This window comes from Drosophila suzukii, chromosome X, assembly GCF_043229965.1.
Source record: "Drosophila suzukii chromosome X, CBGP_Dsuzu_IsoJpt1.0, whole genome shotgun sequence".
In the NCBI taxonomy this organism is placed as follows: Eukaryota; Metazoa; Arthropoda; class Insecta; order Diptera; family Drosophilidae; genus Drosophila; species Drosophila suzukii.
In genome coordinates, this window is record NC_092084.1 from 11,900,178 (window position 1) to 11,962,862 (window position 62,685).

Genomic DNA, 62,685 nt, shown 5'->3' on the forward strand with positions numbered 1-62,685 from the left:
CACTTGCAACTTGCCACTTGACACTGGAAGCCAAAAGTCTTGCACTCTTCGAAAGCCCGAAAACAGTTTCAAGTCATCAAATTCAAAGTTTGTGGCGCCCCCGGGTGGGTGGTATTTGGCTCTCATGTTCTCATATGTTTGGGGGGGGGGGGGGGTCGCTTCATGTGGCAGCCATGCAAAGTTTCCATTACACCCATCCCCAGCCCTGTGGTTGTGCCGCCCATTTCATGTAACATGAAATGTTAATGAGAAATTTATTATGGCAAATAAGCTCGATTTGCGTTGTGCGTTTTGGGTTTCTGGGTTCTGGGTTTTCGGGGTTCTCCATTCTGCATCGAACATCCTGCACACCACATCCTGCATCCTGCATTCTGCATTCTGCATTCTGCATTCTGCATCCTGCGGCCCAACATCGCCTTGCCAGGCTGTGGTTCACTCCGTTTTGGCCATCTGATGGCAATGGCGAAGGCGTTGTTAAGTGCATGTGGCGCGCAATTAGCGCAAATGGCGTGAATGTGCAACTTGCAGCCACCACCCACGCACCACCCATCCACCTTAAGCACCCACCAACCCACCAACCCAGCCACCCATCCATCCCACATCCTCACCCACCACAAAGCACCGCACCACCGCCCCAAGGCCCTTGTTATGATTATTGTTATTATTATTATTATTATTGCCACTGTATTGCCATTGCGATTAAGCCAACAGAAGGGCAACCATAAGTAGCTAGCTGTGGAAAGTCGGCAAATGAGCAAGGAATCGTGGAAATAAAATACAGGTTTTTGGGAAAAGGAACAGCAGCAGTACGATTTTGACTTCCACATTGGTATATCAATCTATTATAATTATTTCCGAATTTCGGTTTTTGATTTTAGATTTTTATGTCAAACAGCATTCACTATGCAAAGGTCTCCCCGAAAACAATACCCATTATTTTATAGCTACATATATATTTTTATAACATTACTTAACAAGTCAAGACAAGTCAGTAAATCAAATATATATTTAAAAAAAAAGGAACAGCAGCTGTAAAATACTCCTCTCGTCATAATTCCCATCCCACAAAATCGCATCATATACCTCCAAATTGATATATCAATCTATTATAATAATATCCAAATTTCGGTTTTTGATTTTACCTTTTTAAGTCAAACAGTATTCAAACAGTAAAAGCCTCTCTCGAAAATAAAACCTATTCTTTTATAATATGTTCCTGAGTATTCAAGACTTTATTATGTGAATGCTAAAATTTAACTTTATAATCAAACAATATATATTGAGTGTATTTCAAATAACCACAGACATAATATTTGCCTTTGCTTTGCCTAGCCACCCATCTACTTAAATGCTTAACGCCTTTAATTAAATTTTAATTGACGACTTCATTAGCATAAGGCACAAAAATGTTGTAATTAGTATTGAGTGGGCATTAAAGACGAACGGGCGGTATTGTTGAGCAATTTATGGCAGCAGAAACGGCAATCAGTTTTGGCCAAGAACAGGAAGTGCCACGAGGAAAATGGGAGCGGGAAAAGCACTTTTCCTCATCGGAGTGGGGGAGTTTGAGGATTCCGAAAATGAAGCGACAAGCTGCCACCCAAAAAGCCACGATTTTTGTCCAAGGAGTCACCCTTCCGTCCCTCCAACCACTTCAATCAAATGCCAGGCGCCGCAATATTTGCGTTTAATTTACCAACAATTTGTGTGTTGCGAGCGTTGGAAATTTTTAACATGCGGTGCGCGTCAAGTGGCCATTGAATCGGCTCGAGGGTCTCGAAATTGCGAAAAGGGGGACTCGGGGATCTATATATATATAATATATAAAAGTCCCCATGGGCCCCGAACAACAGAAAGCAGCCGTCGCTGGCCACAGTTTGTACTCGTAAACATTAAAATCCCTTGCAAATTAAATCGATAAATGTTTGAAGGCGAGATTTTTCGTGTCCAGTTTCGCCATCCTTCTTATTTTCCCCGAATTGGGTATTCATAAATCGATAATTTGCTGCCTTATTTCCCAACAACACAATTTCGTTCGGTTCGTTACAAAAATAATTTATGGGGTAGTTGAAATTGTCTTCAATAGGCTCATAAATGTTCGAGAATTACGCTGATTACGGAAAATTAATATAAATGACCGAAGGTTATTGGATTGCAGCATTTATCAGATCGTGGAAGGGAATTACCTTGTACATATTATAGATAAGATATTTTATTGTAAAGTATGTTTAATTTATTGGGATTATTATAAGGTTTTGGTTAGGGCAACAAATAAAAATATTCGATCCTATAGAGTATATATTCTTGGTAAGCATCATCGATCTACCCTGATTTTGTACTCTGATTTAATATTACAATGCAAAGTACAATGTTCCATATTAAACTTTCCACATATGACTTAAAAATCCTTAATGTTTCACAATTTCTAATGTTGTACTAATAAAAATGTGTTATAATTGAAATTGACGATTTGCCACCTCATCAATAATGTTAATTATCCAAATATTGAGTACTTATAATTCCCAACTAGTTCTTGCTATAGATACATGCCCTCCAGTATTTAATCCACAAAAATTATATATATATATATTTTCTAATCAATGTATTAAATTACTTAATTAAATATTTGTATACTTTACAAAACTTGTTCTAACTGCAAAACTCTAGTCTTACTTGCCTTGTTGAATAAAAATAGCAATTGAAAGTCCTGAAAATACCACTTAATGTAACTTTCAGGCGTCGTCCAACCATACCCTTAATAAACCCCATCCGGATTGCCTAACGTAATCGCTGCCGGAGTCGGTTGCAAATTAAGCCGGGGAAAGACTTTCTTGGCAACACTCGCACTTGGCCAATGCAATTTCCCCGGCATTACGACGGGCAAACACTCGTGTGTGCACTATGTGCACCACACTACATATATGTACTATATGCACGTGCAGGAACTGCCGTATAACGATTTAATGATTCTCGATTCTCATTTACATTGCCACTTGATATGGAATTCGCGCCCCGGGCCATTCCCTTCTGGTTTGACGCTCAGGTAACGACATTGGGAGCTCGGCCCCTTCTTCCCGGCGGCTGCTTACGTAACGGTTACGTAATGTGCACACTTCACTTGGGCCACCCACTAGCCAAAAAGACCCCAAAAGCCACCCGTAACCACCCAGAAACCACCCAAAAACCACCCAGAAACCACCTAGAACCCACCCACTCACATCTTGCATACAATCAGTGATGGGAAGCATTCAGGTGGTTTTTATTTTACACACACATATCCGGGTAAATACCTAAAAATAGTATGGAAAACATAAACATAATAATGCCAATTCATTTGAACTAAAGATTGAGTGTAAAAAAAGCATTCTTAAATTTGTCTCAGTTTTTAAGTAGAAATATTCTTGATATCAGAAAAAAATTGACTTCTTTTAGAAGGCTCTATAAAGAGTAAGAAGTTCCTTTCTTCAAACATAGCTTAGATTTTTTGTAAGGAAGGTCAGGGTTCTGTTCCTAGGATAAGTGTCAATATAAATATATTTCCTTTTTTTAAAGTCCAAAGATAATGTAAAATCTATGCTTTTTATATTTTAAGGTCTATTAGATTGGTATCAAGTCTAAAATTAAAATTAAAAAAACGTTGAGGCATTAACAAGATAAAATAGATACTACTATACATTTTAAGATCTGTAAGAATATTAAGCCAAAATATCCTTATAAATAATATATTATAATAAAGATTAGGATACCGCATAATCAAAACAAAAATTCATATAAATTATACCCCTATAGATTTTAAGTTCTGTAAGGATATGTACCCAAAACACAAACCCCATACCATATATAGCTACAAATCTGGTAGCGATCATCACTGTCTTCGAGAGACCACAAGCACAGTTGGGGAAAAACAAAATGCAAATTTTGCGAGACGGCATCGTGATTGACATTTGAACTGCTAATGAAGCTATCACTCGTCGCCGGGAGAAAGTGGGTGGGTGAAAGTGGGCGTCTGAAGGTGGGCCGGTGAAAGCGGGTGGCTGTGTCGCAGTGGCTGTCATCAAGTGGCAGTCAGAGATGGAGACACACTCACTCACACACATCCTTTTTGCAGGAGGCGAGCCAAGTCCTTTGTGTGTTGAATTGTAGAAATTGCAACTACGTGACTACGTTGCAACAAGAACACACTCCTCGACGAGCGGGGAAAATCTGTCTGCACATTGCACTTTAACATTTTGTTTTGACAACTGCGAATTCATCAATGCTCCCACCGTCTGATGGCCGATGCAGATTGGGTTTTTCCCGAGCTGAAAGACCCAAAAAGAGAACCACCACCCAGTCTCAGTCTCTACAATCCTCAATCTAGAATCCCCCCGACCATCAAACCGAAAGACAATCAAACGAATGCAAATTGAAGTAGAAGCGATTAAGCTGAAAATGGATTTGTGTACTTTATGCCATTGCCAAAAGGTTCTTGAGCTTCTTTTGGCTTTTTCCCACCGCCACACCGCCAAGGGAAATCCAAAATCCGGGGGAAAACAGCTTGACTCGGCAAAGTTTTTGTAGGCCGTCGCCACTAAAGTTTGCCACGCCCACTTGAGCAGAAGGGGCGGAGGTGGGCAGGGGCGCAGGGGGGGCGTGGCTGAGAGTTTTGTGCATTATGCAGCCTTATTGTGAATTTCTGCTGATGCGGCAGCAGCTGAAGATTGCAACTCGGGGCCAAGACGGAGGATTCTGGCATAGTGGATGGCTCAGGAGCCGACAAATTGCAAATGCCGCACAAAAATGCAAACGCAAATTCTTCGGAAAATACGTTCGAATGGACCGGGAAACGCCGGGAAAGCGCCTTGCCACAAAAGCCAAAGATAACGAGACAATTTCATGGGACGCTAGTTGAACAGAGTTTGATGGAAATCATAGAACGATACTCGGATACACGATAATCGTTTTACACTTTGCCGAAACGGGCTTAATAACAGGTAGTTGCCACACTGTCTTTGGCTTACAATATTACTAAATATTTGTTTGGGCATAATTACAAAAATTAAGAGGCTTGGGATATTAAATACTTTGTTAATAAACCTTCACAGTATATAAATACACAAAAACTACATAACAATTAATAACTAGGAAGGAAGCTTACTTCGGCAAGCCGAAATTTCTATACTATTCTATTGTATGTACAGAGCTTTCCTATTTTTAGAAAAATAAAAATTAATTACAGAAATATTAAGATAATGTTTAGTTTCAATATACTACCGAATATGTTAATCGAATAAAAAAAATATAATGGTCCTTGTATTAATTTGACATTAACTATACGATTGTTTCTATTGCAGCTATATGATAAAATCTTCTGGTTTGTTTTTAATATTATTCAAAGTTCTAAAATGTTAAAAGAATAATAATTCCAAGAGTTGAAGTTAATATGGCAAAAAACACCAAAGTTATAATTTTTTTACGTTATTTAAAAATATTTTTTTGATCATCCCTATGGGAGCTTTGGGATGTAGTTGTCTAATCCGGCTTGTTCCGACGTATATACTACCAGGAATAGAAATACCACTTTTGGAAAGGTTTCATGCCGATAGCCTTATAATTGAGACTAGTTTACGTAGAAACGGACAAGGTAACCTGAATTAACCTGATATATAGGACAAATTATAAGTTTATCAACTATGGAAACTATCAATTAGTTGTTAAGAGCAATCATATGGTATTTAGTTAGTTTATTTTGGTGAGTGTTGATTTAGTTTAAGTACAACGCAGTAATTAAATGAAATATAATTTAGAATTAACAGCATGTTAGTGTTTGATGTAGTAAATGGAGTAGCTGCGATGCGTAGAGATGGTAGATGGTAGTTCAGGTTTGAGGGCGATCCACATCATTGGCAAGGTCAGCAAGAACCTCGGTTTTGGGCTCCGGTTTCTTGTCTTCCGGCTCCCGACGCTTTGCTCGCTTAGCCGGTGGAGGGGCCGAATCATTTACCAAATCTTGAAAAATGCGCGTGTTGCCAGGCGGATCCGCCTCGATCTCCGGCTTCTCATCCTTGGCGGTGGAAGCCGCCATCTCGGGAGCTGCAATTTCGGGCTCCTCGGACCCGGTGGCTACGGTCTCAATGGGAACCTCCTTGTTCATTGATGCTTCATTTTCTTTCTTCTGGTTGAAAAATTCATCACTGTCAAGGTCGGGCATGTCGGCCATTTTGTTCACTTGTGCAAGTTTTTGCTGGCTGAATTTTTTTTAATACGTTAACTCGGTGCTTCTTGCCGCTGCTGAAAACCACTTAACACTTTGATTCTAGACCCCAAAATAGGTTAAATGAGATTTATAAAAGTTTTTATGTGCTTACCTTCAGTGAAAACCAATTTTCAGTTGTGAGAAAAAAAAATTCTTTAATGCGTCGTCTCGGTGCTTCTTACCGCTGCTGAAAACCACTTAACACTTTGATCCTAGACCTCAAATAGGTTAATTGAGATTTATAAAAGTTTTTATGTGCTTACCTTCAGTGAAAACCAATTTTCAATTGTGAGATTTTTTTTTCGACACTCAATATCTTGACAAATTTTTGACAGACACTTAATGTGGACGCACAGCTTTAGGGTTTGCCAGAATTAGTGTTGCCAGATCGCTGGGAGTCGTTAAGCCCTAACTTATGCGGGCACACTTATCATATCAGTCACGATTCTCCAAAGATATTTCTTAACAGCACTCTGTTAAAGGCACCGTGCCAAAATCAATCTTGATTTAAGAAGAGTATAAAAAGAAAGCACTTTCTATCAATTAATATAAAGTATGAAATCTTTTTCTTTTAATTAAATCTATTAGTTAATTTTCAACCAACATTTTTCGTTAATTTTTCAACCCAAAACATTTTTTACATTTTACACATGAAACTTTGTAGAAAATAAATATTTTATACTGTAAAATTATTTTTAGCTTGGTCAAGCTTATATTTATTTGTATTATTATATTGAATATATTTAAAACATATGTATACATTTATTGTAAGGAACAAAATTGTCTCCCTATAAAGATTATAAATTCCATATGGAATTGGAGTTAATATATTTTGCAAATGTTTAAGTGGGCATACACTTTAGGAACACTTTGTAGATTACTTGGCTTTACAATGTATAACTATTTTTACTTGGATTAGGTTTACATATATGTCTATAATTATATAAAATATATTTAAAATATTAACCCATCATTTTTAGAAGAGTGGAACTTTTCTTTGTTCAGTTTTTAATATTACCCTCAGAATTTATAGTTTTTGGGGCCTTAAAAAAGGTGTCAAACCCACAATTTTTTGTGTAAGGCACTCTATATTTCGATGATTTGGAACCCATAATCGCTGTTCATTTTTGCTGGCTGGGCAATTTGTTACATTGACGCATTGCAACAATGCCGGCAATCCGAACCTCCGAAGGGAACCTTCCAAAGAAGATGTTATGCGTCGATGGCGTGCATTAAACATAATTTCGCTTACGTCACTTGACTGATTAACCATCTGGAACACTCCAGGGGGGGTGGGGTGTGCCCAAAAGGGGCGTGGCAGGGGGCCAAAAGGGCTCAAAGGGGGATCAAAAAGGAAAGGAAGCTGGAGAACAGCAAATATGACAGGGCATTCAATGCATGAAACATGAAAACGCACTTAAACAGCAATCAATTGCACTTTACACGAGATGCACCTCCGGAGTACACTTGACCCCTCGGAAAAACCTCCCCCCCTTCACTACGCCCCTCCCCCGCCGCGCTTTTCCAATAAACTATGCAGGCAAAAAAAAAAAGGAAAAGTTCGATGGAGGAGGATGCGAAAAACAATATGCACAACACATGCAAATATTTATTTTACTACAACGCAAGAGCGCCCCCTTTGTGCCACGCCCCTCAGCTCAAAGTCTTGGGGAAAATGGGGGGGGGGGGGAAAGGTTGGGAAATGGGGAAATGGAGACGACAGCAAACACAACAAAATACGGCGAAAACTTTTCCTCCAAAGAAGTTCAACTAGTGAAAAGTTTTCTGCACGAAACTGGCAAATTTTTTGTTCCCTTTGCCTGCAAGGAAAATGCGAAGCCGTCGAATTTTCCATGTTTATTTTGAAATCATGCAAAAACAGCAAAATCAAATTATGCAAAAAATGCGAATGAAAAAATAGCGCGACAGAGATGCAGGCACTACAATTGCAATCAAAAGTTTTGTCCATTCCAATAAGCAATAATTTGTGCACAAAGGCAATAAGAATGCATTGTAGTGGACCTTTGGATGGAATTCCGATTCTTGGGAATCCATCGAAATGTAATACCACCAATGGTTAGTTAATTAATTCCCCCGGCTTAATTGCTGGAAATATTGCCACCGCAAAGCAGCGCTTAAAGTGTCGAATTTCCGAAGAAATTAATGCAGTTCATTGAAGGCGAAGCAATAAAATGCCATTAATCAGCTAATGGATTACAGGTGATTTTATTGCTTCGACAATCTTTAATGAGAACCAATCAATGTCAGTTAGAAACGAAATTCCAAGAGTGTATATAAGCAAAGAATTTATTTTTAAGGAAACATTACAACGAATGAGTATTATAAAAATTATATAAATTTTATAGAAGCTATAAGGCTGATAGAATTTTTTATAATGAAAATGAAAGAAACGGAATTTGAGAAAATTGTCTTAAGTATTTTATTTATATTTTTCAGAATTTTTAAAATAAATTATTAAACATTTTGTTTATGCTTGCAATAGACATTTTGTTTCTTTTTTTAAAATATTAGATGTGGTTAATAAAATATACCAAGTCAAAAAGAATAATCTATTTTATTTAATTTTGCTGCATATTACAATCAGTTTTCTTCTCTTTTTTTTTTGCCTTTCTGATTTTAAAATTAAATTTAAAATTGTAAAAATGGAAGAAGAAACTGATCAAAAATATATAAGAAATATTTTACCTATTATTGTTGCGTACCATATTTTATTTTTGATTTTGCTTATAGATTAAGAATTTATTTAATACTTTCCTTTAAATATTTTTGAAAAAGTTGTATAATTATTATCTTAAATGTTAGGAAAAAATAGGAAATTATTAAAATTCTTGATAAATGTTCGCAAACAGCCTCAGAAAAGAGCGTTTCAGAAAGTGGCAGGCCCTTGAAACGCGATTTTATTGATGGGCAGCCAAGCTCATGAATGTTAAATACTAACCTGCCATCCCAGAACCATCATAACCATCTGCATCTGCATCTCTGGCCCGTTTATTTAAATCCTAGTCGGGGGACGGGGGTTCCGAGAACAGCTGATAAACCCTGAGACGCTGACCCAAAAGCAGGGAAACAGCAGGGAAACTCGAAGCCCTTGCCCCCTTTCTTTATCAGCTCTGTGAAACTTTGTTCGCTGTGCATCATCAGCAGTTTATGAAATTGTTGCAGCTGCAACACCAAGATGCCCCGAGGACCCAGAACTCAGAATCCAGAGCCCAGAACCCAGAACTAAGGACCCGGGCAGCCATGTTTAAAGTTGCCCACGCAGCTGCTGCCAGGCCTCGTAAAACAATAAAAACACACAACTTGGCCGGGGGGAATCGAATGGGAGAGTCCGGAATTCTCGGGCAATTCTCGAGCAGGATGGAAATGGTGCTGGGAATGGAGATGGAGATGGAAGACTGGAAGTGCCGGGGCGGACAATCAACATCGGTGGCCACATGACGGCAAACAGATTTAACAGCACGCCTAGCCCCCTGGAGCCCTTACTTCCCCTATTCCTATCCAGATTGTCCCTTCTTTATCACTCACCCCGGTTTGTTTCTAGCCCAGAATTTACTTGCAATGATAAACTGCTAAAGGGTTTGATGCCCAGGCTAACTGCAGATATTCCAAACGCTTTAAAGGCCACAGTTGTAAGAAGGAAAGCTGAAATCAAGCATCCACACGTTAGCCAGGTCAAAATACGCATCTTACCTACAATTTATACTTACAATTGATAAGTTTTTGATCATATTTAATTCAAAGAATCATTACCACCTCTGAATAACAACTAATTTATTTATTAAATGCCATGGATAACCTCTTCCTGGCTACAATTAATTAAAAATTTAAATTATATTTATAAATTATAACATTTAAAATAAAATTAAAATATTTAAAATGGAAACGGAACATTAAAAAAGTATTCAGTTTTGCCATTCCTGTTAATGAATTAAGGTTTTACTAAAAAATCCACTGAAAGAGAACCATTGATATTAATTATTTTATTGTATGTTCTGCTTAAATGATTAAGATTTCTTTATTATATGATTTGCTAAAACTAGATATGCCTTTAAAGACATTCAGTAAAATGCGAAATCAATCAATCAATCAAGATAATCTAAATGCTTGTATATTAAATAAATACTTAAAAGATGGGAGACGTGGATAATCACTGTTGCAAGCTCTCTGGTTTTAAATACCCTAAATTTATTATAAAAAAATATGCATGAGGCTACTAAGTATCTTTCTGATTATTGATTATAACATTTTAGTTAGTTAGATTTAGTTTATCAACTATGCAAACTATCAATTAGTTGTTTAGAGCAATCATATGGTATTTAGTTAGTTTATTTTGGTGAGTGTTGATTTAGTTTAAGTACAATGCAGTAATTGAATGAAATGTAATTTAGAATTGTCAGCATGTTATTGTTTGATGTAGTAAATGGAGTAGCTGCGATGCGTAGAGATGGTAGATGGTAGTTCAGGTTTGAGGGCGATCCACATCATTGGCAAGGTCAGCAGGGACCTCAGTTTGGGGCTCCGATTCCATGTCTTCCGGCTCCCGACGCTTTGCTCGCTTAGCCGGTGGAGGGGCCGAATCATTTTCCAAACCCTGAAAGAGGCGCTTTGGCAAGGAATTATCCTTAGATTCGTTTTCTTTCTCCTCGCCACTGGCCTGCTGATCCAAGTCGGGTTTCTTGGAGGATTCCCCGTCCATCAAGGCCTTCTCCAGGTCCTTCACATCGGTGTTGCCAGGTGGATCCGCCTCGATCTCCGGCTTCTCATCCTTGGCGGTGGGAGCCGCCATCTCGGGAGCTGCAGTCTCGGGCTCGGTGGCTACGGTCTCAATGGGAACCTCCTCGTTCATTGATGCTTCTTTTTCTTCCTTCTGGTTGAAAAATTCATTGCTGTCAAGGTCGGGCATGTCGGCCATTTTGTTCACTTGTGCAATTGTTTGCTGGCTGAATTTTTTTTAATACGTTAACTCGGTGCTTCTTGCCGCTGCTGAAAACCACTTAACACGTTGATCCTAGACCCCAAAATAGGTTAAATGAGATTTATAAAAGTTTTTATGTGCTCACCTTCAGCGAAAACCAATTTTCAGTTGAGAAAATAAATCGGCACTCAATATCTAGACAGATTTTTCTTTAATTCGTCGTCTCGATGCTTCTTACCGCTGCTGAAAACCACTTAACACTTTGATCCTAGACCCCAAATACGTTAATTGAGATTAATAAAAGTTTTTATGTGCTTACCTCCAGTGAAAACCAATTTTCAATTCTGAGAAAATAAAGTCGACAGATTTTTGACAGACACTTAATGTGGACGCACAGCTTTAGGGTTTGCCAGAATTAGTGTTGCCAGATCGCTGGGAGTCGTTAAGCCCTAACTTATGCGGGCACACTTATCATATCAGTCACGATTCTCCAAAGATATTTCCAGATTGTCCCTTCTTTATCACTCACCCCGGTTTGTTTCTAGCCCAGAATTTACTTGCAATGATAAACTACTAAAGGGTTTGATGCCCAAGCTAACTGCAGATACTCCCAACGCTTTAAAGGCCATAAGATGTAAGATGGAATGCAGAAATTACGCATATGACACGTTAGCCAGGTCAAAGTACTCATCTTATTTACAATTTTTACTTACAATTGATAAGTTGTTGATAATATTCAATTCAAGGAATCATTAACCCGTCTGAATAACAACTAATTTATTTATTAAATGCCATGTATTCTTCCTGTCTAAAATTAATAAGAAATTTAAATTAGATTTATAAATTATAACATTTAAAATAAAATTAAAATATTTAAAATGGAAACGGAACATTAAAAAATTAATCAGTTTTGCCATTCCTGTTATTGAATTAATGTTTTACTACAAAATTTATTGAAAGAGAGCCATTGGTATTATTTATTTTATTTTTATGTTTTGCTTAAATAAGTATTATTTGATTTTCTAAAAATAATAATATATGCCTTTAAAGACATTCAGTAAAATGCGAAATGCTATTATAAACACTGAATAAAATAAAGGCACTACAAAATATATAATACCAATCAATCAAGATAATCTAAATGCTTGTATATTAAATAAATACTTAAAAGACGGGAGACGTGGATAATCACTGTTGCAAGCTCTCTGGTTTTAAATACCCTACATTTATTCTACAAAAATTTGCAAGAGGCTACTAAGTATCTATCTTATTATAACATTTATAGTTTTTATATTTTCAATTTCCTAATAAAGAATGTTAATAGCCTTAACCTTAATTTAAGCCTACTAGTAGTAGCTCAAGCTAGAAAAAATGGTTCATAATGGCCTCGAAGCTAGAGTACTACATAAATAAATAGATAACAAAATATATTTAAAATTAAATTTTTTATTTAGAATGTAAGGGGCTACCCCAGTGCTGCCTAGGTATCTTCGGGATCCACTTCCTGGCACTCCCCGGGATTAGCATCCTGCGAATTCGCCCTTCGTCCTGCGAACTGCCATCGCTTCCATCCACCTGCGTGCACTCAATCATCCGGCGAACTGACACAGGCTGAGCTGCTCTTTAAGCCGCGTTGGCCTTCGCAGCTGAGCCTATGCAGAATGCCTTACAAATGCTAATTCGCAATCTTAATGACAATGAGCCGGGCAGAGGCGGTGGAAAAGCTCCAAAAAAGGGGGCAGACAGCAGGTGGGTGACTAAGGGGGCGGCACGCCAAACAATTCTAAAATAATTTGCATATTCCGCTGACTGCGTCACTCGCGAATCGCGACTTGTGGGCTGGAATTGGGCTGGTCTAAGGGCTGACTTGTCTCCGGGTTTTATCTTGGGTTTTGCCCGGGTTTTTGGCCGGGGTTTGGGCTTTTGGGGCCGCCTGCTTGTCATAATTCTGGCGACATTTATCTCAATTTCACGCACGCTAAATACTCACCACACACACATACACTCGGAGAAATTACGAGTACTTTGGGGGGCACTTCTAATTATTTTCTCTAGGTTTAAGATCATATCAAATTTCTTTAGGCTTATCAACAAAGCTAATTTTGTTAAAATAAATGTTTTTAAAAATTATATATTTTATAAAGCTTAAGATAATTAAAAACTGTGAAAACATGGCTAAAATATGCTTGTTAATATTAAGTTAATTTTTATAAACTTGTATTATATTTTATTTTTTCAAGATGTAATCATAAATTATCGCAATATTTTTACACATCACGAATAAGTATTAAATACTAACTAACTTCTAAAATTTTAATATTAGAAAATATGCCTATGGAAATCACCGGATTATGTTAATAAGGAAAGCTTCTGTATTTTATTTTAAAATTTAATTATTTTTATTGCCCTTTTTTAAAAGTATCTGATAATATACTCCCATATCTTATACTAGGAATACTCCCTAGTTTTTTTAACTTAAAAAATACTAAGAAGTTGTTTTAAATATATTTAAGTATATATTTTTATCTACCCATTCAAAGTAGTTAACCTGCAAGCAGCTATCAAAACATTTTCATTTTATTTATATATATTTCTACCCTTATTTTAAACTAAAATATTTTAATTTTATTTATATATTTTTCTACCCTCTTTCAAAACCTAATTATTTTAACCATCAACATATTTACATCGTATTTAAATATTTTCCTTCCAACCTTGACTTGGTTGCGTTGAGTGTAGAGAGGCACACAGAGACGCAGCTACTTGGCATAATAATAACCGGGACAATATCCTGGGCACCCTGACCCCCTTTGACCCCCTTTTTACCCGCCCCTGGCCCGGCAATCCTTGCCAGCTCGTCGCGTTGTCGTCATCGCTGTCAGCGTCGCTCGCCTGTTTCTGTTTAAATAATAAACTAAGAAAGCTTAGCGCTCAAATGCAAAGTTAAATATGCAAAATACACACACGCACCGCATTCCCCGAATGGCAAAGGATGCAAAGGATGCGAAGGATGCGAAGGATGCCGGGGTAGGATCATAAGCCGCTCAGCAGCTCGTTGAATGTATTTAAGCATAAATTTCAATTATGCACAAAATAAAAGAGCCGGAGAGTGGGGACTCTAAGCCGCTGCCATTAAAGCCGGCAAGTTACCGACTACGGCTTAAAAGATATTCCATCTTGTTTCTTTCTGCGCCACCTTCAGCATGTCCTGATTTCGTTTTTAGGGCGCAGAGGGGGCGTGCCAGCATTTAGCAATTTTCCTTGATTTTTTTCCTCATATATATATATATATATATATTTTGCGTGGCCCGGAAAAAACCCTGTGCCAAGTCAAACAATCTTTCACACACGCCGAACACGCGTCGTATGCGCGATAAGGAAAACGGCTAATGGGAAATGAGGAATGGAAATTTAAGTGGGTGGGAACAACCGGGCGCAATCAATTAGCATTAGGTGGGTAATGAAGGCTCACAAAGCCAGGAGCTCCGAATTCAAGCACAATAATTATGACTGTGATTGAATGGGCCATCGCGAAAGAACCTGAGGCTCTTAGGATCATATTTTTCAAATTTTTGAGCAATTATGTAAGCTTGTAAGACAAATAACCATATTAATATTTTTATAAAACATTATAAATATATATTCTTCATTAAGAAAATAACAACGAAAATACAGATAAACTTAACAAAACCAACTGGTCGTATGAGTGATATTTTCTAGTATTTTATTTCACCTGATTTATCTGATTTGAATTTTAAATACAAAACATTAGGTACGTAGGTATTTATTCCTAATTATAATGAGTAAACATTTGGTTGTTCCAAGAAAGGCAAGCGCTTTCAGAATTTCTGGTGAAAGAGGCTTCTAACTTATTGTTTGGGGAGTCCCCTAAAATTATAATCCCCATGAAATTTTCAATGCAGCCAATCTAGGATTGCCATGAAAGCAAATGGAAATCCTGAAATAATAGGCAGCATTCCAATTCTTGCATTCCAAGGCGAGTTTTGTTCTCTATTTATCATTATATGACTTTATGCATTTACTTAAACAATAATATAAAATATGATAAAACAAGTTTTAGTCTTTTAAAAATCATAAAAATATGTAGAGATTTTAAAATGAATTGTTTTTTCTTTAAAATAATAATTTTAAAGTTTAAATTTGAATTAGTTCAGAATTTTTTGTGCGATTTTAAGCAATTTTGTTGGAAAATAATACCAACGAAAATAAATACTAAAAAAATACTACTTCTAAATGCAACTCTGCACTATAGTTTAAACATTTTGGTCTGGAAATGGGGCTCAAAACGCTTTAAATTAAATTTAAAATGTATAATGTACTGGTGATTTTGCAAGTAGTTTGGCAGTTCTAATATTGGCACAGCCACCTCGAAACTGCCCATGCAGCCTTTGTCCCCTGAAACTGGTGACCATTTCTTGCGGCAGCGAGTTCAAAATCAAATTACATGTTTAACAAACAAACCACTTGCATGCCATTGAGCACACACAACACACACAGGCACACAACACACACACACACTCATACAGTGGCAAGGACATTAATGCAACCCACAAAATCCACGAATTGCAGGTCCTATCGCAATCGCAAATGCCCCCAATGCGTTATGTTGCGACTAATTATTCAACATTAATTCTAATTTGATTTGTTTATTTTGTATAACGAAATGTGTTTGCATCCTGTGTGTGTGTGTGTGAGAGTGTGTGTGTGTGGGAGGTGTTGGGCGTGGCAGTGCATGCTGGTATTAGTGTCGAGATCTCCCCACACACACACACCCACAATCAGATGCAAAGGAAATTCAATTGAATTTTGTTTGAGCGTAATTAAATAACACTCGGCAGTTAGTCAGTTAGTCAGTCAGTCAGTTGGTCACTTAGTCACTCCGTCAGTTTGTAGGCCATTGTTTAATACTCACTCATGTGTGCATGCATTAACACACACACACCACCGATCTGGAGCGATAATAAATGCTGGATAGCCAAGTGAAATCGTGCCAGGACTACACAACCAGTAAATCTGGAAAAATATAACAAATATATACAAATTAACGTTATTAAAAGGCCTAAAATTGGATTAAATTTAAATTATATTACTGTACATGATGCGATGAAAATTAATCTTTTTGTTGATGATTGTGTGCGATGATTATTAGGTGATGGAAATTGTGTTGATTTAGCCATGAAAATGTGATGAAATGGATATGATTTGATGATGATGAAGCGGTGGAAAATATATAGAAAAGGGTAATCATTTGCTGATGGAAATGGGATGAAAATTTCTTTTTTTGTTTATGGTACTGAGTTATAAGCTTATTCTCTTTTATAGAGACAATGATGCCTTGATCAAAGAAGTCGATAGAAAGATTTTAAGTAATTTATTTATTAAATGCTGATAATTTTCGTATTCCCTAAAAATAAAGTGGTGTTTAGCTCATTACCTTTTATTATTATGTGATGATTTGTTGATGATAAAGCGGTAGAAAAGTAATGGAAGATGGTGATGATTTACTGATAGCAATGTGATTAAAGGTGGTTCAAATTTATATGTGATTCACTGCCAAAAAGGCTATAAAAGGTACTGCAGGGCAAATAAATATTATATATACAAATATAAACACACACAAAAACGAACACACATTCATCGTCGAGTTGATTATGCCAAAGAAGTCTGATGTTGTCAAACAAAATGCAGAACACATAGAATGAAACACAAGTTGCCGGGTGCAAACAAGCCAGGCCAGCCTCATGACCCCATGACCCTTTCGCTGGACCCTCTGGCGATCCGGGGACTTTGAGGAATATTTATAGGGGAGTAGGGGGCGTTCATCATCGGAGGCGTCGCAGCTGCAAGTCAGGCCGCCAAATGCCAAATGCAAACAGCAAAAGAGCAGTCGACAGACAAAAAAAAAAATAAAGCCAACGCAAAATCAAAGCAAAGGCCGCAGGGCATGGCAGAAAACATCGGAAATGGTTGGGGAAAATGGGTTGGAATATGCACTCACTAAATGCCAAAAATGTTAACTTGTTCCATAAGATTAATCTAAACACTCCAAGATAATAGCAAATTATATTCATTAAAATACCTGAGCAAACTGTCTGGAATTCGAAACATATTTGTAGAAACGATTAAATTGAAAGCAAGTCGACAAACAATTAAAATTTTGATATGCAAGGCAACTACATGTTCAGTTAATTCGGTTTAAATGCATCTTAATTACCTTTGCTGTTTATATACATATACATATAAATATGTCTAAATTCTGTTTTTGATAAATTAATACAAATTGTATGCTTTTAGATGATGGCTATTTGAGAAAAGACTCAATAAAATATTAAATAGGGCAGAGTTTTTAATAAAAACTTATTTTTTTCATTACTTCTGTAGGTATTGATAGAGTTTAAGCTAAATATGTTTTAATTATAAAGAATAATCATAATGAAATCATAGTCAAAAGTCATAAGGAAAAATCCTTTCATTATTTCCAAGTAGCACGGAAAATATTTTCAGCCCTAAATAAAGCGAATAATGAATAATGAATGACCCACCAGCTCATCTGCAAATGCATCCATTGTTTTACCTTGTGCGAAAACAAAACTTGACCAGCATGCCAGAGAGCGAAGCCCATATAAATGGAAGATAGGTTTTTGCTAACCCTACCACAGTAGCCACACCAATGGTGAAAAAGCTATGGGATGTCATCGGGGACACAGTGAGCCCTCGGTTGTCACAACCGCATTTCCCAGAACAAAAGCCAAAGGCTAGGTGCCCAAAAAAAAAACACCATTGGTGTAGTATTCAGTGTGTGAAATTCTGTTCGTTGTCGAATTTATGACATTTTGCAAAGGAAAACCGCAACCGTACTCTAATTAGCAAATACATGACACTCGCCCACCTGCCCACACCTAAACACACGAACGTGCGGACCATCTTTATTTGATATTACGCATACGCACCGCTGGCACTGTTTTCGTGGGCCTCAGTTGCCTTGTCAATGGCTCCCCTGCCAAAGTCACTGTAATGAGCACATAAAGGAGAGAAGATGTCTGGGACATGCACTGATAAAAAATGTTATGGGTTTTTATAATAATTGGAAACTGTGGAAGGCAATCCGCGTAGTGACGAAGCGCTCCAGGAGAGTGTGAGAAGGCGGAATAAAAATCTACTGTAATGGTCCGATCGAATGCAATCCACTAAATGAATACACTTTTTAAAATTTTCTCATTGAATAAAATATTCATGACTAGCGAAAAAGATGTACGATATTGATGAATCTAGTTATCGAATCATCAAATCACCGAATAATTGGATCATAAAATTATCGAATCACCAAATCATCGAATAACCAATCAAAAATGTAGTATTCATTTAGTGGATTTGTCACAAAAGTTGATACCATAACTTTCGTATGTTGAAGGTGCGACCGTCACTAGTTTGTTAACTCGTCAAGAGGTGTTTTTGCTCGATTTGTTAAATACTTAAACCATTAGATATGACTTAGTTCTTGTTGAATATTTTAACTTCTTAATTTTAATTTATTTGTTTTTAATCACATTTTCAAAGCTAGGCTTACAGGTATTTGGATTTTTCGGCTGTGTGAAAGGTAATGAGATGCCTCTACCCTTTTTTAGGGAATCAATGATTTCGAGGCTCGGTTTTCAAGCTCGAAATTTTCAATGGGCAACCACAACGATGGGTAATTAGGCCCAGAAAGTGACAGGACGGTGGGGCATGTCACATTAAATTGATTAGCTATGCGAGCATGTGTGTTACATTACGGTCTCTTCCAGTGGAAGTTTGAGAATGGAAAGCGGCTGGCAATTACACAGTCATATATAATTAATTTTGCATTTCAGCGACAAGGCAGCTCTCATCCGTTATCCAGAAAAAATAAAATCCACACACCCCCTCGGCGGCACTCAACAAATTAACCTTTAATGAGCCGCAGAGGAAACATTTTTGTGGGTTGTGCACTTTTTAGTTGATTTATTCCCAACTCCTTCTTGCCTAAGCTCCCAACATCCGGAAGGGGCGGTGAAAGTTGAAGTGGCGGTGAAAGTGGGGGTGGCAGATTGCAGCCAATTAACGCTGCTGCAATTAATTTTAAATGCAACGCATCAAAACTAATTGCTCAAAACTGAATTAATTAAAAAAATACAAACACTGCCAGCGCAAGCTAAGCTTTTGGGGAACAACAGCTCCGAATGGTGAGTGACAAAGGGAACTGATCGAAGGGGACGTACCTCTTAAGACTACTAAAGTTTATTTTTTGATTATAGTATATCCTTTTCTTAATGAAACACCTTGTTTTTAAGACAATGTTTGGAAAATATCTTTTTTAAAAACTTTATGATTATATTTCTATTTTAAAATCCTAGCTTGAACTATTCAAAATACTTTTTAAAGAACTTGAGTCTTTTAAACTTTTAAGGGACCTATATTTCATGAAGCTTTGATAATAAACTAGCTTTAAAAACTAGAAAATATTAAATCAAAAATGTATATATATTTTTAAGCGAAAGGAAAATTCTTAAATTTTATTTAAATGGTTTGTAGAAGTATGCCATATATTTTCAATAGAAAACAACTATATATATTTTTTACTGCATACTTTTAGACACCTTTATAAGTGTGAAATTAGTTTGGCAGCTCCAAAGAATTGTATTAGCCTCAGAGACATACAAATTACAACATAGCAAAAATTCATAGATTATTTTTATGGATCTGGAAAGCAAGACAAAGGAAAGTTTTTACTTAACGTTGAAAAGGTATCTAAAAGTATGCAACAATATATTTTGTTTCGAAAATACCTACATATTATTTCACTGCATACTTTAAGACACCTTTTATTAGTGTTTCTTTTTTGGCAGCTTCAAAGAATTTGTTTGCTGAGAAACAATTAAAAAAATGTGTCTGAAGGTATGCAACTCCATTTTTTTTTGGATCTATAGTACACTTTTACTGCATACTTTCAGACACCTTTATAAGCGTGAGGGTTCTTTAGCACCTCTAAAGAACTTGACTGCTGATTGACAATTAAGATTTAATTAGCCTTATGCACCCTTTTTTACCCCGTGTACAGGTGCATTATCGGTCGAAAGTGTGCCATAAATTCTGGGCAGCCAACAGCAGGTCCAGCCGCGAATACCCTTGCACCGGGCTCTTCAGACCCTCCAAGGCTCCCCAATCCTCCAATCTCCCCCAGCTCTGAGATCAGGCCAAAGGCGAGTGAAGGAGGCCAAAGGCGGAGGAGGTTCTTCTGGGGGTTTGGGGGCTGGGAGCTGGGGGCGTGGCCGGCTACAAAGTATGGCGAGGCGAGGCGCCATATTGTTAGCAATTCCGTGTGCATACTAAAATGGCAGCCACCGCACCGCCGCCCAACTACTTCTTCTTCTACTACTTTTCCCTCGACGCCGTTGTGTTTAATTTCTTTTTGCCGCCGCCGCCGCTGCCGCTCCGCTTCTGCTTCTTCCACCCTTTGCTGCCTTTGCGCGCGGCATGCAAATGAAATGTCATAAAAATTGCAACTCGGCAGCGGCACGGGCAGCGACGTCAATGTTGCAGCTGCCACTGTTGTTGCAGAGAGAGAAAAAATGGGGAGCTATGTAATAAAAAGCATACTTTGTTGGAAACAACATTTATTCTAATAAATGCCACACATTCCCCAAATAAAATGAAAGCATTTTAAGAAGGTGCCAAAAGTATGCTATGCTAATCAATCCAGGGGAATACATTGTTGCCTACTTTTAGACAGCTTTAGAAACTATTTTTAGCATTATTATAATATATCATTATTAGATTTATGATGTTACTTCTGTTACAAATTGAGGCGTTTTGACACTTCCTATAATGCTGCCTCAAAGTATGCTACGCTAATCCATTCATGTAAATATAGTGTTGCATACTTTTAGACACTTTTTTTGTATAAAACATTATTTATTATCCTTATTTATGTCTCAAATTGTTCAAATAATAAATTAGGTGTTTAGAAATTATTTTTAAGGCCGTGTAAAGGAATGCTATGCCAATAAATCCAAGTAAATATTTGGTAGCATACTTTTAGACACCTTAATAAATGATTTTAGCCCCCTAGATAAACTTTTAACAATTTAACTTGACCAAAAAAAATAAAAATTCAGTTAATCAACTTATTTATATATAATCCTGATAATGTACAATTATTTTCCGTGTAATGGGGCTATTGGTGTTGCTGCTGCCGTCAACCGCAGCAATGAAGCAGCGACGGAGCGCGCATATTTTTGCAGCGTTTTTGTATGTTTTTTTTATGTATTTTTTAATTTTAGAAAAACGCAGAAACAATTTTTTTTTCTGTTTTTCCATCTTTTGCCTTGCCGGCTGCTGCTGCTGCTGCTGCTTCTTCTTCGTTCTGTGGCAATGTTGCACAGATGAAAACGGGAATAGAAAAATGCACAGAGGCCCACACACACACACACATATCCTGGGAGTGGGTGGGCGGAAAATGGGGGCGGGAAGGCCAACGACAGTTTAGAAAATGTGCAAAAGTATTAAATTTCAGACGCCAGGCCACAACAGCGGAACAAAATGGGCTTGGAGCCTCCAGGGGAGTGGTTCTGGGGTTCAGGACCCAGGATTATGGGTACTGGGTAGGTGGCGAAAGGGTTCCGAGTTGCGGTTACTTATCCCCAACAGGCCCACACACACACACAACAACACTCACCACTATAGTTGCCAAAGCCAAAAGGACAATCGGATGTCGCTACTTGAGACGTTACCGGAAAACAGAGTGTAAAACGAGACGGTTACCCGGAATTAATTACAATGTCCCCCTTAAATGAAATACTAGCTGATTGAAACTGTAATCGTTGAATGTTAAGGTATATCACTTGGGTTTTCGGGTAATCTTCGAAGTTAATATTGAGCAGATAAAATATGCGGATTTATGAACTGAAGGAAAACATTCTGTGGTGAATTTTTCGGTATTTTCTGGTATATTCCACAAGGGATTAGTTTTGGTATTTTTTTACTAGTTCCTCAAAACCTCAAAACGTTTCTGTTAAAATGTTCCTATTAACAATTTTCTTGTTTTCCCTATAAATGAAATCTATATTAATAGTTATAAACATAAGTATAATATTAAAATCAGGTATTCAAAAGCAGACCCTTTAGACTTTCTTAAAATCATAAATCTTTGATAAAATATTATAATATTTAAAAAAACAATCAAATAAAAAATATGCTTTGAAACACTCCCATTTGTGCTTCCCTTTTTCCAATTAGTAGTTTGTTGTTCTTGGAATATTTCTTCTTTTCCATTTATCTCTGTCTTTCCTTGTCCCCTTTTCTTCTCCTAAATTCTCCATTATCCCAATGCCCGCATTTGTCGTGTTCCCTTTTCAAAGTTTCGTAGCAGTTTTTCCCATTTAAACATTGGTTGCCTTTTTTGAAGGGGAGGTGGTTTTCGGCCAGAAGAAGACGTACTACCAGTTTTCCATCTCCAAGTCCCCAAAACTTTTTCCCTTTTCTGGCACCTCTTCCCCACATATGTATGTACAGACATGCACTCGATGCACTCGATGATGATGTTGCTCCGCCCTCTCCCATCCCGCCCTTCAGTTTTTGGGCTTGGACTGCCCGGACTGATGATGACCACAAGCACCGCACACTTGACAGCCAACCCACTGACCCACCCAGCCACCCACCGAATGACCCCCAACCACCACCTCCAAGAACAATGTGCCAAGTGCGTGCAAAGTTTTTCCTCATCGGGCAACTTTCATCAGGCGAAGGGTCCCTGGACTAGAAATCGGTCTCATATGGTGGCCATTCCGAAGAAAACGTCTCGAACTGAGATTGAGTTAGCCCCCCTTTTTGGCCAGAGGCGCCCCTACGAATATTTTTGAGAGGGGATTGCGATATTTTCAGAAAGAAATACCAACCAAACCAAAAAAAAATCCTGGTTTCGCATACTTTCTTTCCTAGTCACCAACATTTAAAAGGTTCTATTACAATACCACCAGGGAACTTCCTTATAATTATTCATACCTACATAAATACATACTTGAATGATGATGAAATCAAAAAAAAAATAACTAAAAATACCAAAAAATACCGGTTAATACGATCTTACCATAAAAATAAATACCTCTTTAAATACTCTTTAATAATATTCCTGTTTCCTTCCCATATATACCTTTAAGTAGTTTACAAACAAGGATTTTTGATTGATTGATAATAAAATGGAATCGAATGGCATTTATCGAGGTTTCCTTATAAAAAACCCCTTTAACACGCCCCTGCTTGGAAAATCCCACGAAAAAGCTGCAAGAGAGAGCTGATCAAAATTATTTGAAGCTTTTGCAATTTTTGTAATTAAGCGAACAAAGCCAAACATTTGCTCAGGCATTTTCCCCATTGTCTGGGCGGTGGATCATCGGATTTGGGGTGGTGGGTAAATGGGTGGTGGGTGAATGGGAGGCTGGCTTAGTGGGTGGTGGGTGGTCTTTTTTGGGGCGGCTTTCGAGTGTGGAATCTGCTGCAAGTGGCAGCTGAAAGTGCCAGTTTTATTGTTGTTACTGTTGCCCTAACTGCTGCAGTTGCTGCTGTAAAGTTGCTGGACATCTGAAAAACTGCAGCATGCAAATCGAAAAATAATTACAATTGCGCAAAGTTTTAAAACGAACAGACAACTGAGGCTGCAGTAAACGAGGGGCGTAGTATGAGTTATTTTTGGGGGGGGGTTTTGGCCCTCAGGGTGAAAGTGCCTGATTTCTTTCCGTTTCCTGGCCGAGTTAGTGGGCGTGGCAGATCGGGAAAGGCGGAGGGGAAAGTCCAGTGTCAGTGGGAATTTAAGATAAACCACATGTGGAAAAGGGCGCAAAAGGGTGCTGATGAGAAGGCCCAGAAACACTCAGAAAATCCTTAATTTAATATGGTAATATATCATTTTATATACCAATTTAGCAACAATAATAACATGATACATTTTTTAGAATTTAATTTTCCCCATCATAATCTGTAAAATCTTTTGGACTGGAGGTTTTTCACAAGCACTTGGTTTAATTCCCCCCCATTGAGGTAATTTGAACTTCTTTCTCATTTGAAATAAACGTATTTAATTTTATTTTCCCAGTGGAAAATGGTAAAAGTGGTCGCCTGTGTGCTTTGACAGAACATTTAGATGGCTTTAGCCGGGGAATAGGAGTACGAACGCACTCCTCAAAATGCATTAGACACACATTTGCCAGGCAAGGAGCCATTCTACTATTCCAACATCCCCCACACACGAAGACACTTACCAATGGCAAACGATAATGCGTTTGTCTCTGTCCTCCAGAACTTGCCATACCCCAAAAACCTAAACCTTCGGATCCCATCCTGGCTGGAAAACTTTGAAAACTCATTCAGTGTCATGTAGATTTTTCGTATTTTTGCGTTTGCTCTGACAAAAAATAATTGTTGGCTAACTTTTTGCCAAGCTCATAAAACTGTGCCCCCTCCTGGAGACCCATTTTCCTTGGGGCAGGGGCAGTTATCCTGGGCTGGTGGCATTTTAAAACTATTGTTCATTTCAAGCATCAAGAAACTTGCCAAATTGTTGTTGAAGCGCTGTCGAAACTTTTTAATTTTGACGCCTTGGCAGGTGGCGTTTGGCCATCCAACCCCCCTCCTCCTACGCCTCTTTTTCTTGGGAAAAGTAGGCGTGGTCCGGTCAGCGTTTTCAATTACAAATCAAACTAAAGTTGAAAGTTTTTGGTATTTGTTTCACCATTTGGATTCCTTTTTGTTTCCATTTTCTGGCATCCTTTAAAAAATAAATTTATAATAAAACGCATATTTGTTCTATATTCTATATTTTTTACTACCCAACTACATAATAAATTACAATTGGTACAATTAAGAGCTATTGCTGAGCGCTTATTTAATTTGATATATTATTTTATAGTAATAGTTTTAAATTTATTTTAAATAAAATATATAACATTTATGTATTATATTTAAAAACTATGATATAAAATTTGAAATGGATTAAAATATATTATTCTTGTGTTTCAATTAAAATTAACCTTGTCCAAAAATCACATTTACTTTATTTTTGCTTGCCAAAATCTTTTTTAATTATTACGTAATACAGAAAAATATAAAAAATGGGAAACCAACAGGGAAAAATAAAAGATGATATTCTGAATTTATTACCATATTTTCAAACCCTTCAAAAATTATATAATTCAGCCAATTGTTTATTAGTTGTTATTAAAAAGCTATATAATTTTAAATTAAGTATTTTTCTTTTAAAATACAATCTTTAGAACAAAAAAACTACAATAAATTGCAAAATCGAAGGCCAGAAGTCAGAACAATTTGGAAATCATCAAGGAAAACTCAGCCACTTACCATATAATCGGATCTGTAGATCCCGTCTGCCGAACCAGTACAAAAGCGAAGTTAACTATCGTGTGATATCGACGACATTGATACCACTGGACATCCGGGCACTAATCTTATTTGAAATTCCATTTCGTGCTTAACGGACATTGCTCATACGCCCCATTAACGAGTGGGTGGTTGGGATAAATTGGGGGGTTACTCAGCGCCTTTGATTCAATTAACTTTGTTTATCGCGCATAATGCATGGATTATCAATATCAATTGACATCAATTTCGGTCACTGTGGAAACCAATAGCATTAACATCCAAAGGAGCCTGGCGAAAATGTTTGGACAGCACAGCATTTTGTGCGGAGCCATTGACAAGTTTTTCTTTTTTGTTTTTTTTTTTTGCCGGGGGCATCGGCGGCATTTCAATTAAATCCTCCCCGTCTAATTGAATTGAACGGAAATTGAATTGAACGTGTGGCCAATTGTGTGAGTGTGAGTGTGAGTGTGGGTGTGTGTCACTTAAAGCTGACCCTGTGACCCATTAAATCGCACCACCCACTCGACTCGAAAAACAAAAATGAGCGAAAACACAAACCAAAGTAATTTTAATTTTAGCTTGAGATGGGGGATAAAGTTGATTGGGGATGACAGAGCAGTACGATGGGGTTGGGCCTTAATTGCCAGCATACACACTGTACACACACACCCACGCACAGATAATTAAAAAGTTTTCTGCCGCTGTAAAATGGAAAAATCTTCGCATATTCCCATCTTCAATATGTGTACCATCTTCAGGATAAGCCGGAAAATTCGTGGGTGCTACAACTTGCCACAATTTACGCAATATTATAGGGCTGCTGTTGTTTTTGTCGTTGGTTTGGGGATTGTTCATCACAAGCCTTGCACTTTCGGGTTGCATATTATCCTTGAAGGTACTTGGGTATTTTAGTATCGGAATTAAGTACTACGAAAATTAAGATAAAATACCTATAACTTTCGCAACTAGTAAAAACGGCCGTCTCTTATATCAAAAATGCATTAAAAGTATTTATAATAATCGTAAAGTCAATTTGTAATATTTCTTTTCAAGAAAAAAGGTTAGAACTACAAGAAAAACAAATTGAATATAAGATTTATCACCGATACATTATATCATTACTATTAGGCTCTAAAAAAATCAGGGCTTTAAGAAAACTTTGTAAAAATTGTAAGTATTATCTCATGTATATTAAAAACAATCCTAAGCTCAAAAGAAAAATGTAGAAAAATATAACAAGCTTATTAATTAATATAGATCAGCTAGTTAAATCTAATTGTATACAATTTATACGTTATTGATACCAAAAAGTTCTGGAAAGAGTACAAAAGAACCTGTTTTAATACCATTTGATACAAATATGTTCTTAAATTAAGTCCAAAATCAACTTGAAAATGGAACGAAATCAACTCATTTCACATTTTAGTTCCTACCATTTGGTTCTTGAATTAAGATCATTAAGCTCAAAAAGGGAACATTGGTACTTACACAGTTCTTAAGAACGAATGTTCTCAATTCAAGAACAATGTGCTTGGTTTTTTCTCTCTGTGTTATATATTTTTCTTTAACATAGATCAACTAGCTAAATATTTATTGTAGTATCTTAGAATCTTAGGATCTCAGAGCCAAATGAAAAATCCATAAAACAGGGTATCTCATGGTCGATCAAGCCAAAAAAAAACCGTCGAAATGGCGGCTCTTTCATTTATGTTGTGCTTTTTATTGCCGCCCCATAAGCTGAAGATGGTGACGTCAAAGAAAGGCGAAAAGCGACTGGAGATGAGTGGAATGAGCAGAAGTCATTTCGCCAAGGTTCACATAATCAAAGCATCCCTCTCGCTCGCACTTCACAGCCCCTCTCTTTCGCACCCATTTCAAGATATGTCAGCCAGCGTCGGCAGAATGTAATTTGTTATATGGTTTTGTAACCGTTAGTTTTCTTGTTTACCTATTTTATATAGGGGGTGGGGCTATATCCTTCGTCCTTACTCACAGATACAGATACAGATGGAGATGCACACAGATACACTCACACACACACACGCACTCACAACACTATGTGCTGCATAAATTTATGCAACACTCGTCATGCCTTATTATTGTTAAAGATTCCTGTTTGCAGTTGCTGATGGCATTCCTCGAATAAGTTTTAATTAAAATCAAAATATGTCGGCATCTCTGCTTAACTAATTTGCATGACATCCCAGGACAGTTGGCACCTAGGCATTCCCCATTTCCCGTTCGGGATTATAGCACCTATCCCGGGATCCTGGCGATAAGGACAAGCAGCCCCCTAGTTTCCCAACCCCTCAATTTAATTGTCTTTACATTTGCCCAGAGATTCAACCAAGCCCATAATTAACTAAACAACATATGTAGATTTAATGGATAACCTTAAAAAAGAGAGAATGGGTATCGGAAACAGATATTTCTTTAAGTGTAAAAATAATCAAGGTATCAAAAATACATATAATAAAAGTATATTAAGTATATCCCAAAAAAAACAGAAAAATGTAAAGTATCGTATCATTCTTACTACTAAATAATGTTAAATAGAAATTGAAAACGTAATTTTCGATTTTACTCCCTTGAAAAAACGAGTACCATTCCTTAATAATTTATTATATTTACCCTTAAAGCTTTGAAAAATAATTTAAAAATTGCAAAAAATCATTAGTAAACATTATTAAAATGCATTTCTCAACGGTTTGCTGTTGATGCCGAAATGTCTGGCATAGTTTTGAATTCAAATGAATATCAGAAGGTGGCTCAAACTGTCTGTGGCTCTTGTCCCTCGTTTCCGCATTCAATTGTTGTTAACTAATTTGCATGGCATCCTGTGATAGGTTGCACCTTGGCATTCTCGATGGGCATTGCAACACCTTTCCAGGATGCTAACGATAAGGACGGGGCACTTCATCCTTGAAGGCCCCCTTGCGAGCGACTGCTCCTTTGCATTCACGTTCCGGAGTTTTTGGCTGAGGCATTTTATTGCCTTCATATTTCCATGTCCTGATCCTAGACGCTGTCATAAATTGCACAAGCCCTGCACAAATGAACCGTGCACAGGACGAAGGACGAAGGACGAGGGACGAGGGACAAAGGACCTCAGGACGATGGGGCAGGCCAAGATAGATACACACCGATGGGCATACATAATTTGAATAACTCACAAAAATGCACATTTATCGCATAATGCTCTCGTACATCAGCCTGGCCAGGACACACGCAGGACCTCGCCAGTTCGCCCTGTTTTTCAGCTTATTCCCTCCTATTTTTAGGAAATATACCTCCCACTTTCCTTGCTCCTGGGCGCCTTTTAAGTCTTGGGAAATGGCTTAAAATAAATAAATTAAGAACTAATTTATTTGGCTACTACAAAGGGCCAGGTTAGGATGTTCTTGATACTGCTCACTTATTATTTTGTCACCTCTTATGGTTTAATAGAAATGTTTGCTGGCTAAATAAAATTAACTAAAATGCGGTTGACACTTGTAACTTGCAGCAAACGTCTGAAAAACTGCGGTAGGACCACATACTCATATAATAAGTAACTGCATTAGAAAGCCACAACTAAAATCACTGAACGTATTCAAAATGCGTCCGCAGGGGGTCATGTGTCAGCTACAAATATATATTCGGGGCTATCAAGTGCCGAATGCCAAGAGCAGACTTTGGCTAAAGACGTGACCATAATTTGGAGGTCTTCGAGAGAAACCCAGTCTTCTTAGTTTGGTCAAGCAGTTTTGTGGGTTGGTAGACAGTGATGAAAGAAATGTATTGAATTCGAGTTGGGTAGTAAATTTAAAAACCAAAGTAACCTTTTAACAAGAAAAGCATCTATATATAATGCAAATTTTTTTAGTGATGTGGATTTTGCCAAAAAAAAAATACTGAATTCTCAAAAAAAAATTATTTTGACCTGATTGGTATTTCTTGGCGGGAAATCATTTATTGGTGTATAATAACACTACAGAACGAATATTTCCTGAAAATTTGGAAGCTGTAGCTTTACTGGTTTAGACTGTGTACCTACTCCTTTAATATTAGGAAGAGTTTTCTATATATTTGTTATATACATTTGTGGGTTCCGTACCTTGTACCTCGTTCCATCCGTATAGTACCCTTCTCAGCACAACTCGAGGGATTCGGCTGTCAGGAGCAATGCTGTCCACTGCTACTTAGAATGTCCGGCTTATCCAGCTCTCCCAGCCAGATCCTTGTGGTCGTCCTTTGACCTCCTTCCTGTGGATTTCCAGCCTAGTTTATGCCCCACAACAGAACTCATGACAAAATCATTACAACCATTTCGTGTAGTTATCGTTCCATATATGTATGCATACACATATCCTTCCTCTATATCCATACCCCCCTTTTCATCGTGATGTTGCTCTGGGAAATGGCAAAAGCTGTAAAAAATTTGCATTTTTATAACAACTTAAGTCACCAGACGACTTTACTTTTCCAAGCACTTGAACTGGTTTGCTTCCTATACAAAGTTTTGCATGCGTGTCACCCCCACTCAACTCCCCTTTTCTGCCACGCCCCCTCCTCCATATCAGCATATCTAAACTATAAGCACGGAAAGAAATGGTATAAAATAAATTAATAGTTTTAATAAATTAGTTTTTCCTTTTTTTTATAAAGCTAAAATTATAAAACAGCCTTTTAAATATTAAAAAACCTTTTTCTTTCCTCAAATAAATATTTTAATAAGCTAATTTGTATTTTAAATATTATAAGAATTACAAATATCAAACCAATTTAAGATGTTATAACATATTTTCTAAGAGATTTTTTCAGTGCAGTCGTGTGCATTTATAAAAGCAGTTATATTTATGAACTAGAAAGAGAAAACGATGTTCCAAAAAAGAATGAGGAACCAAAAAAATGGTGTCCATTTTGCAATTTGCCGCCGGCGTGGTGAACGCAAGGCAAAATGGTTAAAAGACTCTAAGTTTAAGGGGTTGTGAGGGTTTTTGGGGGGTTTTAGGGGTAGTGAAAGTGGCTCGAAAAGGGGCGTAGAGAGGTTAAAAAGGGGCAGGGCGTGGCAATGGATAAGTGAGGACATATGTATGCAATAGCACCGAAAACAAAATAAAACAGCAAAGTCCTGTCTCAACGGAAATTAATTTCGTAGAGTATTTCCTTAAAGGGAAATTATGAAATCCATAATTGGAAGCACTTGCTTTGGAGCAAAGGGTTCTTCAAATATAAGAAGGAAAACAAATATATTAGGTCAACTAGTTCCTTGATTTCATTTCATTTTAGTTATCCAAAAAAATATTTAACCAACATATTAATAGTAAATATATTAATTGCTTTTCTCCAACTCAAGATTTTGAACTTTTTAAATTCCTGGTAAAATGGTTGCTTCGTTAAGAGCCTTCAAAATCACATCCTGGCACTTAAAGCACCAATGCGCCCGGGTAATTCGTATGACCTGCACCCACTAAATTGCCATTTTGGCGCCATAAAGTGATTTGCTAGAAGAATTACGTATGCAGAAAATGACCAACATGTTGCTCCCAGCTCTGTGCCATAAAAAATTGGCATACGAATAAGGAGTGGAGTGGAGCAGGATGTGGATATAGAAATTGCAGCATGCATACTAAAATGCATTTCTGAGATGCACTGCAAAATAATACTTGGGGCTTTTGAATTCTAAAAATATTTGGTAGCATAAATGGAAAACTCTGTATTTTAGGCCAATGGAACTGGAAGTTCTCGACTTAATATATATTTTCTGCGAGTGTCCGGCCTTAGCTCCTTACATATGCATGCCAGTGCGTCCTGGCTGGACAAACTCGATATGCATCGTGGAACGGAACCCGGCGTCTCGGTGAATTATTTAAATAAATGGTGGATGCTGGGACAAAGATCAAGAGCCCGTTTTTTATCATCGCTCTCTAGCTCATCTGCATCGCCAGGACCTCGGCTCCAGGACCTGCCCCCTATACCATCTCACCCATCTGCTTGTTAGTGGTGCTTCAGCTCAACGACGGTAATTTGTGAAGACAGGAATGAAGAGATGGGACCGGACCGAAATCTAACATGTGGAGCGACAAGGAAAAGCCAAAATCACACTAGTTCCTCGAGTAGAAGACCACGGTCGAAAAATACCCTCTGAAAAAGATTTAACAGGGTTCTTAATAAATATTTTTAATGAAATTAATACATTCATACTGTTTAAAACAAGCCCCGAATTAAATATTCCCTCATTAAAAATTCTTTTCATTCGAAAAAGAGAGAATGGAGCAAGAAAGCTCCTTAAATTACACACCCCTTATCTAGTTAGAAATAATACTGAATTTCCCCATAATGATCATTTGATCCCACTAACAAGTAAACCGACTGGCTTAGGGGCATTACTTAATATAAGTTCTTAAATTTCTTCAACGGCTTATTACATTTTTTTATATCTTCTTATTTGTTTAACTTATTTATCCCCTAAGCCATATGGGGATAGAATTTCTGCACATTTCATGCCAAACCTTGCATACAAATGCATTGCATTTTTGCACTCACATCCAGCAGTGTCCAGAAATGAAGACATCGGAAGCTGCCCATGGGGAAATGAAAGGGGAGCTTAAAATGTCCTGGGAAAGAGGAACGAGTCTGGAACTTATCGCATACAATGCGCATTAGCAATGTCTACATGAGTCCCCATCAAGTTATTTCCATCCCTTCCTGAGGACGACTGTTGCATATTTCAAGGGTCTTGCTGATTTTTCTCGGTTTGTCATCTCGTTTTAAGGCGTTTGAATACGTTTTGCTTTGGAAGATTGTCGGCTTGGGTGCCTTTAAAAATTGCTCGATTTTTTGGCCTTAAAAAGTCTGTGTTTTGGGTTGCATAAAGCAAATAAGCGTCAGAACGAGGAGCGTCATACCTCGTTGAGCTCGTTGTTTAATTTCCATTCCAACCCTAAAAAAAATTCGAAAATTGGTCAAAAAATAAATTTGCCTTAAAGTGATGCCGATCGTTAGCATATGTAGAAAGCTGCTCAAAACAGTCGGTCTTTTAGCTGTACGCCTTAATTTGGCTAAGCTACGATGTAAAAACCGAAAAAAAATTTCGCATTTTTGACAAAAATCTGAATTTTGTATTTTTGACAAAAATTTGAACCCTTTTTTTCGACATAAAAATGCAGATTTTTGGCTGCCAAAACAAAAGTATTTGTCAGAATGAGGAATGTCATACCTCGCTGAGTTCGTTGCTTAATTTCCAATCGATTGGCATTCTAACCTATACATTTTTCATTTTTTGCCATTTTTCGAAAAAAAGTGATGCAACCCCTATAAAAAATGAGAAAATTGGTCAAAAAATAAATTTTCCTAAAAATGATGAAGATCGTTAGCATTTTAAGCAAGCTGCTCAAAACTGTCGGTCTTTTAGCTGTACGCCTTAATATGGCTGAGCTACGATGAAAAAACCGAAAAAAAATTTCGCATTTTTGACAAAAATCTGAATTTTGTATTTTTGACAAAAATTTGAACCCTTTTTTTCGACATAAAAATTCAGATTTTTGGCTGACAAAACAAAAGTATTTGTCAGAATGAGGAATGTCATACCTCGCTGAGCTCGTTGCTTAATTTCCAATCGATTGGCATTCTAACCTGAAAATTTTTCATTTTTTGCCATTTTTCGAAAAAAAGTGATGCAACCCCTATAAAAAATGAGAAAATTGGTCAAAAAATAAATTGTCCTAAAAATGATGAATATCGTTAGCATTTTAAGCAAGCTGCTCAAAACTGTCGGTCTTTTAGCTGTACGCCTTAATATGGCTGAGCTACGATGAAAAAACCGAAAAAAAATTTCGCATTTTTGACAAAAATCTGAATTTTGTATTTTTGACAAAAATTTGAACCCTTTTTTTCGACATAAAAATTCAGATTTTTGGCTGCCAAAACAAAAGTATTTGTCAGAATGAGGAATGTCATACCTCGCTGAGCTCGTTGCTTAATTTCCAATCGATTGGCATTCTAACCTGAAAATTTTTCATTTTTTGCCATTTTTCGAAAAAAAGTGATGCAACCCCTATAAAAAATGAGAAAATTGGTCAAAAAATAAATTTTCCTAAAAATGATGAGGATCGTTAGCATATGTAGAAAGCTGCTCAAAACAGTCGGTATTTTAGCTGTACGCCTTGATTTGTCCAAATTACGATCAAAAAACTGCAAGAAAGCATGGTATTTCGGACTTAAATCTGAATCTTGCGCATTTCATTGAAATAATCGACCTATCGATATTTGACTAGAGAAGTCTGGTACTAAAAGTGTATTTCTTAGTATATTTCTGAGGTATAATCCAGCGATAGCTGCCAGGTCACACTGTGAATACTTTTTGCAAACAAAATGGCAAAATCCCTTTAATCCGCGCTCCAGATCCTTAGAGTGTCCAAAATGTCCTTGCAGACGGGAGCGAGCGGCTCGGGCGGCGGCGGCGGGAGCAGCGGGAACTCCGAGGAGACGCGGCGCATCTGGGTGGGCAACCTGGACTCCCGCATCACCGAGTAAGTTGTGGCTGCACAATGCCGTGCGATCCGGAGGTGCTAATAGTTCCTTTTGCATTGCCCCCTATCGGTTTCAACTCCTCAAACTGATGCAAAAATGCGGCGCCATCGAGAAGTTCGACATGCTGTTCCACAAGGGCGGTCCCATGGTGGGACAATCCCGGGGCTACGCCTTCGTCACCTTCGCGCAGGTGGGTACGCTGCATTTTGCTGGTGGTGCACGGTGCAGCGGCTGCATTATTCTCAGATAATTCCGAGTTATATAGGTAGATGTTGTATCATCTTTACTTAGTTTTAGTAACTCCTATCATAGTCCACAGCTTAAAGGGGCTATACAATGAACAGGGTTCTAGATATAACCCGTATATGTACGGTTTCAAAACCATTTTCGGGTACTTTTTACCTTAAGTACCCCTTTGCACGAGTTAGAGTGAACATTTGCTCTGTTGCATATCAGATTTTTGTTCTTTTAGATGTGCCATAGCCAAAACATACGATAAAAATAACTAATATTATGAATCATCATGTAAAATTGTATATTTTAACTAGTGACATACCTACATACACAATATTTTGGGTACCTTTTAAGCTTAGGGCCCCTTTGCATGTCAGTTTTCTATTACCTATTGTACTCCTCAACATAAAAAAGCTATAAAACGAACGTTTTATATATACTACTTGGTTACCACAAATACCTAACACATGTCCACGTTGGTAGAATTATAAGAAACATTTTTGGGTGCTTAAGCTTAAGGACCCTTTAAAAAATTTAATTGTACGGTGATTGGAACGTAAACAGATTAAGTTTTTAAGTACCTTCAATATTAAACACTCATTTTATTTTTAAGATTATTGGCCTGAGTTTAGTTATTGGTGATTAAAATTATAAAATAACTAAGACAGTTAAAGGATATGGCCAAACAATCTTAAATTCTTTTTTAATCTTACTAACAAATCCAAATCCCTTTTTAGAACGAAGGAGCCACCAATGCACTGCTGAAACTGGACGGAACCAGCGTAGGAAACCGCTCGATAGCCGTGCGCCTGGCCAAGAACATCAAATATGTAAGCAAATCAAGGGAATTCCTCCACATACTTCCCAGACTTTTAACTATCAACATATAACTGGGCATTCCTCACTTGTTACAAATTAAAATCTCCCCCTTCACTTCACAGGATGATCTGCAAAAGCCCAAGCCGCGCCTGGAGATACCAGCCTTGGGCACTGGCAAGCGGGAGGAGAAGATCAGCAAAACCGAGGCCATACGCGCCATCGAGGCCAAACTGAAAGTGCTAGAGCGGCAGACTGACGACAATCTCGAGCTAAACACAGCCGGCAGGGGCGAGGCCAACGTGCCCTTCATCCAGCGCTACCAGTTCAACAAGGACCGGGACGGATCGCAGCGCTACGGCAAGTCCTCGGCTCCATACCACCGGCAGCAGCGTCCCAAGCGGCGCTAGGCTCCTCGACTAAGACTTCGCCACCGCCTCACCCTCGTAGTGTGTAAAAATCTTTAGTACTTAGGGCGCTACCTCAGCAGACGAGCCTTGCGGGTGTAATTTACAATTAATTTATTAAAAAAAGGAACAATCAGAACGACGGAGGTCTATTTGGGTGCGAACTTGACCTTGCCGCGCATGTGATCGGGCAGCGGAACGGTTCCGGGACAGGGCACCTGGCCGGGAATCTCGCAGATGCAGTGCCTGCCGCATCCGTAGCCGAAGTTGGCCGGGTTGTCCTTGCTCTCCTTCAGGCGCGCCTCTGCATCCAGTTGCTCGCTGGAAATGTCGAATGAAAAAGGTTTTTACTATCTATATTTAAGGCTAGATTATCGGGTAGAAGATATCTGCTTGAATCAACAATGCGAATTGATACATTTTGTTAAAATAGCCCGTTAACTATACCCTTGTCAATCATAATTTTAACTGGCCATAATCCTCTCGTAAATCGCCTAACTAATCTCTTTTATACATTAGAATTTTTTGTATTTCCCACCATGTGCTACATAATGGTATAGATTCTAGAAACAGGTGTTCATTTTACACATCCCAAACACTTTTCATACTTTGAAATTGTTGCCCCGTAGAAGTTCATTTAGACTGGATAAATATTTATACTATTTTGTACTTAATAATAAGAAAACAACGCAGCTAAGATTAGTTCAAAAATGTTATGAAAAATAAGAGCATGCATTAAATTGTTCAATATATCAGAAGGTTTCAAAGAGTTGGTGCATGTTCATATTATTAAAGTATTTCATAGACTGGGCGAATACTCAATATGAAAATAATTGAACCTTTAACAAAGTAAAAGGATCTATGTAGCAAAACCTATTGGAAAAATTTGTCTAACCAGAAGATCAATAGATCAAGTTCATGTTAAATTAGGTCTATGTAATGCCACTAATGGAGCCCTTACAATATAACAGGATCTACCAAAAACTAGTAAACCCTTTGACTAACGAAAGATTAATAATAAAGGCTAGTTATAACGAAAATAAGTTATGTTTCCAATGTTTTTGATAGGCTCTAGGGGGATTAGCCTAAACTATTCTGTACTATACATTGGGAAACTATCAAAAACGGTGTATTTAACCCTTATAAGAAGGAACCAATTGCTGTATCTTGGGACAAGGGCTCACCGTGTCTTGCCCACCACCTGGACCAGGTGCTCGATGATCTCGTCCCGCTTCCGCCCGTCGACGTCTATCAGCATGTCCCTTCCATCGTCGAAGTAGCAGCGGACGAAGGGCGAGGGCGTCATGTTCTTCAGGGTGAGCACCTGCACCTCGGGGTTCTTGAACTGGATCTGAGGGATGTTCCAGAACACAAAGTCCCTGTGGGGGTCAAAGTTTATACTCTATACTCCCTGTATAAGCCACATATATCATCTAACTCACCGGGCTCCCGCGTGATGATCGCCGTATGTGTTGTAGTTCACGCTGAAGATGCGCACCTTGTCCTTGAGCACCAGCTTGCCTGCATTCAGATACTTCAGGGTGCGGCGGATGGGCTCACGGCCCTTCATGAACGGCATTTTGAGGTTTTAATTCAAATAACTCTGGTAAAAATAAGGAAAAACTAAAAAGCGGCTGCTTGTGTAATGCGAACAGCTGATTGGAAAAAGGTGGCAGCTCTTAGTCACGAGATGTGGCAACCTTTTGGCGCTGGAATACTTAAAAGCAAAATTTGTGTTTAAGTACGTTTCCTATAAAATATTGATATGATTTGTGATGGGACTTGCCCTTCTGAACATTTTAATATATTATTTATAAAAATCCATTCATTGGTTTACGAGAAATCAAACTTTTACTTTTTTAACTAAAATGTTTTTAGTATTTTTTCTGCAGTCCTGGTGTATTTCTTAGAGTTGCCCAACTGCCAAATAATTATCTTAAAGCAGTAATTTCTATAATTTTACTGGATGTATTTAATTTAACTAGTTAATTAACTTACTTTTTCTTTTTATAATTGACTAACCGCCTGAATTTATTTAAAAAGTAATGACAGTGGAAACCGGTTATTTAATTCAGCGGCACACTGCGATTAGTTTTCCGGTATTATCGATAGACCTATCTCAATAGCAACTGACTAAAAACTTTGTTTACATTTTAAAATAAAACTAAATAGTTGGAAATACAGTATACAAGATATGGAAATCACACTGGCTCTGATAAAGCCGCACGTGCTGCGGAACACTTACGCGATGCAGCAGATCCGGGCCCTGATCTCCCAGAACTTTACGGTCCTCGACCAGAAAGAGGTTTGCATAACGAAGGAACTCTCAGAACGATTCTACGAGGAACACCAGGGAAAATTCTTCTACCACCGCCTCACCAGCTTTATGAACAGGTTAGCAGACCATTAACCAGTCAATACAGGAAATATCTACTGAATAGATAGATATGTATCTACCTCTCACATTATTTTCATATTCCTAATAGGCTAGATTTAAGGTTCAAATCTCAACGGGATACAAAACATGTGTATCTTTTAACCAAATACTGATAGTTTATCATTTTTGTAAATATTATACCATCATAATATCCTAAAAGTTTTATTTTTAATTGTATATGTAGTTCTTGCTAAAACCTCCCTTTACTGAACCTAATACCATTATTATTACTATAGTTTTCGCAAAAAACCTGCCTTAGCTGGGTAAACCTAATATTATTATTAATAAACATAATACATAATACATAATAAACATTCATTATAAACATATTTCTCCCCCAGCGGACCCTGTTATGCCCTGATCCTTCAGTCGGAAGCCTGCATCCAGAAGTGGCGCAGCCTTCTAGGACCCACCAAGGTGTTCCGAGCCGTCTATAGCGATCCCAACTGCATCCGAGCGTTGTACGGGCTATCCGATACCCGTAATGCCTGCCATGGATCCGATAGCGAAGCATCTGCCCTCCGTGAGATTGGTATCCTGTTTCCAGAGTTCAACGCCGCTGAAAGAAACCGCCAGGCGAAAAAGGAGGCGTAACATCCTGCTTCATCTTTAGAAAGATGTCCTAGAGCATTTCTATTATAAGCTATTTAATGTCAAAGATTTCGAGCTGGCTCATATAAAAAGCCTATAAGGTTGTTAAAAGAGCCACCGAAAGTGTGCTTATTTATTTTTGTTATCCCAATATTATTGTAAAGACATAAAATTATACCAATATTAAGTTAAGATTGTAGTAAAAAGTAGTGATACTGAATAAAACATATTAAAAAAAAATAAAATCTTGTATTTAATAAAGAAACCGATGGATGTGTTTCAAAAACTTTATTTCTTCAATTTCTGGTTTACATAATACAATTCTTTTTTCATTAGGTGGTAGGTACATGTATAGATAGAGATTTTCGATTTGTTCTGGTTACCGTTTAGCTCATTGTAAATATTTGGTAATAAAATTATAAAATTTATAAACTTAACAAATTATATAAATATATATTTATGTGTGTGTAAGTTCTGTAGTATCCCTATAAATAGGTAAAGATATAAATGTTTTGTATATCGGTTCAGACAATTGAGAGCAAAGCGCGAGATTTAAAAAGAAAAACCAAATATATTATCAAAAAAAAAAATGTAAATTCTTGTATTTTGTTTGCAGCCGGCACTTGGGTGCAAGCGAGACGGCACCTGCATCTGCTGTCTTTTTCTAACTCGTGTACGACGAGTCCTTCACAAAGAGCGAATAACCGAAAAAATTTAAAAAAAAATGGCATAGTAATAGTAATCAGTAATCATAGAAGTATAACCGTCTCTCTAAATCTAGTTCTAGCTTTGGTTGCAACGATTTGTCCAAGCAGACAGAGGTCGCAAAAAAAATGTATTTAACAAGTATCCATAGTAGTATTTATGTTTGCTTTCTTTTCCTTTCTTTTTCAATGGCTTTTTCTATTTTTTTGTTGAATTTTCTCAGTGTTTGTTTTCTTTACCTTACTTTGGTATCAATTACAAATCTTTAATGCCTATTTGCAGTCCTACGAATTTCACACGCGATCCCCGACCGCCAGGTGGCGCATTAGTCGCACAAAGTTAGAAACATTCAGTTGGGATGTTTGTTGTTTAGCTTTTGTCCTTTTTCTGCATCCTTGTTGGATTCCTTTTTCCGTTTTTTCCTTATTATCATTATCATTATCCACGATCCATCACACACATATACATATATATATAAATATTGCTATTCCAGCCGATCTTTAGATCGTTAAACTCGTATATAATGTGGGTAAATAGCGCCAACGGAAAATTGAAATGAAAACAAACAAGGATTAATCCGAAAGCTCTGCGGCGAGTGTTCACTTTTTAGGTGGGTACTGTACGGATTGGTGGTACGGATCGATTCCTGGCGGTACTGCACTCAAACCCTAGCCCTTTCCCAAATACCAGGTATTATTTATGGGCCCTGCACTCTTCCAACCGCTTGGCAAAGATATTTTCGACTGTTGTGTGTGTGTTTTTCTTTTTAGTTGTTTCTGTCATTTCTCTTGATCTTTAATTAATAGAACACAAAAATATATGTATATATAGATTTGTTTCGTTTGTATAAACGTACGTACGTATCAACTATGCAACTTGGCCTATGCGCACTACATAAGATACACATATGCATATGTATCCACACTAAATATCTGTATACTCATATATAATCTTTGAATATAACCAGCTCATAGCATAAAAAGACTATTTCAAATAGTTTCTGTTTCTCTAGCACTACTTTGTCAACGACAACGTCCAGTATATCAATATAGGTTGCTCTCAACATTCCATTATCGCTTAACTTTCCATCTCAACCCCTTGGTATCCTGTCTATGTGCTTCACTCCTAGTTTATCCTCGTTTTGTATAGTAATTAAGTGAATGTATTTGCTTCTCTCCTTCCGAGAATGGTGACCCCGTAACTTGAGCACTTTCGGGGGGTTCCTATCACTCGAACATGGCCATCGATGAGGTGGGCACCACCTCCAACAGCAGCTGGAAGAACAGCGTCACCTTGTCTGCGGGTAGAGAAGAATTCGGGATTAGAACTAGAAGATTCTAGGCGATCGTTATAGGAAAGGCTGACCACATCAAATGGTATTATGATCATATCATATCATATGGTATGGTATGGTATGCTATCGTATAACTTAATTTCCCTGAACTTACTCATAAACCTTGGCGTCATCCCGAGCTTGACGAACGGCACGTAGAAGAGCATGCCCGCGAAGATGAAGAGCAGGGCGTACAGATACTCAACGCGCGGGGTCTCGAATATTGGTGCCGCCACGAGATACACGGAGATGACCAAGACCACAACGGGAATGATGATCGGCACTTTGTAGGGCCGGGGATGGTTGGGTTTGGTGTAGCGCATCACGATCAGGGCCAGCATCGCTCCGCCGTAGAATATCCAGGCGGTGAAGCTGAAGAAATCAATCAGCGAATCAATCGTGCCATGCAGCACCATTGCCGAGGCAATCAGCGACTGGAGGCGGGGATAAATACGCACAGAGAAAGATACAGAGAAAGAGGGGAGTTTAGAACGAGGATCGGATCGATACACGGGCATTCACATGGGTGGTCAAACGGATGATAAGGGGGACTCTCAACTATCGGTGATAAGTGGGGTTTTAAGGAGGAGGAACAAAAAAAGGGATTATTAGAGGGATAATAGTTAGATATACAAGTTATTGCTAGGGAGGGGCACATTTGGGACAGTTACTATGTGGTTGATGAAGCAAAGTCTACGGTGGGGTTTACCCCTGGGAGGAGTATTGGATGCTTACGTGGAATATCAGCCCCGGAGCAGGTGTAAGACGACGCACATGCACATAGGAGAGGATGTCTAGCAGGTGACCCTCTCGACTGGCCGCAAAGCACAAGCTAATGATATAGAAAAAAATTAACAAAGATCAGATGTTTGTTTTAAAAATGTTTACAAAGGGAACTCAAAACTTTGAGCTTATACAAAACTGCAATACATATTCACTTCTGTTTTGCTAAAACATTAACATACGTTTTCTAAACAATTGCAGGTATCATTGTCAATGTTTTTACAATCGAATATACTCTTAAAAGATTTCAAGGTAACTTATAAACTTCAAGAAAAGTTAAAATTTCATATTTCAAGTTTCAGGAACTCAATGTTCTTGAATGGCAATATAAAGGTATAAAATCTTTGGGCTAAGCCCCATTGAAAGATAATTTATACAATTTAAGGATGGTTAAAATATCATGTATAAAATATAAGTATAATAATAATACTATGGACAACTAAGAAGCTTGAATTCCATAATTACATCTATAAAATTTGAGAACAGTTAAAATGTCATCGTTTGAAATTCGATAACTCAATGTTAAGAGTATAACAAAAATTTTTAGACTTTGTACTTTATAGAACTCCATAAAGTAAATTTGTAAAAGTTAAGGACAGTCAAAGCTTCATGTATCAAACATCCCAAAGTCAATGTTCTTGAATGAGAATAAGAAGTGATGTTGTTGCAGATTGCAGGATGGTGCTCTGTTACTATATCCAACATTTTCTAGCAGTAATCCTTACCGGCCGGCTGCGAAGAGCGTGCCGTTGGCGCTGCCGAAGGTGCTGATGGTGACGCTGAGGGGCATCAGCCAGGCCAGCGCCCCCAGGATGCGGTTGCCGAAGGTGACGGCCACCGCCTCCGACTCGATCATCTCCTGCGGCGACATGGCCGCCAGGTAGGAGATGTTGATCAGCGCATAGCAGAGCGTCACCAGCGGAATGCCAATGATGATCGAGCGCGGCAGATTCTTGCTGGGATTCTTGATCTCCTCGGTTACGTAGTTCAGGTTGTTCCAGCCATCGTAGGCCCACAGGCCCGTGTAGAAGGCCGTGGCGATGGCGCCCACATTCGGCATTGGGCCATTAAATGCATTCGACAGGTGCTGCGTGTTGCCCTGCATCAGTTTCCAGGCTCCGCCGCAGATCACGACCACCACGGCCACCAGTTTGGCGGCGGTGAACACGTTCTGCACGGCCATGCCCAGGTTGACACTATAGCAGTTCACGAATAGGATCATCACTATGGGGGTAAAAATCCATTCTTTAGTATATTTGGAAATATAATATAGCACAGGGATCAATACCTAAACGAATATGGTAGTGATCCCCAAAATATTGATCTTACCAATTGCCACCAGGGCGACCATCTTGACCACACCCCTGGGCGGATCGCATTCCGTCACAAAGGCCTCAACGGCGTACTGTGCAAATGATAAGCATATTATAGCCATTTGAGATGGCTTCAACACCAAAGTCGATACCCATGAGAACAGAAACGCCGGCGCCGGTCCATAGGCATCCATAAAGTAGGCCCATTCCGCCCCCGACGATGTGTTCATCGTGCCAAGTTCAGCGTATGCCAGAGCGCCTGAAATTAAGGAGGTAAGTATTATAGGTAGGTGTATCAATAATGGTCTATGAGGATCAAAATTATATGACTAGAGATTATATTTTATGAAATTATCTGTGATTTTCTGTTTTGGTTTTGTAAATTCATCAAAGGATCATGGGGTTGTAGATCTTTATAATCAGTATGGTTCCAGAAGTTAAAAATAATGAGGAACACGGGAAAAATATAGGGTAAGTACCTATATAAAATATGGTTCATGAGAATCAAACTCTTTCTTAGATTTGGATGGGTTATTATAATAGATCTGTAAATTTCTGTTCTCATTCTTAAAATTTTAAAAGGAACATAAGATCATCATGGTAGAATACTTTAATTAGTAATTAGTTGGTTACCATAATTAAAAATATACTTTGATCTTATTTCTTTGTTTTATGAAAGGATCTTGAGATCATGTGCAAAATCATTATAAATCAATTTAAGCAGTAACTAAAAGATAACCATAGTTAAGGAGTTCAGGGAATACAAATATTACGTAATACATCCAGAAATTGATGACAACGAATGATCATATTTTAATATATCGACTTCAATATCTTGGGGAACGTTTTTTTCTCCCAGTGCATAGTGCACAACATTGGGAGGTGTGAGATTCCGCGAAAGTTTGGCCCCCTGCCAGCCGTGCAACAAGTTGTGATGAGTGCAGGGTCGGATTTTGGGACTTGGCCACTTGGCGTCGTTAAGTGGGTCAGTTGCACGTGGTGCACGCTTTGGGGGGTTGTTAGATTCCTCATCGGGGTTCGAGTGTTCGAGTGACGGTAGCTTACCCAGCAGAGAGAGCACACCACAGGCAAGCCAGATTATAAAGCTAACTCCAACGGAACCAGTGCGAACCAGTAAACCGGAGGGTGACACAAAAATTCCAGACCCTGTGGATGAGAAGAATGAAAGAGATGCTATAGATATAGATATAGATATTAAGTGTGTGTATATGGGTTGACCGTATTACACGGCACAGCTGCTGTTCGGAAAAAACAGCTGATTAGGACCCACATTGTTTTCCCTACTTTTCCCATTGATTCGCGTATGCTAATGAGGGAGTCTACATATATATATTATTGGGGGTGTTGCAGACGTCATCAGTGGGCGGGCGAAAGTACGGCGAAAGCTCCGACCACGCGGCGAATGCGCAATACTGGTAAATAGTGGGATTTTTGCAGAGCGATTCTGAGAGTTCGGAACTGGAGGCGTGCAACAATTTGGTAACGTGCCACAACTGGCGCCATTGCCTAAGGTCAAAGTGCAGCAGCGATAATAGGCGCTATTCGTGTCATAAATATATATTAGGCTCCGTTACCCGAACCCATCTTTTAAACGGATACAATGGCGGCCAAAATGGTAGGGATAACTAGGCATAAAGGATATTTTGTACATCTAATAAAACTGATAGGAGTTTCGTTTTAAAATTCTTTATAGATATAATACTATACTATACTTTAGGAACTTGATTAGACTTGGTATGGTATACATGGTAGTCCTATTATATTATTAAATCTGTATTATTATTATTAAAAAACTATGTTTAAACAAGATGTTATATATAAAGTAAGAATGAACTTTGAGAAACCCATTTAAGCTGAACTTAGGATGGTTTAAAATCTATCATTTCTAGAAAACTGAGATTACTTCGATTATCCTCCTCTGACCACAACTGTATGGGCTGAAACCACAACCTCCCCCACTTTTATAGGGCCGCCCTCTACCGCCCCCTAAAAATATGCCTGGAAAGTGCCCTTAATCCACGCAATCCCCCGCACTTTCGTTCTCACGTCGATGGCGTATCTATATATCTATACCCTCCGACACCCACAGACAGACTCTACATACATATAGGCTGGGGCCAAAGCTGTGTATATGTACCATGCCGTACATATAGCTAAATTTATGCGTACGTATTTTTGGCCATGCGCGTCTCCAATCTTAACCAAAAAATACAAAAAACGGAATGAAAAAATGTGCCTCAATATTTTTCAGAGACTCCCCGAGAGAAAGATGTTTTAACATGGCAGGAACGGACAGCAAATTCAAACAACAGTATAATCATTTCACACAATCCAAGGAAAATTGCGTTTTCGTGTTTTGAAGGGCCATTTTGGTTTCGTTTTTCCCATAGCTACGACATTCCTGGCTCATGTTTTATGCATTTGTTTTGGCAATTGGGTCGGCAGAAGGCGTCTTCGAATGTATTTTACACTCACCTATCATAGTTCCAACAATTAAAGCCACCCCACTGAAGAGGCCCAGCCTGAAATCAAAGAGAAAAAGGGTTAAATAAAATTCTTAAAGGGGATTTATATATATGTCAAGGGTCTCTGGGCTTATAATGTTTTATCAATGAATAAAAAAATATATTATCTATAGCTTGTTAATTATTCAGTTCAAATTAAAAATATTCTAATGAGGGCACTTGATTTCAAGGAACACTAAAACAAAACCAAAGTCATGATTTCATCATTTAGATCTTTTTAGCGTAGTCTTAAGTTAAATAAATAAATATTCGTAGATAGATGTCAAAAATATATGTGCGAACTTGTTAATTTTCAGTGAGTTGAGCAAATCATTTAATTGACGGCAATGTGTTAAAATCAAATCAAGTGGATAGCGCGTTTTAGCAAAGTAAATAGAAAATGGTTACGACTACACTGAGAACATGTATTTTGTATAAGAGCAAGAGTATGCCAAGTTAATTGTTTCTTCAATCCAAGATTCCAAAAAGATATAGCACCATACTAAAACTTTTTCTGAACAACAACATATTACAATTGATGAAATTATAAAATAATATTATTGAATTTTGTTGCAAGAGTGGATTCAAACTGAATATGCCCTGGTATACTTAAAATATCATTAAGGTACAATATTTCATATATAATACGAGTCTTATCATTTTTTAAATAGTAATATTATAAGATCATAATAGGGTCCTCTATAACAAGAACAGATAATTATAATAAATATATTTTAATTTAACAAAAAAGAATTCCCATAGCTCTAGATAAAAATGATGCATGATAGCTCTATTAGGAATATAGTTCTTAGATCGTATAGATTGGATCTTTAAAAATGATTTAAGACAGATCTATTAGGAATATCTTATAGATAGGTCCTTTAAAAATGTATTGTGCCAGATCTTTAAGGAATATAATTGTTAGATCTTATAGATGGGACCTTACGAAGTGTTTTATGCCAGATCTTTTAGGTATGTAGTAGTTAGATCTTATAGAAAGGCAATTATAAAGTGTATTATGGGAGATCTTTAAGGAATATAGTTGTTAGATCTCATAGATAGACAATTTTGTTGGGTTTGAAAACCATTGACCAAAACAAAATAGAATGAAATGAAATTTTTGGATAAACTGCCGTACAACCGGGGCATATGTTCTATAATATCTTAAAGGGATTTCAAAGGGCCGATCGTTACCTTCTCTCGAGGTGAACAGCGTGGTTCTGCGTTGAGCCATTCCTCTCCAGCGGCTTCCGCATCCGCCCGGTCCCTGATGCGTCGGTCTCTGGCGCTTCGGGCCCTTCTGTCCCAAGAGCCCCATTGGCGCACATGGTCCCGTTGGTCGTTGCTTTTGTTGGCACATTATGTCCTGGAGGATCGCGAGGGATCGTATCGAGAAAGAGAGAACAGAACACATGGATTAGCATTACTCATGGGCACCAGAAAAAAAGATGGGCATCACTTTGATGCATATTTCTTATGAATATAAACAACCGAATCGAAACGAATATATGTATATGAGTATATTGGGACCGCACAATATTATTTCCTGTGTAGCCAGAGTTTATGAATGGACCTATGACACACTAGCACACACACACACACACACACACACCTCTGTTATTATCTGTTGAATTATTTTTGCATGCGTTCTTTTGCAAGCAAAATAGTTGTGATATTTTATCGCGCATGGCATGGACGGATAACAAGTTGCTAAAATTATTTCGCCGCGAATTTCAGCTCTCAGCGAATACGAATATATATATATATAGGTGTATATATGTAGAATATATATATACGAATACAAGAAGTGTTTCAAAAAACGAGAGCGGGCCAAAAAAAGTGTAGCGCAGTGGGCGGCGATTCGCAGGCAACTGTTCGCATCCCAATTCTCGGAGGCGTCAAATAGTCCGCCCGGCGAAAGCTTTCCGAGCGGTACTCGGGGGGCCCTCGGGTGGTGCTCGGGCGGTACTCGGGCGGCCCTCGGGTGACAGCCGAGCGCCGGAAAAACAGCCGACGAAGTGGGAGCACAACCACTTTCTCCAAACGAGACGAGCTACGTTCATGCTTTGTAATGGTACACAGCCAGCCGAGGATAATAATAACATCCCAAGTCAAGGGTTGAGCCATTTCCAAGTAACTGCTCTCGAAAACAGGACCTCATATCATTTTTATCGAGGATAACAATAAGGAGTAAATGGAAATACAAATAAAAGCTTTAGACCGCAAATGACTTGGAGTAACTGGTTTATAGATATCATACCCATTTCTAGCATAGAACCAGCTTTTAAAGAACATATACAAAAACCTATTGTTAAAAATCTAAGATTTGCATTTATTCTCTTTCATTTTCTAAGAACTTTAACTTAAGTTGCAATAACTTAGACTCAAGTAAGCGGTTTGCAAAAAAAGAAACCATTTTTTTATAGATGGGATTATGATGGAAGTATTTTTTTATGAAGAAATTTTAGTCTGCTTATTTTAAATACCTTAAATAAATAAAATATCATTATTAATTAAAGTCCATGGTAAATTATTTTATTTTAAATGGGTTTAGTTATTGAGAAAATATATTTTCACTTAAGACATTTTAGACTGCTTATTTTGGATACATTTTGTATAGTATTATATCACTAAGTTTTATTTACCATAGTATAATCCATGGTAAAGAAAAGAGCCACTATCACAATAAATTCAAAGGAATATCCAATTTAAGCGTTCATAATAAACCGCTTTTTATAATTATTTTACTTATAAAAGAACCTAGTTATGTATCCCAGTACAAATACCGCCGAAGACTCTATATTTCTCGATGGCTAGCTTTATTCTGCCTTGCTGACTACGTGACACACTGCGTATGTGTGAAAGTCCTCCTCCTTCCGACTGATTTATGCAATTCGCTTCGACTGTCTTCGGTTGGTTTGATATATATTTTGATTATAGAATTGTCAAGGTGAAGGCATCCATCCGCTCGCTGGCTCTCTTGATCTCCACCGGCTATTAATAGCTTTGCATAAAAATTTCAAATTGAATTAGTCGGCTAATTTCCCTGGCGACGTCAGAAGGTTCTCACTCGGCGCTCATTTAAATGTCCACTATAGTATAGTGTGGGTATTATCATTCCTGGTCGCCTCCATTCATCGGCTCCTCTCAATTGATTGTTGGTTGCGCATTTCATTTGCCTCAATTGGCCGCTTATTAATGGTCATGTGCTGCTACGAACCACACTTTCACACACCCATATATCTTCTGCCATCGAAAGTCTGGAGGTCTACGTCACTGGATCCCGGGTTCTCGAGTTCTCGTTTTCTCGGGTTCTCGCCCACGAGGCGTCGAAATTTCATCAGCCCAACGAACGCCTGTATATAACACCCTATGTACATTCATAGTTCGAAAGTTCCCCGCACTATTTCCACTCGATTCCGCCACTGGACTTGCCCCCAAAAATCATATATGTACCAAGATAGTGTGCTAAGCAAATAGATATCTGCACGAGCATAAATATAATACGTATCCGAAAGATTTGGATACACACGCCGAAGTGCCTACGTATGCACCAGCACAACGGGGTCGGAGAAATTAGCATCCCATTTGAATTATTAGTAGGTGATTAAATATATATAGCATCATTTTATTTTACAAATCAGCAGATACTATAAAATATGCTTGGTGCAACATTGCGTATGCGTGATATTATATTAAGTATACGTATTCAGATTTAACCGTATTACATTAAGTTTACGTAATCAGATGTAACTAAAAATCTTTTATGTACAATTCAAATACACTCATAAAAATAATATAAATACACTTGTTTAATATTTTTTTATTTACCCCTGGCTTAAATTGCATAGTTCTATTTTGCTGACTACCAGCGTGCGTTTAAAAATAAATAATATACGTCTACACACAGACTCTCTATATACGTGGGCACATAAACATAAATAAACGATTTCTACGTTAAGCTCTCTGTCGTTTTTCAGCTTCTTCTTGCCCAGCTTTTTTTCTCAATGTATTTTCTGTCATAAAAGTCACGCGGCCTGTGTGAATTTTTCGTTTTATTTTTCCCTCTGTTTTGTTGATCACTTGTCGAAGGGGGCGTGGTGGGCGGTAAATGGGCGGGTCGGATACATTACTTCAAGATCTGTGCAAGTCAACAAGTGATCGAATGCCCATTGCACATTTTTGCAAGGGTGGCGACAGAAATAAACAAATAGTTCAAGCGCTCAGTAAATCGATTACCTCAGTTTATTCATGCATTTGAGCACGTCGTATTGTCAGTATTTCCATACTATAAACATTTAAACGGGGCTCATATTCAGTTCTTAGCAGAAGTTCTCTAGAGGCATTTTATCAATAACAATTATCAGAAATAAATTTCGTTTGAGATAACATGATTTTTATTAGGATAAGGATAATAAAGATAACAAAATTGGTAATTTAAATAGTTTTTTATTTTTATAATACTTAGTTTTTATGGTAAAGTTGTATGCATTGTACATTCCTTAGTAATTATTCTGTAGAACTTTGCAGTTTAGTTAATGATATTTTCCATACATCTTCATTAATTTGAATCTCATCTGCGAATACGGCCACTTGACAACCAGCCACTGACTTCACAAACTAATGGTCAATTAAAACGGAACACGAGCCCGTCTCAAAATCCCCCCTTTTGTTGGGTGAGTTCTTTGCTCAGTTTTATTAAATATGATTTTGATTCGACTTCTCAGCTACTCGACACCCCAGACATAAAGCGTCACATGAACTTAATGTCTGCAATTGGATGCCCACAGTTATCGCTCGGAAAGTGAAAACTGATTAAATTCAGTGTGAATACAGCAACTCATTCGATTAGATTTCCATTTGAAGGTATATAAACAAACGCGAATTCTTGAGTTTCATACAGTTGTCCCTCGGAAATTGGAACCAGATTAGATTAAGCTTTTCAATAACACAGATATTTGAATATGGCACCCTATGAATTAGATTACCATTTCAGAACATATACAAAAACGCGAATTCTTGAGTTTCATGCAGTTATTAGTCGGAAATTGGAACTAGATTAAATTCAGCTTTGCAATAATAAAGATATTTGAATATAGCACCCAGTTTGATTACATTTCCATTTGAAAATATATAAACAAGCGCGAATTCTTGAGTTTCATACAGTTATCACTCGGATATTGGAACTAGATTAAATTCAGCTTTGCAATAACAAATATATTTGAATATACCGCCCAGTTCGATTATATTTCCATTTCAAAACATATACAAAAACGCGAATTCTTGAGTTTTTAATTGATACTTGATAATATTACCATATAGCAAATATGGTTCAGAACAAACAAAATTTTGCTTTAAATTTGGTAAATCCTATAGTGAAACAATTCGAATTTGCATAATAGACTAACCACTGTACCTTGTTTTAAGTGAAATGTACCTACGCCTAGCGATGCACGTAGCCTTTGCGGATAATTGTGTGTGGATGTGCGATATATCTTCGTATTTTTAGGGGTCGAACATTATTAGGGCCTGTCGGCTGATTTTCGTCCGCTAATTACTTAGACACTCTAACGCAAAACAAACTGCAAAGATATTAGAGTGATAACAGCAGCGGCAGACGTGATAGGGGATTTCAGAAATTGTCGGTCTTTAAGGGGATATCTGCATTATCATTATCACCCGGTATTTATACCATGCTGATTGGCAACAAATCAATTTAAATTTACCAGCGTCACTACGTGCAATTAATCATATTTTGACACTAGTATGGTATACTTATGGAACTCATGACTCTTGATATAAGTACATCAACGAACTGTATATTATTAGATTAATTACACAATTAGTCTTCATAGTCCAATTGTGTAAAATCTGAATAATAAAGAAATCAAAAGTAAAGCTAATTTGGCAAAAATACTTTATCAATAGCCGAATAAGGAATTTTTGAGTTAAATCTTTTAAATAATACGAATTTGCTCACATTGGAATGTTTGCTATCTATAGACTATCAAGAGTAAACATTTTCGTATTCCCCTTGACTGTTGTTTAAATAATAAGCTAAAGTGATGACTAAGTGATAAACTGACCTCCAAACTAAATTTAAGTTTGTAAAAAGCACACTTGACATATGTTATAAATGTATATATTTCTTTCAGTGCACTTGACCAACTCCAGGGAGGATGGGAAGTCGCATTGCCTACGTCAGCGCCACTAAAATGAGTAATAATCACGCGCTGGTCGGCCAAATTTCTGGGTCGAGGAAAAGCTGCTGCAAATGAATATTTGAAATATGCGAAGCTCGGCGGGGGAAGTTCATGCATCTTAATTGGCAGGCGGCCAAATAAAAAACGATTTTCCTCTGCCGGTCGTCGTTGGTAAATATTTTCAGTTAATTTTGTTGCGGGCGTCGCGTCAGAAATTCTTGAATCGAAATATTCGAATGGGAGAACAAGGACGGATCTACAGATCCTGACCGAAAGTTAGGAACCAGTTACCAGGCCAAGATCTTGATTACTCAGCCCAGTATTTATAGACAAAGATATTTGATTAAAATTCGTCATCGTTTAGGGCTTTTTTAGTTATCAAATATTATTTTAAAACATGAACAAAGGGAACGAAAAATGTATTAGGGTATTATATAAATTATTAAAGAAAATGTTTTATATATTAAACATTTTTTTTGTAATAAAATCTAAACTAATTTCAAATCCATTAGCTAAAAAAATAATCTTTGGATAATATATAAATTTTAACAAATTGTTGATGTCCATTTCTCCTCTTTTCTAAATGAATATGTATTCGAATTTAAATTGTTTGTTTACTTATTAACGTAAGCTCTGTTAATTAAACGAAGCATGCAAAGTTCCCTCTGCTTGTGTCGCAAATTCGTTTGTGCTAATTAGAGCTAAATGCCTGGATGGCCCACTGATGGCTTGATTGATCGACTGACGGATCGAATGTCCGCGCTTCACCTTTTGACACTTGTTTTTGACCAACCATCCCCCCCACACCGAATCAATCAAAGAACTTGGTTACAAGTGTTTGCTTAACCCTCGAGGGACATGCGAGCCACAAATGCGACCGAAATAAACCGCACTCCATTCGCTTAATTGATTTGTTCTGTATCGACAGACGTCTTGAGTTCCAAGTCCCGACAAAAGTGTCAATGGCCCTCTCCCGGTCCCAAGTCCATGTCCAAAATTCTCAATTCGGTTGGCCACTTCTCATAGCCAGAACAGCGGATTACACGTGTTCCCAAATCACGAACTTAAATTTTATGCTAATTCCATAAATTCACTTTCGATTTCTTAACACCTTTGGTTTTTTTTTATAGTCTGTTGCAAAAGTTTTGCTGATAAATCGGGTAAGAACCAGTTGTAATCTATCTGAAACTTAATCGGCGTTTAATTCAATTGTATTGCCACTGAAGCCACTGGCTAACCGGTTACAATCTGCCTAGAAGCGGTTAATGCTAATTGTTTAAGCCAAATATTGTTGGCATAGGGAAGTTATTAGAAGGTTATTGTGGTTTGATAATGTTGTTGTATTGGATATGCATTCAAAAGTGTGTCGCCTATTAGACTGTCATATTTGCATGTTTTTTGAACGGTAGACAGTTATGTATAAGCAAAATCAATCGGGTTTAATTAACCTATATGTATGGTGACAATAAATTATGGTTTATTATGTCTACGAATTGATAATATGGTGATTATTCAGAGATTGCTTGATATTTTTGCGTAACATTTTTTTGGGGATATTGCCGGCTTCAACATAGTGTAATCATTTCATAGAATAATTCTTAAACTTTGGCTTTTATTAAAAAATGTAAAGAAGAAAAAATATGCTTTTTGTAATAAAAGAAGTATGCGGTTTGGTAGTGATATTGTGTTTTTTGTAATGACCCTGCTTGTTCGCGTTATCTGTCTGCGCATGAACATCCCGAATCGTTTTTTGAAATGCTATTATTTCAATATGTGTTGTGCTCCATTTGCGTCAGGCATGCCCACCTCTGCCACCTCTTCTTCAGAACCCGAGCTCCCCTTCTCCATAGTGTTTTATTGGATGCTGTCGAAATGCTGCTCGCCCTATTCTTAATTGAAATGTATCGTTTGTCGTTTAACGTAGCTTTGCGGACCTCCCTCTTCGCCTTCTTTAATTTTTGTTGTTAATTGAGGTTCCGCAAAGCAGGGGAGGGGGGTTCTACGTCTGGGCGGAAGAACGACAAAGTCAATGTCAAGGCGAGCCGTGCACTTAAGGCAAGTGGGTGGCAGGGGGGCGTGTCGCCATTTTGCTATGAACGCAAACTGTTGGAAACGTTCTACTAAAATAAAATATCACCGTAAAGCACACAGCGGAAAAAATGTAATATTTTTATTAGGATCTGACAGCCGTTTATGCTTTTTAAATGTGCCATAAAAATGTGCTATTACCAAGCTCAAAGTATTGCATACATTCTGGCGACCCATTGTGGCGATTCTTAAAGAAGCCAACTAAAAATAGCCGCAATATTTGTTGGATCGATAGGAAATTTGGTATGTGGTTGGGTATAAGAAAAACAAAGATATTGGCATTTGGTCAGAATTTTCTATCATTCAAACTACGTTAGTTGGGTCACTTCTTCTCTCAGTGCACTCCCTTTATAACGCCACTTGTCATTGTTATAACTGTTACTGTTAGTGCTCGCTGTCATTTTTAGCCATAATATTTGTGACACACACATACAGAAAAACCATTCGGGTGTTAATTTTTGACGGGTATAACACCTTGACATTGTCAACAAACAACGCGAAGGTCATCGAGAAAAGTCCGACCACTGAGCAAAGGGCATTCTAGATATACCTATCAAGTAAATATCTATTGCATCTTATATGCAATACTTAAAAAGGTCGTAGAATGTTAATTATAATTTATATAGGTATATCAATATAAATGAAAATATTAAAGATCTGTAAGCTTTACATAATAGAAGAGAACTTCCTTCTCTATAAGAGTTTACGCAGAAGCTTTTAGCCTTTGTAGTATAGACACCAACCCAATAAGATTCTGCTGAATAAGATCTTAAGATCATTAAGAGATCATCTTATAATGGTATAGGAATTATCGTGTAGGGATTGGTTTTTTTGTTTAACACTCATAACAGAGCAGACTAATCCCACCTTAAAGTCGGCAGATAATCGTGTGCTAATCAGTTTTTCTGTCCCCAGTTTTATTACTTTCTTCTTTTTGAACTGGAATCGGTATTTATATAGCGCTGTCGCTGCCTCTTCTGTTGGCATATCAATTTAACCCAATTGATTTTTAATTGACTCGTGACGCGCCGAGCGTTATGGTGGACTGCTCTGCCAACGTCCACGATGATGACGCTAATGATCGCCGTAATAATTACAGAGCTATAAATTCATTTGGATTCGTTTCGGGGCAGCCGAGAATATTAGGCGAAATTCGTTTGTGCAAGGCAAAATAGAAAGGTTATGGTCCACATATGAGATCTCGGGAACAATAAAAATCATTTCGAGACCCAAGCAAATAGCTGGCGAATCTTTAAGTGTAGCCGATATATAAAAATATGCAAATTGATTGGAAAAGGCTTCTAAAAATACCATCGAACAGCTGCAATGGAAAACACGGTCCTGCTTCCGTTTCGTTTGATTCCCGATTTCGTTATCTCTTATGCATGGTGGAAACTGCGGCACAATGTCCATGGGAATAGAAAATTAGAAATAGCTGGCAGCTGAGGAGAAGCCAAGAACACTTTCCTCCTCATGCAAGCTTAATGCCTCGGGTTCGGGTTCTGATGAAATACAGAGTACAGAAATTGGCTTCTCAAGCTGTTGCCAGTGGGTCGAAGAGCGGGGAGCATACAAACACCAGACAGATGGAGAACTTGGGGGGACGCAAGAGGACCTCTTCGAGGCATTGAACTCATTTTTTCCCTGTTCGGGCGCCATTCAATTATTTGTAAGCTTAGCAAGGACACGCACACAGATGAAAGTGCACGAGGACACACACACACACACAAGGGTACATACATCAAGAAACTTTTGTTTGTGTGCGGGCTATGAATTTTAGAGGCTCGTCGTTTTTACCTCTTCCCCACGTCGTTTTTCCCCGTTTTCCTTATATTCCCCAAGAATTCGCCGAGTCTGTTACCTACTCTCTCACTTTAGATGGAAAACTCTATAAATATATCACTTTAACGATAAAATCAGATACGATTTCTTAATCAGATGAGTTATTATTAGAATGATGACTTCTTTTGTCTTAATATTAATACCTTATAGACAGGATGGTATTTTAATACATCACAAAATATAAAAAAATATTAATTATACATTTTCTTTGTATACTTTAAGACTTTCCTTCATAATATTCTTGATATTATGTAGTACAATTGATTTCTTTCAGTAGGATCTCTTCTGTTTGCCTACTCCAATACCTTGTCAGATAGAATACAAACTTAATTAAAAAGTGATTGTCCTTTGTATAGCAGGGATTTTAATGATTCAAACAATTTGTGCAAACTTCTGACGGTTTTCTCATCAAATATATGCAATTTTTATAGGCGACGGCTGCCGCAGTCGTTCGAAACCGGTCCACGTGTCAGTTTTGGTTGGGTATACAACATAATATATACATATATGGATATATGGGGCACGCCCCTTGCCCGGTGGCCACCTGTTTTTATGACACCCCCTCACTTACGCAATGGAAGCCGGCTCCTGGTGACGTTGCCAGCTGCTCATGTACATCCACCACTATATATATATAGATATATATACTTCTGTGGGTATTTATGTGGCCTGAGTCTGGGTTAAAAATAGACAAAGTCGGGAAAGTGGGAAAACGGAAACCGGTATTCTGCGGGAAAGCTCTGCTCACGGGACCTGCGCTGTGGGCCATGTCCTTGCCAGGACATCTCGGCCTGATAGCTGATAACAGCTCGCAGGCTGTGTTATCGCCGCCAACTTTCACTGCCTTTCACTGCCTTTCACCCCATCACGTTCTGCCATTCCTGAGCGCCGCTTCGGCGATGTGAAAGTTTCACGGCAGCTGGGGAATTGCGCCCCCGAAAAAGCACGTAGCACACTTTGCGGGGCTGTCAAAGGGTCTCGCCCCAAGGACCTGCCCACCACCACCCCCTCCCCTCTTACTGGGCAAATGACAAAGCCAAGGACATTACGAGTACGTGAGCACAATGGCGAACTTCTTAGCCCTGGCCCCCAAATTCCGTAATGGCAATGATGCCTTCTCTCATGTTCATTCAAATGAAATCTGCTAACTGCGACGCTGCTCAACCCTCAACTACATTAAATCACTGGCGGAAAAATTGCATCATTAAATGAAAAATGTGATAAAATACAGGATTTAAAATTAAACTAAAGATCACGAGTCCAACATCACATATACAACAAATTTAAACTCAAAGTACATTAAATCCCAGGGGAAAAAATGTCATAATTAAATGAACAAGTCGTAAATTAAATACAGACTTGATCATTATTAAAGAACATGAAAATAGTTAAATTAGAATATAATTAAAATTCAAAGTTTATTAGATCACTAAAAAGAATGTTGAATCATAGTTAAATACAGTCTTTAAAATTAAATTAAAGATTAGGACTCACATTACAATATAATAGAATTCAATCTAAAATGAAACCCATTTTGTATGCTGTGGTAATGGTATTTTAATAAAAATGGTATTTTAAAATAACAGATCTGTTTTAAAAATATAATCATATAATAATTTAATGTTCAAGAATGATAAAATTTCAAATTTTAAAATTCTAAATTATTATGAAACACATTTTTAGTTCCCAAAAAATTGTATTTTAATAAAAAATTAACAGATCTATTCCGAAAATGTAGTCTTTTAATAGGTAAAGCCACATAAGCGTTCCTTGTAGCTATGTAAACCTTTTATTTTTTTTATAGAATGATTTGAAAATACATTTTTTATTACGCCTTATAAAATCATTCATCAGACACCTTCCCAGAAACACGTGGCTATATAAAGGTCTGAATTCTCCGCTTCGTTAAGGCGGCTGGGCAGAGGGGGCGGGGCTGGGGAGGCGATGGGGTGGGACTAACACCGGTACTGCCCCCACACTCAGCGGATTGCACAAGTCAAGCAAACATCATAAGATCCCGAGATCTCAGAGAACTGGGGAGGGGAAACCACTGGGAGACAACACATCTCTCTCTAAGTGTGATTAATGACAGCAATTCTAAATTATTAGCTAAATGCATCAGATCATCAGCCGCCAACTATTTTCGCCTGGGCACAATGAACGGGCAGTACCGCAATTGCTCTGTCGGCGAAAAATAATAGATGTCACAATCAAAGTGCTAAAGATTCTACATATACAGCTTTGTCTGCAAAAGTTATGATGCAAAAATCTTTTTTGACTGGTAATTGGAGAGATCTTAGAGACCCGAATGCTCTTCAAGGTTTTACGAAATTTATAGCCTATCCCCAAGGCGTAAACCCTCTACTTTTTATGTTTAACACATACTATATTCCACTTTTTCCTTTATAACAAATACAAAGATGTATATATTTCATAATATATAAATTTGTACAAGCATTCTTATTTATGAAGATAGTAAAGCCCCTACGAAAGTGCCTAATTATTGCTTTAAGTACAATTTTTAAAATGTTCATAAGTTTCTAGTCAAACTATATAGCCAGGGTTAGGAAAATAACAGTAATTAAACTAAACATGGGCGTTATTTCACTGGGCGTTATTGCACGCCCCCATAATATACACCCAAAAATTCATTCCATACATCCTTTCCACATCCATTTCGGTTCATAAACTTCCAGTTTATTTTCACAGTGCACAGCATTTTGTGTCCGAATTATGTCAAGTGCAAATTGCAGTCACGACAACCCGCACAACCCACAGACCACCCAGTAAAGCCCACCCACGCACCGAAGAATCCCACATTCCATCCCCTTTGGCGTTGCCTTGACTTTGTCCTTGACTCGCTCGACTGCAACTTTTGGGCTTTGAGGGCTTCCGGCTGCCAAGGAATCTCGGCTCAGCTCAGAATGCTCGTTTCCCAGCTGAAAAGCCGGCTTAACAAGTATATAATTAGACCTTTTGCCAGTAATACGTGGGCGGCGCCTATAAATAGGCAGCACCTGCCCACGGATGTCAGAATAGAAATCCGGAATTGGAATCGGAATCCATCTGTCTTTGTACATCTCTGTATCTGAGGGACATAGATAGATAGCCACTGCGACCGGGTTGGGGTACAGTCGGCACCCACTGATAAGCAACCCCGGGCAGCTTTTAACGATTGCGTAACTGACAATGAAAGGGCCGGGGAATGGTGGCCAAGTTTAGCCATCGTAAAATTGCTTTTAGGGACAATAACGTAAACAACCTCAAATGAAAGGGAAATGGAACGAAAGTCGTATAGTCAGTAATTGCCAATATCCATTCAGACGTGTTTGCACTTGCTAAAAGGTAGTGCAAGATATACGAAGGAGTCTAGGATCATCTTTAAATTCATAGCAAAATCCGTAAAAGATTATAATAGACTCGGAATCTATAAAATGTTACAATATTTAAATACCGTGAGAAAACTCCCAAAATACCCAGAATCAATATATTTGGATTTTATATCACAAGCAGAGCTATTAATAAACTCTACCTTATCGATAACGTTTATCGGTTGGTGTACCCTAATAAATCAACTTCAATCATATGTTTAGTTCCCACATAAATCATTTAAAACGTTTAGATTTTTTGTTTGGAATGCTAAACTTTGGTTTGCTAGGGATTTAAGTAAACGTTCCTAAAGACCTTAAGTCTACGGATGTTTAAATCGTAGAAATATCGAACCACACTGATAACAAAAACTAATGTCAATCAACAAGAGCCGCTGTATTAAGTTTATACTTGTTTTTATCAAAACAATTGTCCGTCTTGGGAATAAAAGTCTTTGGAGAGTGTCCATTTGATAGGTTCTTAAAGCGGAATCAATGCGAATTATAGGTTCTAAATGGGTTTTCCCCCTAGGAAAGTCGACTTTTAGGAGGGTGTGTCACAGTTTCGATGTTTATATTGCAATATTTATGAACCTGCCTCTCGGTTTGGACTGATTAGAACAGCTGTTCTGCTGCAATCATGCACATTCAAGCACGCACTCACACACAGGGAAAACCGTTAGCCGGTCAGTAATTTACCGTTTTTTTTCCGGCACATGCGCATGCGCGTCTCACACAAAATTCACACACAAAAAAAGCTAGTAAAAAGCAGAGCAGAAACGCGAAAAAAGCACGCACACCTGGCATCACATGCTGCAACTCGAGCAATTGTTTGCCCGCTCACTTAGCACCGCAGAAAACCCACGAGATTGAATGGAAATATTGCCAATAATCATCACTAGTTTGCGATAAAAAGCGAAAAAAATAAAAAAAAAAAAACACAAAAAAACTAGCGAACGATAACGATAACTCACCATTGGCGTGAATATGATTTGTGTTGTTTGGTTGGACATGCTGATACATGACTTGCTACAGTGCGCCAATGTCGTCACTTTCATGTCACTTTAAACACTGCGAGAGAATGAAAGCGTCGCCCTGCGGCTCTGCGTATTTATAAGGCGCCGGGAATCGGGAATCGGCCATCGGGTATCGGAACGCGAATCGGAATCGGTATCGGCCGCTCTCTCTCCTTTCCTCTTCTCTCCTCCTGCTTCTCTGCTCTGCCCGGCGTTTTCCCAGTATTTCTCTTCGGCCTTCTCCTTTCTCCTTTTCGAGCAGAAAGTTAAGCAGAGCTTTCGGTAACTTTGCCGGCTACACTGGGAGAAATTGGAGCTAAATTATGTTCAATCGAACCTAAATGTACTTTGGAATAATTCCGAAAAAATTCCAAAATTTCACTAAAATGCACTTATCAGTTGATATTTACATACTTTACTCTACGAATTGTACCCGTATTTCGGTTTTTAGTTTAAGATTTTTTTGTAAAGCAGTATTCGAATACTACTAGTCATGCACAAAAAAAAGCTACTTTTTTTTCTAGTAATACTTAGAGTATTAGATATTATAAGATATTTAACAATGTTCGATGGCATCTAAGTTAAATATGGAAATATTTTGGAAATATTTTTTTATGATTTTTGGGGACCAAACCATATTTTTCCTTAATTTATAATAATATGATTAAAATAAAATATAACAATAATAATATAAATTATAAAAATTTATTTTTTTTTACATTATAAAATATATTTCTGAATTATATGTGGACTTCATCATTATTTTTCCCTGTGTAGAGAGAGCTTGCGTGGGCGAGCGGCTTGCAGGAGCTCGGAGAAAGAGAGCTAGAGAGGGGTGGAGGGGGAACCGGGCGGCTTGATGACGTAAAATGGGCGGTGGGCGTTGGGTGGAACAAATTTTGGTCGAAACGCACTTGTTAAGCGTCTAGAACTGGCGGCCCAAAAAATGCAGGGCCTCCGAACGCTGCAGCCCGGAATCACCTGTTCGTATTTTTAGGGCCGACAGCAAAGGGCAAGACAATAGCACCATTTGGTCGAAATTTCAGAAAATGTTCTGGCAAATTACAAAAGTAATGTTTTCTTTTAAAGGTATTTATCATTCTATTAACGATTATTAATGGAAAATCCAAGTGGTAATCTAATCATTCTATATATCATTATTGTATTTGAATTAATTGCAAATTAAGATATGGTAGTTTATAGAACGACGTCTTTAAATTGCATCATTATAGAACATTGTTGTTCCAACACAGATATCACATACAAAATGTATTTGGAAGATGGGGTAAACTTCAAGGGCATATGAAGGGTGATTTAGAATATCTGACACCAATGCTGGATTTTATATATTTATTTATTCTCTGGTTAAATTGCCTATAACCTATAGGATATTTCGAGTTATAGAGCAGTCTATGTACATTCACGCTCTCTATTGACTGTACATTCAATATAGTTTTAAAGGGGAGTTTAGAAGTCAAAAGCACCTGTTCAATAATTTAGCCTGGTTTCTTTATGGCTAATATTTTATGGGGAAAACCTAGTACAATTATCGGGATTTACATATACACTCGGCATATTTATTCTTATATGACTCTTGGCGACAAGTTGTCGCCCAAATGTAAGCAAATATATTCGTCGCTTATGCCAACTCTGATTTCAACGAATTTGAGCTGCTGTCTCTGTTTTTAACTCAGATTTCGTGTTTGCACATTGAGAAAATTGGATAAATGAAAATGCATTGAACCAATTAAATTTGCAAAGTAGAAAACACGTTTAGAATAAAATTCTAAATTATCCTTCATACGTGTGTTTTACGCCAGTGAACTAAGCTTAATATTTAATTTAAAGTCATTACATTTTTAACAAACCTTTTTGCTAAAAAAAACTAATTTGCTAGCAATCAAATTGTCAGCTAATTAAATTTCCTGTTTTTTAGATGCTTGTTAAATAAACCAACAATCATTGTAATAATGATAAATTGTCAACAAAAAGTTGCCAATTTGCTTGACAATAAAACGGAAGCAATGGCAATTAGTTGATATTGGTATGGAAAATAAATGTAGATTTGGAAAAACTTAAATATTTTACTTGTCTGTTTTCAAAAAAAAGTCTTTCACCTTTATGATGGGAAAATGATAATAAACATTGCAATGTAAACTTTGTTTTTCGAGTGTATGATGCTTCTGTTTATGTTTATATTTAAATGAAAAGCGATTAAATCCAATATCAGTACTGAGAAAATGTGAGAAAAAAATAATGAGTACATGACATTTTTCTTGGTTGTATTTAGTTTCGTCTTGTTTATAATTATACCGTTTTCATTTGATGGCTTTTTTATTTTAACTATAGCCTGTTATTTGTTTAACCCTTGCTTGTGGGCTTTTCTGAACAGCTTTTGTTAATACCATTTTCTTAAAACAGCACTTTTGGAATGTGTATAAATAAATATATATATTGAACCGGGTAAATAGAGATATGCAGGCAGCAAAGCGAGACTAAAATGCGCCACCTACTGGCGGTAGACACATTTAAGCGTTATGGGCGTTAGAGTGGGCGTGTCAAATTTTTTTTTGGATCAATCGATAGGTATTGACGAGATTAATACATTTCAGTTAAAATTTTGTATCTAGCATGAAAATTGTGGGCGTCACAGGTTTGGGCGGTTTGTGGGCGTTAAAGTGGGCGTGGCAAGCTCAGGAATCTGCACGCCAAATCTCAACATCCTAGCTCTTATAGTTTCCGAGATCTCAGCGTTCATCCGGACAGACGGACATGGCTAGATCGACTCGGCTAGTGATCCTGATCAAGAATATATGTATATACTTTATGGGGTCGGAAACGCTTCCTTCTGCCTGTTACATACTTTCCGACGAATCTAGGATACCCTTTTACTCTACGAGTAACGGGTATAAAAACGATGATAACTAAAA

General features: G+C 37.7%; 6 protein-coding genes and 1 long non-coding RNA gene across 11 annotated transcripts; 3 read left to right on the forward strand and 4 right to left on the reverse strand.

Moving 5' to 3' along the window:
- Nucleotides 1-5,774: 5,774 nt before the first annotated feature.
- LOC108006554 (uncharacterized) lies at nucleotides 5,775-6,646 on the reverse strand. Its single transcript, XM_036820796.3, has 3 exons — nucleotides 6,499-6,646; nucleotides 6,348-6,447; nucleotides 5,775-6,295 (listed from the first exon to the last, which is right to left on the reverse strand). Exon 3 carries the CDS (start codon nucleotides 6,197-6,199, stop codon nucleotides 5,858-5,860), a length of 342 nt encoding a protein of 113 aa, XP_036676691.2. The 5' UTR covers nucleotides 6,200-6,295; nucleotides 6,348-6,447; nucleotides 6,499-6,646; the 3' UTR covers nucleotides 5,775-5,857.
- Nucleotides 6,647-10,396: 3,750 nt separating this feature from the next.
- On the reverse strand, nucleotides 10,397-11,600 carry LOC108006553 (fibrous sheath CABYR-binding protein-like). The gene is made up of 3 exons (XM_036820790.3): nucleotides 11,491-11,600; nucleotides 11,317-11,439; nucleotides 10,397-11,264 (listed from the first exon to the last, which is right to left on the reverse strand). The coding sequence occupies exon 3, from the start codon at nucleotides 11,166-11,168 to the stop codon at nucleotides 10,716-10,718; it is 453 nt and encodes a 150-aa protein (XP_036676685.2). The 5' UTR covers nucleotides 11,169-11,264; nucleotides 11,317-11,439; nucleotides 11,491-11,600; the 3' UTR covers nucleotides 10,397-10,715.
- Nucleotides 11,601-33,900: 22,300 nt separating this feature from the next.
- On the forward strand, nucleotides 33,901-35,690 carry LOC108006536 (probable RNA-binding protein 18). Of its 2 annotated transcripts, none has more exons than XM_017070061.4 (4): nucleotides 33,901-34,093; nucleotides 34,164-34,284; nucleotides 35,066-35,158; nucleotides 35,270-35,690. In XM_017070061.4, exons 1-4 carry the CDS (start codon nucleotides 33,984-33,986, stop codon nucleotides 35,552-35,554), a joined length of 609 nt encoding a protein of 202 aa, XP_016925550.1. In that variant the 5' UTR covers nucleotides 33,901-33,983; the 3' UTR covers nucleotides 35,555-35,690. The 2 variants fall into 2 exon arrangements, with proteins under 2 accessions (XP_016925550.1, XP_016925551.1); XM_017070062.4 differs by having other exon boundaries at nucleotides 33,909-34,093; nucleotides 34,210-34,284.
- Nucleotides 35,649-37,216, reverse strand: mRpS25 (mitochondrial ribosomal protein S25). Its single transcript, XM_017070063.4, has 3 exons — nucleotides 36,994-37,216; nucleotides 36,736-36,930; nucleotides 35,649-35,872 (listed from the first exon to the last, which is right to left on the reverse strand). The coding sequence occupies exons 1-3, from the start codon at nucleotides 37,128-37,130 to the stop codon at nucleotides 35,701-35,703; spliced, it is 504 nt and encodes a 167-aa protein (XP_016925552.1). The 5' UTR covers nucleotides 37,131-37,216; the 3' UTR covers nucleotides 35,649-35,700.
- Nucleotides 37,217-37,667: 451 nt separating this feature from the next.
- On the forward strand, nucleotides 37,668-40,154 carry nmdyn-D6 (nucleoside diphosphate kinase 6). The gene is made up of 2 exons (XM_017070079.4): nucleotides 37,668-37,945; nucleotides 38,330-40,154. Exons 1-2 carry the CDS (start codon nucleotides 37,746-37,748, stop codon nucleotides 38,580-38,582), a joined length of 453 nt encoding a protein of 150 aa, XP_016925568.1. The 5' UTR covers nucleotides 37,668-37,745; the 3' UTR covers nucleotides 38,583-40,154.
- sbm (L-type amino acid transporter sobremesa) lies at nucleotides 38,853-59,856 on the reverse strand. 4 transcript variants are annotated; one of them, XM_017070100.3, is made up of 10 exons: nucleotides 46,851-47,097; nucleotides 46,433-46,604; nucleotides 45,210-45,256; nucleotides 43,779-43,880; nucleotides 42,866-42,972; nucleotides 42,730-42,805; nucleotides 42,126-42,624; nucleotides 41,353-41,449; nucleotides 40,733-41,051; nucleotides 38,853-40,581 (listed from the first exon to the last, which is right to left on the reverse strand). In XM_017070100.3, the coding sequence occupies exons 1-10, from the start codon at nucleotides 46,924-46,926 to the stop codon at nucleotides 40,511-40,513; spliced, it is 1,566 nt and encodes a 521-aa protein (XP_016925589.1). In that variant the 5' UTR covers nucleotides 46,927-47,097; the 3' UTR covers nucleotides 38,853-40,510. The 4 variants fall into 4 exon arrangements, with proteins under 4 accessions (XP_016925589.1, XP_016925587.1, XP_016925586.1 ...); XM_017070098.4 differs by lacking the exon at nucleotides 46,851-47,097 and adding an exon at nucleotides 59,714-59,855 and having other exon boundaries at nucleotides 42,730-42,972; XM_017070097.4 differs by having other exon boundaries at nucleotides 42,730-42,972; nucleotides 46,851-47,096.
- On the forward strand, nucleotides 49,734-51,801 carry LOC118878307 (uncharacterized). The gene is made up of 3 exons (XR_005014812.3): nucleotides 49,734-49,914; nucleotides 49,982-50,104; nucleotides 51,394-51,801. It is a non-coding gene; the product is annotated as an uncharacterized lncRNA (long non-coding RNA).
- Nucleotides 59,857-62,685: the final 2,829 nt, after the last annotated feature.

What these genes read in the sequence shown, in the direction of transcription:
- mRpS25 (XM_017070063.4), bottom strand. Translation starts at nt 37,130, where the DNA reads ATGCCGTTCATGAAGGGCCGTGAGCCCATCCGCCGCACCCTGAAGTAT. An exon ending in GATCATCACGCGGGAGCCCG is followed by an intron (nt 36,931 to 36,993) that starts GTGAGTTAGATG and finishes TGACCCCCACAG; the next exon opens with GGACTTTGTGTTCTGGAACA. An exon ending in CAGGTGGTGGGCAAGACACG is followed by an intron (nt 35,873 to 36,735) that starts GTGAGCCCTTGT and finishes CGACATTTCCAG; the next exon opens with CGAGCAACTGGATGCAGAGG.
- LOC108006536 (XM_017070061.4), top strand. Translation starts at nt 33,984, where the DNA reads ATGTCCTTGCAGACGGGAGCGAGCGGCTCGGGCGGCGGCGGCGGGAGC. An exon ending in CTGGACTCCCGCATCACCGA is followed by an intron (nt 34,094 to 34,163) that starts GTAAGTTGTGGC and finishes TGCCCCCTATCG; the next exon opens with GTTTCAACTCCTCAAACTGA. An exon ending in CCTTCGTCACCTTCGCGCAG is followed by an intron (nt 34,285 to 35,065) that starts GTGGGTACGCTG and finishes ATCCCTTTTTAG; the next exon opens with AACGAAGGAGCCACCAATGC.
- sbm (XM_017070097.4), bottom strand. Translation starts at nt 46,926, where the DNA reads ATGCGCGATAAAATATCACAACTATTTTGCTTGCAAAAGAACGCATGC. An exon ending in ACGCTCTTCGCAGCCGGCCG is followed by an intron (nt 41,450 to 42,125) that starts GTAAGGATTACT and finishes CTATATCATTAG; the next exon opens with CTTGTGCTTTGCGGCCAGTC. An exon ending in CTCCGGGGCTGATATTCCAC is followed by an intron (nt 41,052 to 41,352) that starts GTAAGCATCCAA and finishes CCCCGCCTCCAG; the next exon opens with TCGCTGATTGCCTCGGCAAT.
- LOC108006553 (XM_036820790.3), bottom strand. Translation starts at nt 11,168, where the DNA reads ATGGCCGACATGCCCGACCTTGACAGCAATGAATTTTTCAACCAGAAG.
- LOC108006554 (XM_036820796.3), bottom strand. Translation starts at nt 6,199, where the DNA reads ATGGCCGACATGCCCGACCTTGACAGTGATGAATTTTTCAACCAGAAG.
- nmdyn-D6 (XM_017070079.4), top strand. Translation starts at nt 37,746, where the DNA reads ATGGAAATCACACTGGCTCTGATAAAGCCGCACGTGCTGCGGAACACT. An exon ending in CTCACCAGCTTTATGAACAG is followed by an intron (nt 37,946 to 38,329) that starts GTTAGCAGACCA and finishes TTTCTCCCCCAG; the next exon opens with CGGACCCTGTTATGCCCTGA.